At 35.0% G+C, this 72,089-nt stretch overlaps 2 protein-coding genes and 1 pseudogene across 4 annotated transcripts; 2 read left to right on the top strand and 1 right to left on the bottom strand.

The window, feature by feature from the left end:
* The first annotated feature begins 25,202 nt into the window (after positions 1–25,202).
* Positions 25,203–29,464, top strand: LOC120158642 (two-component response regulator-like APRR5). Of its 3 annotated transcripts, none has more exons than XM_039169456.1 (8): positions 25,203–25,530; positions 26,636–26,797; positions 26,922–27,034; positions 27,158–27,313; positions 27,546–27,714; positions 27,801–28,104; positions 28,235–29,006; positions 29,197–29,464. In XM_039169456.1, exons 1-8 carry the CDS (start codon positions 25,299–25,301, stop codon positions 29,326–29,328), a joined length of 2,040 nt encoding a protein of 679 aa, XP_039025387.1. In that variant the 5' UTR covers positions 25,203–25,298; the 3' UTR covers positions 29,329–29,464. The 3 variants fall into 3 exon arrangements, with proteins under 3 accessions (XP_039025387.1, XP_039025385.1, XP_039025386.1); XM_039169454.1 differs by having other exon boundaries at positions 25,209–25,530; positions 26,922–27,052; positions 29,197–29,454; XM_039169455.1 differs by having other exon boundaries at positions 25,210–25,530; positions 26,922–27,052; positions 27,549–27,714; positions 29,197–29,453.
* Positions 29,465–33,782: 4,318 nt separating this feature from the next.
* Positions 33,783–39,752, bottom strand: LOC120158731 (annotated as a pseudogene).
* On the top strand, positions 36,877–39,850 carry LOC120158732 (elongation factor 1-alpha-like). The gene is made up of 3 exons (XM_039169512.1): positions 36,877–37,557; positions 39,252–39,255; positions 39,837–39,850. Exon 1 carries the CDS (start codon positions 36,975–36,977, stop codon positions 37,473–37,475), a length of 501 nt encoding a protein of 166 aa, XP_039025443.1. The 5' UTR covers positions 36,877–36,974; the 3' UTR covers positions 37,476–37,557; positions 39,252–39,255; positions 39,837–39,850.
* The last annotated feature ends 32,239 nt before the right edge of the window (positions 39,851–72,089 follow it).

The raw sequence follows: 72,089 nt of genomic DNA, 5'->3' as shown, positions 1-72,089 counted from the left end.
TAGTTTTCGCATTTTATTTTATTATGTTTTAGTCATTGCCTATGTATTTATATATTTATGGTAAATAACATATTTAGTCCCTATAATTTTAATAATTTATACTTTAACCTGTACAATTATTTATGGTTAAATTACACTAATAGTACTTAGATTTCATATTAATTCGAATCAGGACCATAAGTTTTTTCATCTTACAAATTAATCCCTATAATTTTATTATAATTATTACATGTACTCGGTTTATATTATTTTATACAACAAATCATAAAATATCTCCTTAACTGATTAGGAAGGTATTTTAAATGGTTTATTGGTATAAAATAATATCTCTAATGTTTTTTATGGGATAATAAATTAAATTAAATTCAAATTTATATATTTTTACTGCAAAGACATTAATTAATGAACAAAGGTACCAATTTTGGGCGTTGTGGGGATGTTAATCCTTCCCCATACGTAACCGACTCTTGAACTCATTTTCTGGTAAGCAAACCATTTTTGTGTTGTTTTAATAATATTTTTATAAATTTTATTAAAATAACCAAGCATTTTTGGTGACCAACCACACCTCGATAAATGATTGGTGGCGACTCCTCAAATTTATGTTTTATCTTATGTAAGAAGAAAAATACTTATTTTTCGAGACGAGATTTAGAAAATAACGACACTTGTTTTCGCCGGGAAAATACCGTCTCGACAGTTTGGCGACTCCGCTAGGGATATTTTTTTTAGAGAGTCAAGCCAACAATTCTTTCATTAATTGTTATTGCAATAAAAATTATAAGTTTGTTTCAATTTAGTTTATGATCCCTTGATTATTTTAATAACCAGTTTTTGTATAAATAGTAGTACTAACTTGTTTGTTAATATTTTCAAGTTTAATTATGTGTCTTTAGATTTAAAGAATAAATGTGTGTGTTGTACATTGTTTTTTCTTTTTATGATTTTCCTCACACACTGTGCACTGCATTATCATGTCATGAGCTAAAACCCTGCTCTATCCTATTTAGTTTGAATGAGAAACTACTCCCTCGTGTGGTTTTCACTTTCGTATTATGTTCCTCGTGTGGTTTCACCTTCGTATGAACATAAGGAAGTGTGTTCCTTCGAATTTAACTCGATCTGAAAGTTTGTGATTGACTAGGATTGAGGGTTTGGCATCTCAAGGGGGCAGTAACAAGGGACAATCTGATGACCCTTTTTACCTTAGAGCCAAAACAGCATATAGCAAACCTATAACTTGAGTCTAGTCAGAGCCTAACCCAAATGAGTTTCATAAAGTTAGCACACAAGGAAAAGCTTATTAAGTCTTTTAATTTACATAGTAGTACTTTATTTTCCAAACAAATGTATACGAACTAGAAATCATGCGATTAGGTTTATTTTCCAAACAAAGCATGGAACTAGAAAACATGAGGTTAGGATTTATATATATTATACCATGTATATGTAGTTAACATGTGAGGGTAAGTTTTATTCAATGATTATGATATTTATTATCTTGTTGTTTATCTTATGTGTATTAACCTATTTTTTCCTATATCTATTTTTTATTGCATTTGTATCTTCAAGTCATTCATAGGTGTTAATTCGTAAGTGATTGACTAAATAAGAAGGTTGTTCAAATGAAGGTTGTTCTATGGTGATCACTTATGAATGTCCCCTTTTTACATATATACATTTGCATTGCATAATTTATATTATTATTTTTGCATTTTTACATATTTTGCATATTTATATTAATGTCATACATTGCATAGCATGTTAACATGCGGTAATCATGAAAACGTGGGAGTAATATGTGAAGGATCTTATGACAGAAGTTCTGAAAGTAAATTCAAGTCATTCGGGGAAGGTCTCTAAAAGATTGAAAACAATGAATGGAATATTAACACAAGTTGAAAAGATTGAAAGAATCCAAGAACAACTTGTAAAGACTCAACAAGAAATGTTTTATGAAATAAGAAAGTTCCAAGTCGAGTCCAAGGAACAGATGACCAAGTTGATGAGTATGATGGTTACTATAATGTATGAGAGAAAACGTTAGAAGACCCTATTGAGCAAAAAAAGATGAAAACCTCGGATAAAAATCTGAATGTTGGTGTTGTAGCCAATGCAATGAAGACAAATGACCAAGAACTTGTCGGGAAATGTGGAAATCCAGTTCAACTCAAAAAATTGAGAATGATTCCAGAAAATGCGACAGAGATCAAGTTGGAGAAAGTGAAAATTAAGGGTGAAGATTTTAACATGAAAGTTGAACTTGATTCAAAGAAGAGAAGCATAGAAGAGGTTCAAGTGCTATTGAAGAAAACTAAAAAGAGCAAAAAGAAAAGGATACCTCTCATTCCAATTCCAATCTCATATTCAGACTTATTACTCTTTCTTTTTGAAAATGACCTCATAACGCTGATTCCTCCAAGGCCTGATACTTATTTATGTCCAGATTGGCAATGTATCAAAAGATCATGCAGCTATTATTCTGAAGATTTTAGTCACTCTACGGAGAATTGTACGACTATGAAATTAAAGGTTCAATATCTCATCATAGAAGGGTTGATGTACTTTGAAGATAGAAAACCTAATATCCCCAGAATCGCAAAACTTGTCGAGGAAGAGAAATCTTCAAATCATTGTCTCTCTCATGATAGTGGTCAAAAGTTAAACCTTCAAAGCAAAAATATAGATGATCATTCACAAGGTTTTCAAGATGATGGCAAGGAGAAAATTAGGTTAAAATAATTTCTACCCAATTTTCCTTCAGTTTCGTGCAACAAGTTATATCACAGGTTGCTTCAAGCTCAACTTATTGCTCCATGTCTGGCTAAGCCTTTGTTGCTTCCATACCTGAGTTGGTATAATGAGAAAGTATCTTGTGAATATCATGATGGATCCCGAGGACACTCCATCGAGAATTGTTGTAATTTCAAACATCGAGTCCAAGATCTTTTGGTTCATGGATTTATAGAAGTGGATGTTCATAATCAATCCATTTTGGTCAGACATTTGGGATTCAACCACCAAAATGAAGTTAATAAGGTCAAAGCAAGTGAAGTTCATACAATAGAAGATGTTAAAAGGAAAAAGGGCAAAACTAAGGAAATTGAGGTATGTATGGCAAATTCAACTCTCGATACCTCTCTGATGCTAAAGAATGAGAAAGAAATGAGAAATGAAGAAGTGAAAGGAGAGGTAATCTGAGATTGGCCCATAGGTTTAAGAATGAATGGGGAAGATACAACCCTTAAAACACCTCAAACATCTATATCAGATTTCCTGAAGACAAGTGGAGAATTAATTGGAAATGTAATCAGCAAAAGACCAACCGGTCAAGAAGAGAAAGGTGATAATGTGATTTAATATCACATCCAGAGCCCCCGCAATCCCAAAGGAACAATTAATCATTGGAACCGACCAAAGAAAGTCTTTAGATCAAGAAGGTGTTCCAAATTTCTATCTCAGATCTGTACCCTCATTTTATTAAAGGTCAATACATCACACCGAGGCCAACAAAAGTGCCACCAAACCCTTCTGCTCATAGCTATGATCAGGATAGTGTTTGTGATTTCCACTTGGGAGTATCTGGGCATTCTACGAGAAATTGTTTGACGTTGTTAAAGGAAATAGTGATGATCATTGACAAAGGAGTCTTGACACAAGAAATGATCAAGAAATGGGGGGAAAATGAGGACAAAGACCCTAGTCTTATTACACACCCAATATTATAGGAATAATTGGGTATGCTAAATAACAAGTGGAAGTTGTTATCTACCACAGTTGTACCTTTCATTTTCAGCATCTTGTTTGAACATGTTTTTTTGTTTCTTTCTCAACCTTCTTGTAAGGTTATCTAAATAAATATTGTGTTGCTTTTTAAGGTTATGAGGATTGAATCAATTTTGGAATCTTGCAGTTCCTTTAATATCAACCGAATTAAAAACTATTTATGATTAGAGTTACAAATCTTTGACAAAATATCAAGATTAAAAACTGGTAAAACAAGGACCTTGACCTTACCTCAGAAGAAATACACTCAATCACCATATCATCCTCTTATAAATACGAGATATCCTTCTCCTATTACAAGGAATTAGACAAAGGCTTGGTATTTATATATAGGATCGTACAACATAGGGTATCGTTTATATATGACATTGTAAAACCGACTAGACTACTTTTCTATTGATGACGTTCAATAATGAACGTAATCTTCACAAATAGGTATATCTAGTTTAAGTCAGTTGCTTGGGAATTGAACTCTAACGATGATATTTTATGACTTCCACCAAAACACCTAGACTATAACAGGTTCTTCTTAACAAGCTTAAAAAGTTGGAGCTTGATACCCATATTATATGACTATTATATACAATAAATCTTGAGTTGTCCCTCTAGATCAATTGGTTAATCGCCCCGACTTTATAGATAATATTCATCTATCCTGATGAAGGTGACTTTATTATTATATACAATAAAGTTTGAGTTGTCCCTCTAGAGAAATTGGTTAATAGACTCGGCTTTATGGATAATATAGCCTGATGAATGCGATTATATTATATATATATATATACAATAAAGATGAACTCAGCTAGCCAAGATGGAAAAAGGTTACTAAATAAGGAGTTTTGGTAAAAGATGAACTACGGGAGTAAATGAACACCTGTTATAGTCAACTTCACACGAGAACTCAGAAATTTCATTTTTAGACTGATATTTTTGCATTGCCTTAGTTAAAGGAGTCTAAATAGAAGATTTCAAAGAATCAAAATAGAGGTATTCTAGAAAGTCTAGTAATTGGCTATGCTAGTTGCATCATTTTGTCTGTATCCAATTAAAATACCAAGCTAAGAAAGTGAGGCATGTGGCAATGTTCACAAAGAGCGAGAGATGAGTGACATCTTTAATAGATGAAACCATAGAAAATAGGAAATCCAACTTGAAATCAACTCATCAATTTTGATACTTGTCAAAGAGCTATAACTCTAAAACATTAAAGAGTTGTTGATTCTTTTGATATTCTTTGAACTCATGTTTATGATCTGATTCAATTGTGAACCTGAATTAAGGAACAATACTTTACAAAATTCTTTCATTCTTTGATAAAGAAATGAGGAAAAACATTTTCAAACAGAACAGTCTCAAATGAGAAAGGTCCTTAAAGCAAGTTAATGCCCATTCTACCTCTATTGGAGAAAAAGAATAAGTGATGCCAGAATGATGAAGCACTTTACATTCTTGAAAGCAATTGATCCTAAAGATTAAGAGGGCTGAAAGATTGAAATTGAAACAATTCCTTTGTAACTACCCATCAAGAAGAAGATGATCGCCTTATTAAAAAAATGAGTGTATATCCCATTGCATACAAAAATGCAAGAGTGCGACCAGTCAAGAAGGAGATGATCACCTCATTCGGAAGAGACATATATATCTCAGTCATTTTTGTCAGAAGAATTGATCACTTCTTAAGTTTGTGACAAACATAAAGAGAATCCCTCAAGTTACTTAACAACAATATTATTCAGTAACACTAGAATGAGAGCATTCAAGATAAACAAATTTGGGCACGAATAAAGCCACGAGTACCTACAATGGGGCATTATCAAAGTTGGACCTCGTGGGGATTATGAGATTCAAATCCAATGGACATATTGAAGGCTCACATCAGTATGAAAAATGTTAGGGCATTTTGAAGGCCCGCTTCAGACAAAAATGATCCATGTGGGGCATTTTGAACGCTCACATCAATATGAAAAATATTGGGGCATTTTGAAGGTTCATATCAGCAAGAAGTAATGTTGACTGCATTTTGAACATTCGAATCAACAAATGTTGGGGAATTTTGGGAGGGCCATATTATCCAGGAATATAAGATCATTGATTTGAGCAAATATTTCCAAAGAGATAGAAAGGTATGAAGAATGAAAATGGTGAAACATTGACAGTGGAGCTGAACATATATGATCATTTTGTCCATCATACGGTTGTATTATCCTGGTTATTGCACCTACATTTGATGCTGACAAGTCAAAGCATCCCACTTATATTCCCATTGAGCTTTGTTTTTTGTTTTCCTTGTAACCCCATAAAAAAGCTTTGAATACTATGCAAAAAGTTTATCTGGTTAAGAAATCTAGACAGAAACCACAGGAAAGGATGAATGTGTTGTCAAATGTTCTACGAGCCAGTAACCAGAAGCTAACCCAATGTTGCGATCATATGGTATTTCCATTTGTTGACCCAAGAAAAAAGTTGCTTTCTACAACTTCAAGGTTCAAAATAAAAAATTGTGAAGATTTCTTTCCACATAGGGGTAAATGAATTTTAACAAGCTAGTGGAACCAACTAAGATTGAATGATAGGTTGTTGCTAAACGTCTTGGTATGATGTGGTACAAATAAGCCTTGTTTGAGATCTAATTAAATGTGGAGACATGAAAGGAATTAGGAATGATCCTATCTTAGATATGTTTCAAGAGTCAAATCAGAATAGACGATGCTCTCCTAAGATGGTAGATTCTCCTTTCAAAGATAAGAGCTTTAATGGATTTCTACACATGTTCAGGTAAAGAAAGCCAATCTTATCAGGGTTAAGAATTTATAGGGAAAGAAGGAATTGACACAGCTCGATGCTGATGAGAGTGCACATTAATACAAACAAGGAAAAGAATGAAGATTGCTTTTGTAGCCATCTATTTACAGATAAAGGAAACATGCATTTATACATAATACATGTCATTGCATCATACATCATTTCATACATACATGATAATTTTTTTCTCTCTCTCTTGATAATGTATGCAAATTTGTTTTGAGAACTTTTTGTTTCTCTTAAGATGTTTTCCTTAGAGATTTTTAGTATGGCTCTTTAGGAACATTTTTTAGGAAACCTAATATTGTTTCCTAGAATCAATCTTTAACTTTCTCGTGAAGAGAAGTTAATCTTTTTTATCCCTGACTCTTCAGTAGAGTCAATCTTTAACTTTCTCGTGAAGAGAAGTCAATCTTTGTTATTTCTGACTCCCCGGTAGAGTCAATCTTTGACTTTATCATAAAGAGAAGTCAACTTTTGTTATCCTTGACTTCTCAGTAGAGTCAATCTTTGATTTTCTCGTGAAGAGAAGTCAATCTTTTATTATTTCCCTACTCTTCAGTAGAGTCAATCTTTGACTTTATCGTGAAGACAAGTCTATTTTGTTATTCACTGACTCCTCAGTAGAGTCAATTCTTGACTTTCTCGTGAAGAGAAATCAACTTTTATTATTTCCCGACTCCTCAATAGAGTCAATCTTTGACTTTATCGTGAAGATAAGTCAACTTTGTTATTCTTTGACTCCTCATTAGAGTCAATTCTTGACTTCCTCTTGAAGAGAAGTCAACTTTTATTATTTCCCCGACTCCTCAATAGAGTCAATATTCTTGACTTCCTCGTGAAGAGAAATCAACTTTTATTATTCCTGACACCTCAGTAGAATCAATCATTGACTTCCTCATGAAGAGAAGTCAACTTCTATTATTCCTGACTCCTCAGTATAGTCAATCATTGACCTCATCGTGAAGAAAAGTCAACCCTATTATTTTCTGACTTCTTAATAGAGTCAATATTTGACTTCCTCGTGAAGAGAAGTCAACATTTGTTATTTTTTACTCCCCAGTAGAGTCAATTCTTGATTTCCTCGTGAAAAGAAGTCAATATTGCAGATTTGGTCTTCCTGGCAATGCATCGAATCAAATCAACTTCAAGTCTGATCTCCACGAAAGAGTAGTGGAACATGTTCTTCTTAACTTCAAATTTGGTCTCCAAGGAAGAGTAGTGGAAACAAATCAACCTCGAGTCTGATCTTCACGGAAGAGTAGTGGAACATATTCTTCTTATTTCAATCTCAGCCTTCACAAAAGAGTAATAAAGCAATGCAATCCAGCCTTCATAAAAGAGTAGTGAAGCAATGCAATCTTAGCCTTTACAGATGAGTAGTAAAAGCAATGCAATCCGGCCTTCATAGAAGAGTAGTGAAACAATGCAATCCAGCCTTCACAAAAAGTATTGAAACAAAGCAATCAAAGGCTTCACGGAAGAGTAGTGAAGCAAATCAAAATCAAGCCTTCACAGAAGAGTAGTGAAGCAAGATAAGATCAAGTTCGATCTCCACGGAAGAGTAATAGAACGTATTTCCCATCAAAACATTAAATAAATTGGACGAAAATTCCTTGTCATTTTGTCTTTGTTCTATTCTTGTTAACACAAAAATAAGTAAAGAGGGGAAACTATCAACAATCATTTTCATCCGAGTTTATGCATTTATATTATTATTATTATTACTATATTATTATAATACTATTATTATTATTATTATTACAGAACTCGAAGGCCCAAATAAAAAACATAAAGGCCCAATTACATTAAACCCGGAGTCCATTTTCCCAAAACAGGCCCAATAAATAAAACCCAAATAAGCAAACCCGGAGCCCATTTTACTAACCAAACCCGGATGCCCATTTACAACGAATTGAGTCAACCTATCAGTAGACCCGATCCAGACCCGAGAAGCCCAACCCAGTAGAACCCAACAACTAGGGTTTTTTCAGCTCATCTTCTTCAGCACCGCCAGCTCCCTACACCGTTGGTTCTGGAAAGATCCAACGGCACATATTGATTCAACAAAAACCCTAGGGTTTCATTACAACCCTAGGGGCTATTCCGGCTATCTCCTCCAAGTGTTCCACTCTGATGCTGCCACGCCACTACCGCCTCACCAGAAGACTCCAGAAGATAAAAGATAACCGCACACTTCATCAACCCTAGGGTGAGTTACCACCGTAGATCTAGTGACTCACCGAGTTTCATTATTGTGATCAGTCCAAGTGATGCACTCTGAGGCCTATAAAAAGCCTAGACTTACCTGTAAAGAATGACAACAATGAGAGACAGAGATAGAGAAACGAAACGGGAAACAATGAGAAAACGAAAGACAAAGAAAAAGAAAGTAAATAACAAAGGCAACTAACGGCAACAACCAAGAAATCACCAAGCATTAGCAAAGAAAAACGAGAGAAAAATAGATAAGACTTACCCACGACCGTCAGAGGCTTTAAACATTGTCGGAGAGTTGAAACTTCGAAAGATATCTCCTTAGATCTATGGATTTTGAGGAGTTTTTAGGACTAAAGGTACTCAGATTTGGGTTCAGGAGGAAAAAAGGAATTATTTAGTGTATTTTCCCAAATTTCGACCACCGACGGCGGCTATCAGCGACGGGATATGGCTACCGGCCAGTGACCAGCTTTCCCTCTGACGAGGGAATTTTAGAGAGAAGGGAGAGCTTCTCTCTCCTTAGAGAGAAGCAGAGAGAGAAATAGAAGCAAAAAGAAAGAAATGGGAGAACTTGGCCTAAAAGGCCGGTTAAGGGTTTATTTATACCCTTCCCAAAACTATGTTGTTTTGGGGAAGGGTGTTTGTGTAATACGACGATGAGAAAATCTCGTTTGTGGTCCCTATATGTTGTAAACTTTGCAATTTAGTCACTGAATTAGGTTTCTACGTATTTCAATTTAGTTTTCGCATTTTATTTTATTATGTTTTAGTCATTGTCTATGTATTTATATATTTATGGTAAATAGCATATTTAGTCTTTGTAATTTTAATAATTTATACTTTAACCTGTATAATTATTTATGGTTAAATTATACTAATAGTACCTAGATTTCATATTAATTAGAATCAGGACCATAAGTTTTATTATCTTACAATTTAATCCCTATAATTTTATTATAATTATTACATGTACTCGGGTTATATTATTTTATACAATAAATCATTAAATATCCCCTTAACTGATTAGGAATGTATTTTAAATGATTTATTGGTATAAAATAATATCTCTAATGTTTTTTTATGAGATAATAAATTAAATTAAATTCAAATTTGTAAATTTGTAAATTTTTACTACAAAGACATTAATTAATGAACAAATGTACAAATTTTGGGTGTTGTGGGGTGTTAATCCTTCACCACACGTAACCGACACCGGAACTCATTTTCTGATAAGTAGACCCTTTTTATGTTGTTTTAATAATATTTTTATAAATTTTATTAAAATAACCAAGCATTTTCGGTGACCAATCACACCTTGATAAATGATTGGTGGCAACTCCTCAAATTTGTGTTTTATCATATGTAAAAAGAAAAACACTTACTTTTTCGAAAAGAGATTTAGAAAATAACGACACTTGTTTTCGTCTGGCAAACACCGTCTCGACAATAATACTATAAAATTACAATTAAATTTGTATTGAAACTTAAACAATTCGACTCGACTTGATTTTTAAAAACTCAACTCAACTCAAAAAGAATTTTAAGTCAAGTTTAAATTATAAAATATGAATCGTTAACTTGGATAACTTAAATTTTAAGTAACTTCTCATTAATCACTTTTAATATTTTAACGGTTAATGGTTTGTTTGAATAGTATTATAATTAAATAATCATTTTGTATGTTTTAGAAGGAAAATGCTCTGTTTTGAAAACTGGACCGGACCGGCCGGTTCAACCGATTCAACCGGGAACTGTTGCTTAGTCCGGTTCAACCGGGAACCGATGCTTAGTCCGGTTCAATCTAAACAGGTTGAACCGCTATTAGTGAACCGGCCAGAACCGCTGAACCGTTCGAACCAGACCGGCTGAAAACCAGAAAAAACCGAGATTTTTGTTTTTTTTAAAAAAAAACTCGAACTTGAAAACTTTAAAAGTAAACTCAACTCAACTCAAACTCACAAGCTAAAAATTATCAAGTTCAACTCAAACTCGAAATATAATATTGAAACTTGAACTCAAAAAGGCTTGAACTCAAAAAAAAATTAGAAGCTCGATTGAAGCCTAAAATTCGAGCTTGATTAAAGTGAAAGAATATTTCACTCAATGTTCACCAAAAGGCTCCATGATTTTGAATGTCAAATTACCTCTATTATTTATAGAAGTTAGTTGTGATGTGCTTCTATGTTTCTTAGCAATGTGAGATTGTTTTGTTCTCATATTTTTACTTTTTAGACTTTTGGGATGCTCTTCTATGTTTCTTAGCCATGTGGGATTGTTTTTTAAAAAAAATTAAACCAAACAATATCATTTTGTTATGATTTTTTTAACCTCAAATTTATTTTTTAATTATAATTATATAATTATATTTATTATTTAATATGTTTTACCTTAAATATTATGTTGTAGTTAATTTAAATCATTTTGTTTCACTTGATTTTATGGTTTTTAACTTATATATGTTATGACTTGCTTTGAATATGACTTGTGATATAAAAAATTATTTTTTATTAAATATTTTTGGTATTTTTATTTAATTTTTTAAATAATTATGACATCGTCCGGTTCTTCCGACTTCGACCGATTGAACCAGTAAATCGGTAGCATGATCGATTCGCTAACCGAGGTTCTGAAAACCATGGGAAAATGAGTACACTAACAGCATTAGTATTGGAAAGCCAAACGCACTACAAAAGAAGGCCACGTGGAGAATGGATAAAATGCAGAGCCACTCGCATTTATTGAATAGGAAAGAGAGAGGGATAAAAAATGAGAAAATAACCTCAGTGATAAAAAATGCCTTATAATATACGATTTTAACCAACTTTTTTTGGATTTGCCAAAATGACCAACTAAATCGCAATGCGATCGATAATTCGCAACGCGATCTCCGGTATCACAAATCAGTTTCCAGATTCGTAACGCGAACTTCGACTATCGCATTGCGAACTTGGACTATCGCAATGCGAATATGTAAATCGCAATGCGATAGTCGACTATCGCAATGCGAATATGTAAATCGCAATGCGATAGTCGAAGTTCGCATTGCGATAGTCGACTATCGCATTGCGATTTACATATTCGCATTGCGATAGTCGAAGTTCGCGTTGCAATTTTTCAAATTCGTTGCGATAGTCGAAGTTCGCATTGCAATTTATTCCAAATTTTCTCTAAAAATATAGTATTCGCGCGGACGTGTCGAAGACACGTATTACCACGACCACGACCACGACCCGACCTGACCCGACCCGAGACGAGACGAACGCCGGTTGCGGCAGCGCGCGAGAGTCCCCCTTGTTCTCTATCACTCAACAAGGAAGTGGGAAAGCCAAGCTTTAAATACCATTCTCAATAGTGTTTCCAATACTATGTGGGATTGAGCATTACCAACACTTGTTCCCAATACTATGTGGGATTGAGCCTTAAATAGTGATATTATTTTTTAATGTTTTGCTTAAAATTGCAATAATCGCGATTGATTGTAGATTGACTTTTAATTATGACATATTTAATCGTATAATACAAATGCAATTGGTTGCTGATTCAGTTGTTTTAAGGTGCATGATTGTTAATTGTTTCCTGAATAATCACATTGTATTGGAAACAAGTGTTGGTAATGCTCAATCCCACATAGTATTAGAAACACTATTGGGAATGGTATTTAAGGCTTGGCTTTCCCACTTCCTTGTTGAGTGATAGAGAACAAGGGGGACTCTCGCGCGCCGCCGTCCGTCTCGTCTCGTCTCGTCTCGGGTCGTGGTCGTGGTCGTGGTAATACGTGTCTTCGACACGTCCACGCGAATACTATCTTTTTAGAGAAAATTTGGAATAAATCGCAATGCGAACTTGGACTATCGCAACGAATTTGGAAAATCGCAACGCGAACTTGGACTATCGCAATGCGAACTTCGACTATCGCAATGCGAACTTCGACTATCACATTGCGATTTACATATTCGCATTGCGATAGTCGAAGTTCGCATTGCGATTTACATATTCGCATTGCGATAGTCCAAGTTCGCAATGCGATAGTAGAAGTTCGCGTTACGAATCTGGAAACTAATTTGCGATACCGGAGATCGCGTTGTGAATTATCGATCGCACTGCGATTTAGTTGGTCATTTTGGCAAATCCAAAAAAAATTGATTAAAATCGTATATTATAAGACATTTTTGGTTGTCGGAACCGTCTTTCGGTTGGGCCCGAAATTGGGCTTCGACTTAAGAAAATGGATTGGGAGTCGCCACCGATAATTTTAAAGTGATATTAGGTAGACCGGACACCATCTTACCTGATCTGCGTTGTACCAGAAACGTGTCGGGTTCGGGAGTCGGTTACGGTCAAGGAAGGATTAGCACCCTTGAACTGCCCTTTCGGTACCAATTAATTTATCGGTTGCCTTTAATTGCGAAAATTAGAATTTAAGTTAAAATTTAAATTATTCGATTCGAATCACTCACCTTTCATTGACTGGAATTGTCCTAAAAATATCAAATTACTGTTAAATAATAGAATAAAGTAAAATAAGATGAGAAAAAATATTAAATAAAAAATATTGAAGAGATTAATGATTAAATTAAAGTTAATTGAAGGATGTCAAGAGAAAAAATCAAAGTTAGGGTACCAATTTAAAGTAAACAAAGATGTTTTTTAATTAATTGAACACTGCACATTCAAACAATTAAATAGCATTGGTCTACTGCCATTATTGAAATGTTTACAAGCTGAACTCAGTTTATTCAAAAAAGATGCCAAATGGAAGGCAATATAAAACCCACAGTGGAGATTCAGGTTCAAAAGTTGGCATATGAAGATCCAACGTGCAGTTGAAAACTCACTCCATCATGTATCACATCATAAATATCCTTAAGAGTTGAACTAAAGCTAGAGTTATCATAAATATCCTTAAGAGTTGAACTAAAGCTAGAGTTATTGGCTCTGACAAACACCATTCCCAGTGTTAAATCCGAAGCATGACAAAACCACCAAAAACTGAAATACATATAAATAGCAAGTTGAAATTCTTGGGAAGAAATAGCAGAAAATGGTAGTAAATTGAGAGGCAGATACCATCATTCCTAACCAGGAGGCCAGCATATATTCTACAACTGGAACGGGAGTCACGAAACTGAGGATAATCTTTTAACTTAGAAACAACAAATGATCTACCAATTGATCTGCGAAGAAGGAAATTCGTTCCTGCACCGAAAGTTAGACCAATGGAATCCTCTATGGTTTGAAAACTTCAAATAACAGGGGTTTGAACTCCAGGTGCTCGAAGAAAATCCTCGGTGCCGTTTGCGTCCTCGTCAGCCCCAGCAGCCCCACGCGAGCACCAAACTGTACAGCTCTCTTGCATTATTGGTTACAAAAGCAGCAGCCATGCCAGCAGCTCCCAGAAAGTCTCAACAACCCCGGACTTGATGGATCACTCTTGATATGTTGTTGTGCCATCCATGCACGACCTCGGGTTGCCACACATTCAAAGATACCGAGGCATTAGCGGGATTCATGGAAGGTCCGGTGTAACTAGTACTGGGCACGATTATCGCCACTATTGAAATGGAGAGCAACCATGTCTTGAATATTGCACTCTGTGGACCTTCAAGAATGATAAAAATGGTTCTACTTTGTCTTTTTCGAATCAGAGGTTGCATCTACATCAGAATGTGAAGAAGATAACCAAGCTTTTGTGTCGTGGAATACTAGATTGGTTCTCAATGTCACTCCCTCAAATAAAAGCCGATTTTGCGGTGACAGCGAAAGTCTCCTCCCGGTGGCCGCGGACACGCCCTGTTTCAAAGCCTCGCACCAACATAACCTCCTCTACATGCTTCAACTATAGTGAGAATGTAGGTATTTGTTTGTAGAAATATATCTACGTAAGTGTTGGAAATTGAATATAGGATGAAATGAGGACTTGGTGGTCTAAGGAACATGACCCACACCCATTTGATGAAGCCGATAACTGGTTTACAAAGGGTGATGAAACCTAGTGAACTGATGACGAAGGTCACCATGAAATCAGGGGTCTGGCTTTCCATTTGATGCTGGAAAGTGGAAAGTGGAAAGTGGGAACCATGGAAGGAAGAGAAAGAAGGCAAATAGCAAGAACCCCTGCCTCGTGTGTATTTTATCACTCTGCCCCTTTTAAAAAATCATTTCCCCCCCTTCCATAAGGCCAGTGGATCACCTTTTTATATCATGACTTCCACTTACTACCGAAAATTTTGGAAAAAATCATGGAGAGCAACCAACTACTTCTCCTTTTGATTTCGGCGGTGGATTTCCCCCACTAACAGAAAATGGCCCTCTCTCCCAAACTACTGCCTTGCTGGCCTCTTTATGTGGCTAAAAAATCTGATTTTGTTTTCTCTATTGTTGGCACCTTCGAAACAACTGAGCAGGTGAGATTGATGGCAAGCATAGGCTTATGCGGTTACACGTACGAATCTGAGCGGTTCAGGCTGGGCTTTGTAAAACAAAATTAATAGTATTAATAATAATAATATAATAATAATAATAATAATAATATTCATAATAATCTATTATATATAAAAATTCAAAAAAAATTATATTATATTACTATAAATATATATATATATATATATATATAGAAAAAACATATCCGACGAAATAAGTGTCTACAGCTGCCCCTCTTTGTCTTTTTTCGTGGAACGAAAAATAGGGCAAAGATAAAAAGACCATAATTTTCGTTCGGTAGAGTTAAAGAATAACTCCCTGTCGAAGTCGAGTCCATCTTGAAATGATATAGAATTGAAGCCGTAATTCGGAATATGAAACCGGAATGTGGTTTCTCGTTACCAAATTGTAGTCAACATCGGTCTTCTTCTCGGTTTAAAGACCTTGGTTTCAAAATTCATATGGAAAATAGTTCTTTGACTCCACCATGCTGTTGATAGGCCCTCGAGCTGAATGAAATCGAACTCGAAGGGTCTTCGTTGACAAATAACTTTTCTCGACTTAAGCTATGCTGCCGGAAAATAGTTTCTTGACACTAAGGCACGGCTAACCCAAGTCTTCTTCTTGACTTGAAAACCTCGACTGCAACCAGACAATAGTGTGATTGATGTGTCATCGAGCTGAACGAAATCGAACTCGATAATTTTGTTGACAGATAACCCTTCTTGCCTTGAGCTATGCTGCAAATGATGGTGCCTTTGAGCTGAGTGGAATCAAACTTGAAGGTATTTGTTGACAGATAACTCTTCTAGCCTTGAGTTATGCTGCAAATGATGCGCATTGGAGCTGAATGGAATCGAACTTGAAGGCTCTTTGGTTGGCAGATAACCCTTCTCGACTTAAGTTATGCTGTAAATGATGCGCCTTGGAGCTGAATGAAATCGAACTCGAAGGCTCTTTGGTTGGCAGATAACCCTTCTCGACTTAAGTTATGCTGCAAATGATGTGCCCTCGAAGCTGAGTGTAATCGAACTCGGGGGTCTTCGACCGATAGCCTTCTCGAGTTGGATATCCTTCGTCGTGAAGTTGAAATCCAATCTAAAGATGGATGATGCTTGTGTGCACGATTCCCTTCGTCGTGAAGTTGAAACCACAGGTGGCCCCTTCGTCGTGAAGTTGAGCCTAAAATTAGATATCTTTCGTCGTGAAGTTGAAATCCAAGTAAGTAGCATTGTTTCGAGTCCAATATCCTCCGTCGTGAAGTTGAAATCGGCCCTGAGATTGGGAAACTGTTTATTGACAACCAGCGGTCCCTTCATCGTGAAGTTGAACTTGCGTTGTCTAGAGTCCAATATCCTTCGTTGTGAAGTTGAAATTGGCTCTGAAATTGATAAGTTGTTTATTGACAACCAGCGGTCCCTTCGTCGTGAAGTTGAACTTGCGTTGTCTGGAGTCCAATATCCTTCGTTGTGAAGTTGAAATTGGCTCTGAAATTGAGAAGTTGTTTATTGACAACCAGCAGTCCCTTCGTCGTGAAGTTGAACTTACGTTGTCTGGAGTCCAATATCCTTCGTTGTGAAGTTGAAATTGGCTCTGAAATTGAGAAGTTGTTTATTGACAACCAGCGGTCCCTTCGTCGTGAAGTTAAACTTGCGTTGTCTGGAGTCCAATATCCTTCGTTGTGAAGTTGAAATTGGCTCTGAAATTGAGAAGTTGGTTATTGACAACCAGTGGTCCCTTCGTCGTGAAGTTGAACTTACGTTGTCTGGAGTCCAATATCCTTCGTTGTGAAGTTGAAATTGGCTCTGAAATTGAGAAGTTGGTTATTGACAACCAGCCCTTCGTCGTGAAGTTGAACTTACGTTGTCTGGAGTCCAATATCCTTCGTTGTGAAGTGAAATTGGCTCTGAAATTGAGAAGTTGGTTATGACAACCAGCGGTCCCTTCGTCGTGAAGTTGAACTTGCGTTGTCTGGAGTCCAATATCCTTCATTGTGAAGTTGAAATTGGCTCTGAAATTGAGAAGTTGGTTATTGACAACCAGCGGTCCCTTCGTCGTGAAGTTGAACTTGCGTTGTTTGGAGTCCAATATCATTCGTTGTGAAGTTAAAATTGGCTCTAAAGGCTGTAACAAATCATGTATGCTGAAAATGATGGATGCGATGCACCTAGGTATGTCTAAGATGCATGCAATCATGAATGAATTATGATTTATTTCTTGGATTGAAGTCCCGCGTCTTGCCTGCCAATCTGGTTCATGGAATTGATCGTGCCCCATTATCTTCTCGAGCTTTGGCTTTACAGACCTTTCAAATCTGAGACTACTCTGTTTGAAAAATGTCTTTCTCTTTTTTCTTGTTTTAGGAGAAAAAATGTTGTAAATTATTGTTGGCAATTGACTCAAATTGTAAACGTGAGTTCAAAGAATATCAAAGGAATCAAGAGCTTTTTTAATGCTTTTAGAGTCACAGCTCTTTGAAAAATGTTCAAATGGATGAGTTGGCCTTAGGTTGGCCTCCTTTCTAAGGTTTTGGTAACCCAAAATGTCATTTTTTTTAATATTGAAATATGCTTTGGCATTTCATTTGGGTGCGGACATAATGACGCAACTAGAATGACCAATTACTAGACATTTTATTTCGGTCCTCTGAAATCTTCCATTTGTTCAGGCTTTGTAGGCTCCTCCAACAAAGGCAGTGCGAAAAATATCGGTCTAAAAATGAAATTCTTGAGTGCTCGTGTGTAGTTGACTATAACATGTGTTCCTTAACTCCCTTAGTCCAACTTTACCAAAAATTTCTTGCTCAGATAAATTTGATTTAATTTTCCATTGTCTGGCTAGCTGAATCCATAAAGTCAGGGCGTTTAACCAATTACTTTAGAGGGACAACTTAACATTATAATCACTTTTATCAGGTTTAAATGAAGGGTTCATCTCATCACAAAGTCTTCGGCCTGAAAAAAGCAGGGGAGCAAACACCGAATTGCCAAGTGTCCGAGCAATATCATGGTTTGAATACAATCTATTCATAAAGCCAGGGCTTTCGAGTTTCCTCTGTAACCAATTACCTTAGTGGAATAGCTCAGTTTTACGGATTTAATTTCTTAAGATTGTCAAGAAGAACCTGTTATAGTCTAGGTGTTTGTTGAAAGTAAAAAATTTCATCTTTAGAGTTCAATTTTCAAGCAACTGACCTAAACCGGATTCACCTACTCGACTCTTTCATTTGTAAAGATTCTCATCGTCATTGAACGTCTTAAACAAAAAGTATAGTAATTGTCATATGTACATGATGCCCCATGTTGTCTACGCCTTATGAAAAGAAAATGTTGTATTGGTTAATTGCGAGAGCAGGGTACGGTGTTTGAGTGTATATTCTGGGTAAGGTCAAAGTCCTTGTTTTAAATCATGTTACTTTGTCAAAGATCTGTAACTTTGAAACGTTTACAGAGTTTCTTCATTCAAATGATATGCAAAGAATTGCAAATGTGCAAATGTGATCCATTGCTTAACATCTTTTAAAGTAACATAAATTGATTCAAATGTTCTTACAGAAACTTGAGAAAAAGTGAAAAAAAAAACAAGTTCAAACAGAATGTCTCAAATGATGAAATGATATTCCTCACTTGGATGCCCCCAAGTTGTTGAAGTCGATCCAGTTGTGGTTACGCATCTTCTGTATGACTCTTTTGAATGCGTAACAATTCTCAATTGTGTGCCCTGGAACACCGCCGTGATATTCACAATGAGTACTCTCATCATACCACTTGGGGTATGGGGGCTTCATGGGTTCCACCAGATATGGTGACACTACGTGGGTGTCAAGAAGTTGTTGATATAGAGCTCCTTGTAGGTCATAGGAATAGGGTCGAAATGTTCCCTTTCCCTCCTTGGTTCTCTGGAATCTTGTTTAGAAGTACCTGACGGTACAGCTGTAGTTGATTTTGGTTTGGAGATCGTAACACCTTTACTGGCATGGTTGATGTTGTTAATCTCTCCATCCCGTTCTTGCATAGGAGGTTTCCTACTGGTCTCACCATCCTTAATTTTGCCTTGCTTTATGGCCGACTCAATCATTTCTCCGGCCATAACCAAGTCTGAAAAGCTTCTTGATGTGATCGCAACCAGGTGCCCGAAGTATGGAGCCTTCAGGGTCTGTACGAAGAGCTTTCGGGTTTCCTTTTCATCTAACGGTGGATGAACTTGCACAGCCAAATCCCTCCATTTTTGTGCGTACTGCCTGAAACTCTCGTTATGCTTCTTTTCCATGCTTTGTAGCATAACTCGATTTGGCCTTATGTCATTGATATGCTTGTATTATTCCAGAAATGACTTGGCCAAGTCCTTCCAGGTCTTGATATTTGATCGGCTTAGCTGGTTGTACCACCGAATGGCTGAGCCCAACATACTATCCTGAAAGCAGTGGATCAGGAGTTGGTCGTTTCCTCCATATCCTGTCATCTTTCGGCAGAACATGGTGATGTGAGCGGATGGACAACTATTTCCGTCAAACTTCTCGAACTCCGGGGACTTAAATTTCGGAGGAAGAACTAAGTCCGGGACTAGACTAAGTTCTGCTGCATCAATTTCATGGTAGTCATGGTCTCCTTTGACTACCTTCATTTGGTTCTCCAACTGTTTGATTTTTTCCTCCATCTTCTTCGTTTTGTCATCTTCGTCCAAATCCAATACATGGTAATAACCTGGATTGTTCCTAGGGTTAAATACAGAGGACAAGGGCTTCTTTTTTTCAGCAGGTGAGTCCCCTCGAAGTTCTGGCAAGATTTCAGGTGAGATAACCACTTACGGGGTAGGTTGTGTAGTTACCCCTTCCGGTGAACCTGCCCCAGGCGCACTGGTCTGTTGTAGGCCAACTACTAACTTGGCAACGATCTGATCAACCAAGGACTCTTGGTTCTTTGTGATTATTTCCAGAGTATTTCGACTGTTCTGGTTTATTTTGTCTTCTAGCTCTTTCTGTAGTTTCAACATATTCTCCTCGATTTGTGTAATTTTGGCTTCCATCCTCTTCTTCTTCAAACGAGTGTTATGCGGGTGGGGTGTGTCCAACGCTTGAGGTGGTGTATCCAGTATTTGTTCCTTTTGATGAGACATGTTTATGTTAGTTAATGTGAATGCAAAGAAAATAACAAAATGCAAAGCAAATAATAAAATGCAAAATGTCTAAATGCATGATGCATGAAATGATCGAGGCATTAATCCAAAAATGTATATGTTATTAAAAATAATCCTTATTGGGGACAAAAGTGTTTTATCTTTTAAGAGACAAGAATATTTTGACAACTTTTGACATGTTGACTAGTCTTCTGCGTTCGTCTGTCACCGGTTGGATAACCTGTCGAACCGCTCCAACTTATGCAGATGATGAGTTGTTTGCCCCAAAAAGAGTCTCGAAAGACTGCACCTCCGGCTTCCACTCTCTGCCGAGTCTGTTCCCTAGCAGCAACACCATTGGAGCCCTCTATCGAAGTTTTCTTCTTGAATTCGTCAGCAACGACATTCAACTCAGCTAGGGTTTCACCGTCTTGTTCTCGTAGTTTTTGAAAGGAGCTTCCGGGTCTGTAACCTTTTCCTCGTTTTCCTCTGCAACCTTTGGCAGTCAATTCTTCAAAGATAGACTTTCATTACTTGGTGTATAACCAGTTCATCCTGAGTCTTTTATAATGCAGTATGATGATGATATACTCTTTAATTGCGGGCACCACGTCCTCTGGATTGAAGGTGACACATAGTCGCCTTGTAGAATGTCCTCTGTATTTTCATCTCTTGTATTACAATCCTTTTGTCCATTAATGCTGATTATTCATGTTTAACAAACACATTTTTGGTGGATCAACACCTCGTTTTAAATGATGCGAATGATGAAAACAAAAAATAAAAAGAGTTAGTGAGGTAAATCAAAACAATAATAAAAATGAAAATATCCTACCCCACATGATATCTACCCCACATGCTTTAATTCATACCCGGACATGATCTCTATCCCGCATGCTAATTTCAAACAAATCCTAACCGTATATTTGTCTAGTTCGCATGCTTTTGAGCAGAAAATAAAGTAGGAAATAAAACAGCCTAGGGTTTGGAATGAGGTTTTGGGGTGGGCTCTAATTCCCTATACTCTCCCGGTTTAGGTTCTAAAAATGGTACTTGAGTTCTCCTTGCTGGTGCCCCCTTGGGCTTGCCAGACCCTTAGTCCTAAGCCCATTATAAGCTTGTGTGGACTAAGTTAAACTCGATAGGACACATTCCCTTATGTCTGTGCGGTGAATAAATTCACACGAAGACGTAAGGTATATGAATCCCGAAGGCTACTTGCTAGGCATATGCGGTGAATAAATTCACACGAATGCGTCGCTTTCACCCCCCACTTAAAACGGGTTCGAAGCTCGGGTTTAGAGATTAGAGATGACAATTTTGAAAAAATCTGAAATCATTAAAAACGTCAGTACAACTATTTATTTGAAAAATAATCAAAGGTAAATAATTAGAATCAAATAAACAAATTAAAATTTAAACTTGTAATTTTCGCTAAAAAAGACAACCAGAAATTAATTTCGGCCCTGACTCACTTACCGGTCCCCAGCGGAGTCGCCAAGCTGTCGGAACCGTCTTTCGGTTGGGCCCGAAATTGGGCTTCGACTTAAGAAAATGGATTGGGAGTCGCCACCGATCATTTTAAAGCGATATTAGGTAGATCGGACACCATCTTACCTGATCTGCGTTGTACCAGAAACGTGTCGGGTTCGGGGGTCGGTTACGGTCAAGGAAGGATTAGCACCCTTGAACCGCCCTTTCGGTACCAATTAATTTATCGGTTGCCTTTAATTGCGAAAATTAGAATTTAAGTTAAAATTTAAATTATTCGATTCGAATCACTCACCTTTGATTGACTGGAATTGTCCTAAAAATATCAAATTACAGTTAAATAATAGAATAAAGTAAAATAAGATGAGAAAAAATATTAAATAAAAATATTGAAGAGATTAATGATTAAATTAAAGTTAATTGAAGGATGTCAAGAGAAAAAAAATCAAAGTTAGGGTACCAATTTAAAGTAAACAAAGATGTTTTTTAATTAATTGAACATTGCACATTCAAACAATTAAATAGCATTGGTCTACTGCCATTATTGAAATGTTTACAAGCTGAACTCAGTTTATTCAAAAAAGATGCCAAATGGAAGGCAATATAAAACCCACAGTGGAGATTCAGGTTCAAAAGTTGGCATATGAAGATCCAACGTGCAGTTGAAAACTCACTCCATCATGTATCACATCATAAATATCCTTAAGAGTTGAACTAAAGCTAGAGTTATCATAAATATCCTTAAGAGTTGAACTAAAGCTAGAGTTATTGGCTGTGACAAACACCATTCCCAGTGTTAAATCCGAAGCATGACAAACCACCAAAACTGAAATACATATAAATAGCAAGCTGAAATTCTTGGGAGAAATAGAAAATGGTAGTAATTGAGAGGCAATACCATCATTCCTAACCAGGAGGCCAGCATATATTCTACAACTGAACGGGAGTCACGAAACTGAGGATAATCTTTAACTTAGAAACACCAAATGATCTACCGATTGATCTACGAAGAAGGAAAGCCGTTCCTGCACCGAAAGTTAGACCAATGGAATCCTCTATGGTTTGAAAACTTCAAATAATAGGGGTTTGAACTCCAGGTGCTCGAAGAAAATCCTCGGTGCCGTTTGCGTCCTCGTCAGCCCCAGCAGCCCCACGCGAGCACCAAACTGTACAGCTCTCCTGCATTATCGGTTACAAAAGCAGCAGCCATGCCAGCAGCTCCCAGAAAGTCTCAACAACCCCGGACTTGATGGATCACTCTTGATATGTTGTTGTGCCATCCATGCACGACCTCGGGTTGCCACACATTCAAAGATACCAAGGCATTAGCGGGATTCATGAAAGGTCCGGTGTAACCAGTACCGGGCACGATTATCGCCACTATTGAAATGGAGAGCAACCATGTCTTGAATATTGCACTCTGTGAACCTTCAAGAATGATAAAAAGAACATCAAAGGTAATTACAAAAATCTCGGCAATGGCTCCGGTGTATATACTTTCAGAGATGGTTTTACTTTCGTCTTTTTCGAATCAGAGGTTGCATCTACATCAGAATGTGAAGAAGATAACCAAGCTTTTGTGTCGTGGAATACTAGATTGGTTCTCAATGTCACTCCCTCAAACAATAGCCGATTTCGCGGTGACAGCGAAAGTCTCCTCCCGGTGGCCGCGGATACGCCCTGTTTCAAAGCCTCGCACCAACATAACCTCCTCTACATGCTTCAACTATAGTGAGAATGTAGGTATTTGTTTGTAGAAATATATCTACGTAAGTGTTGGAAATTGAATATAGGATGAAATGAGGACTTGGTGGTCTGAGGAACATGACCCACACCCATTGATGAGCCGATAACTGGTTTACAAAGGGTGATGAAACCTAGTGAACTGATGACGAAGGTCACCATGAAATTAGGGGTCTGGCTTTCCATTTGATGCTGGAAAGTGGAAAGTGGAAAGTGGGAACCATGAAGAAGAGAAAGAAGGCAAAGAGCAAGACCCCTGCCTCGTGTGTATTTTATCACTCTGCCTTTTAAAAAATCATTTCCCCCCTTTAAAAAATCATTTCCCCCCTTCCATAAGGCCATTGGATCACCTTTTTATATCATGACTTCCACTTTACTACCGAAAATTTTGGAAAAAAATCATGGAGAGCAACCAACTACTTCTCCTTTGATTTCGGCAGTGGATTCTTCCCCCACCAACAGAAAATGGCCTTCTCTCCCATAACTACCTGCCTTGCTGGCCTCTTTATGTGGCTAAAAAATCTGATTTTGTTTTCTCTGTTGTTGGCACATTCGAAACAACTGAGCAGGTGAGACAGATGGCAAGCATAGGCTTATGCGATTACACGTACGAATCTGAGTGGTTCGGGCTGGGCTTTGTAAAACAAAATTAATAGTATTAATAATAATATAATAATAATAATATTATTAATAATAATCTATTATATATAAAAATTCAAAAAAAAATTATATTATATTACTAAAATATATATATATATATATATATGGAAAAAAACATATCCGAACGAAAATAAGTGTCTACATTGGTCACTGAGGTTATTTTCTCTAAAAAAAATTATATTAAAAAGAAAAGCTTATAAAATTATAAGAATAAAATAAATATAAAATTAAAATATATAGTCTAAAACGAGGGGAGCCATCTGCATTCCTAGAAAGAGCGAGCAGAGACCATAGTAAAAGAGAGATGCAGCGTAAGGAGAAGTTTTATAGTGCGAGATCTTAATATATAATTAAAGAAAAATGTTATTGGATTTATTATTATTATTTTAAAAAATAATAAAAAATAATTTAAAATATTATTATTTTTATTTAAAATATTAATATTTTTAATAATTTCGATAAAATATCTAATAATAATAAAATCAGTAAAAAATTAATAAAATCAGTAGTATTTTATTAGATATGTTAATAAAACTACTAAAATGTCTAATAATAATAAAATCGGTAAAAATAATAATATTTTCGATATCATTTACTCATTTTATTAAAATAATAATAATATAAAATTAATAATATTTTTTTCTAATCGTATATTCGCAGTCATTTCTAGCAGCGTAAGCCTATACACGAACTTATAGAAAAAGCCATCAGTTGGGAAAGCCCCACGTGTCGGGTTGGTGTCCAGTAAAAATAAATATCTTTGAATTTTCAGCTAAAAGATTTTTAGCCATTGGGTCAAAAATATCCAAATCTGATTATGTGGTATAGACAGCCCCACAATCCAATGACGCACAGATAGCATAGGTAAACCTGCTGACATGGCTTCCGTAGGCCATACAAAACACGCCTCTAGATATTTTCTTTTATTTTCTGAGCTTGGATATCCCATTGATTGCCGTCCGATCAAAGGGACTCCTTTTAGATATTTTCTTTTCAAATATAGATTTTAGCATTAGATGATCATACATTTTCCATTTCAAATTTGCTAAACCTAGGTAAATATGGGTGAGGTTGTGGTGAGTAGCGAGGAAGTTAGAATTGGGAGCGAAACAGACAAGGAAAATGGCGAATTTGATGGGGATTTGGAGGAGAAGCGTGGGAGTTCTGCTTCTGGGGTAGTGGTTAATTGGGGAAGGCTTTTACCCATGCCGGCTTTGAGGGTTTTGTTGGTCGAAGCTGATGATTCTACCAGGCAGATTATCTTTGCTCTTCTCAGAAAATGCAGTTATAGAGGTTAGTTTCCCCCTTTTTTTCCTTCTTAATTCCCCCTATTACAACTGATTGAGTCAATTTTATGCTTCGAGTTTCTTCAGCTGTGATGGTTGCTTTGCAATAATTTTGAATTTGTTTGACCCGTCAGGACTGCTGGTTTTAAATTTCAATATACGGAATTCCAGCTAAACTTTTCTTCCCCATGTTTTCAGCTGCTTAAGATTTTAATGGGTACTTTAGGCTTCCTAAGCTTTAGTAACTTAAATTAAATAACATGCCCTTGTCTGTGTATGTGAGTGTTCATGAGAAAAATCTTACAGATTTTAGATTTTATTAATTGACAGTAAAATTTCATTTGGAGATAGAATCCACCTCCTTAAATTGCTTTCCAAGATTGGGTTAATATAATTATGGCCAAATAATGAAAGCATGCAAATCTGAACAGTGCTCTAGGGTGCTTACACGATGCTTGGATTATTCAAAGTCTGCCATGTGGATCTAGATAACTAAAACTATCATCGTTTTGTAAATATTTAGATATGACAAGAGGCAATTCGCTGGCTCATGGAGCTTGGTAGATCGAGTGTATTAAAGTGGTTTTATCCCACATCAATTGAATCCTAAAATGGGTTTTAGATTGGATGCTTTACAGAGTGGTTGCTTTAGTAAATTAACCCCCAAGTAATTAGGGCCAAAGATAGGGGGAGATCTTGCCTAGTTGATTGTTCATTAGGGGTATTATGCCTTACTGGAACATGTTTAGCTTATCTTGTAAATCTGTGAGTGTGGAAATCAATTTGCATTACTTTTATTCTTTTAGGTTTATTTCAAGTCTTTCGGCACACATGCGAAGGTGTCCACCCAAACTTGTTTTTGTATCAAGATTGAATTTATTCCATTCAAGGATATCTAAAACATATACAAGATCAAATTTATTCCAAACTTTATAAATGTTTACAATAAACGTAGTTGCAGATTGTGATTCAAGTTGTTTTTTTTTTCTTTTCTTGGGCCGCAAAATTGCATGTTGATTCTTGCTTTAAATAAGTAGTTGTTTACAATTTTAACATGTGACAGTTGGGACTGAAAATAGTTTTCTTTTTCCTCTTTTTTTTTTTTTGATCAGTTGCTGCTGTTCCTGATGGCTTGAAGGCATGGGAGATACTGAAAGAAAGGCCTCATAGTGTAGATCTTATTTTGACGGAAGTGGATTTGCCATCAATATCAGGATTCGCTCTTCTTACACTAATCATGGAGCATGATGTTTGTAAAAACATCCCTGTTATAAGTATGATATGAAAGATTCTATAATATTTTCGATACATTTCTACAGTTGCTGTGATTTTCTACTATGCGTCTACAAAAAAAGCAATTTAAATAACTGCTCTTTTTCTTTTGGCATGATTCTGCAGTGATGTCCTCACAAGATTCAGTTAGCACAGTATACAAATGCATGTTGAGAGGGGCTGCTGACTACCTTGTTAAGCCGATAAGGAAAAATGAGCTGAGAAATTTATGGCAGCATGTATGGAGAAGACAATCAGTATGCTAACTTCTTGCACTTTATTTTGCTCTCTGTTTTACAGTTCTTTTGAAAATATAGTTTACATTTTTCCAAATCGTGATTCATATCTGTTTTTCAAATCAGTCAATAGTTGGTGGGAGCTCCCCCGGGTATGAGAGTGTTGGACAGAAAAAGGTTGAATCTAGCTCTGATAATGATGTTTCAAGTAATCATTCCATTGGTTGCTTGGCTGGTGTCCAAACAAATAAGGAACTAACTGAGAAAGGGAGTGATGCCCAGGTCAGTACACTTCATCTGTCATATTTGTTTTGTGACCGATCTATGCATTTACTATCGAGAATATTTGCCTGTCCTACACTCGCGTACTTTTTTCTGAATTGGTGACCCTTTTTGTTTGTCGACTGGTTATGTTTATCTGGAATTACTTATTCTCATGATCAAAATGAGTTCTCTTCCTGTTTTAAGTTGGCTACATGAAGTTTGATATAGATTGCATGTTTGCTGTCTCTAGCAGAGCTCTTGTACGAAGCCAGATATGGAAGCTGAGAGTACCCACAAGGAAAATGTACAAGAATTCTCACACTTGATGAAGGGAAAATCTCCATCAATTGAATTTCAGGAGCATGAAGCTCATGCCAGTTTCAATCAGAACCTGCTCATGCATCAGATGGAAAATGAGGGTATGACTAAATTTTGAATTTTTGCATTCTGTTCAATTGGAGAGGATCTAACGTTCTTTCAATGTGTCGGTTGAATTTTTTAGCAGTTGCTGATTCCTGCAAGGATGCCTACACAACAACTGTGCACCAGGGTGTTGAACTTGAAATTCAAAGAAGGGATACTAATATCTTGGCTGAGGCTGGTGACGTGGTTGTTGATTCACCAAGAGAAGCTATCGACTTCATGGGAACATTTAATAAAATTCGGAGTTGTTCAGTAAATAGTTCTAGAAATTTTGATTCTTCTCCATACTTGGATCTTTCCTTGAGAAGAAGTAACCCTAATGTATCTGAGAATGTTACTCAAGAAAGGCCAACCCTCTGGCATCCTAATTCATCTGCCTTCATGAGGTTGGTTTCTGTTGTATTTGTTATTATCATCTTCAGAATTAGAAGAAATGGATTGAATCAGGTGTATTTTTTGTGTTATATTTGATACTTGTATTTTTATTTCTGATCATACCAATTATCTTTAATGCAGGTACACTAGCAGAGTATCACAGCCCCTGTATTCAACATTCATGAGTTTCGGTGATCGGAAGAAAAACTCTGAAACTAATTCTGAGAAGATGTTGACCAACATTATTTCTGAATACAACTCTAATACTCCTAGTCCTACACTAACTTCTCAAAGAAGTATGATTCCTTTGACTACTGGAGCTACTGCTGAAGTGAAGCAAACTGAAGGAGCAGCACCATGCACGCAACAGAGAGTATTCCCTGTCCCAGTACCAGTGAAGGGTATAAGATTGAATAATCCGTGCAATGGTTATAACTCTATAATTCCTCCAATCTATTGTGCACAGTCAAGTTCATCCATGCCAAGTCCAAGCTCAGCCAACCAGCAGGAACCTCCCTTATGTGTGAGTCTGTTTCGTCATTCCAGTTTTGAAGCCAACTCCTCTGGACAGTTGTATGACCGACTTGCTTCCAATACAAACCAGTCAACCAACCAACCCTTGAACAAGCTGGATTCAATCGAGGATAGAGGGCATTTTTCTCCTAACACTGATCAGGGTGCAAGTAGCAGTTTCTGTAATGGCTCAGTAAGTCAACTTAACGTTATTGCATATGGAAGCACCGGTGTAAGCAACGGAAATGTTGATCAGGTTGCTATCCCCCGGGCTTCTACAGAGAGCAAGAACAATGAAAGTTTTCCTAGTCCTAGTGGAAATTCATGCCGTTCTATCCAAAGAGAAGCAGCTCTGATGAAGTTCCGCTTGAAGCGAAAGGATAGATGCTATGAGAAAAAGGTAAAAAGAATCAGTTGCCATCATTATGTGCTTACATGTTTCCTGTTCACTACTTTGCATAAAAGAAAAATTCTGAGATCCATTAACAAGTACTGATGTTAAATTCAAGTGCTAGTTTGCAGTTGCAATGTAAATGTAGAATCATGTGCGGATTAACTTGCAGATGTCTCATGCTCAATCCTTTTGGCAGGTCCGATATGAGAGCAGAAAGAAGCTTGCAGAGCAGCGTCCACGAGTAAAAGGTCAGTTTGTCCGTCAAGCGCAGGCTAATCCTACTCATACAGAAGCTGAGCGTCATTATGGCAATTCATCTGATGGATAGGAGTACTTACAACTCCGTAAGGTGTGGAGACCACGGACTCAAATTTTATAGATGGTTTAGCACATATGCAATACTTTTTGTATGATAGGAGTGGTTAATGTCACAGGTTAGTAAAGGAAACTAATTTTGATGTTTTATGGTAGACAGCTGAACCCTTCTGTATTGGTTTGTTTGTTCATTCAACAGACTTGGTGTAAATACAAATCATGTATAATCTCATAGCTCCTTAAGGAGAGTTTGTTTATGGTAGATGGTCTCTATGACTATCACACCATTAATGGCCTTTGAATTTTATTATTCTTTTCAAAAGTAAGGATCGGCACGCAAGTGTTGGCCTTTAAAGACTAGTGAAATGAATATGTTATTCCTTGCAGACTAACCCTGCGATAAAGACTACTCATGCCATACATTTTTCTACAAAAGTCACTTTAGTTTCTTTCTTTTTCTTCTCCAACTCTTAATTTCATTGTCACCAAAAAAATATATATTAGACCTTTCTAAAGTCAGATGATCACTTTATTTTCAACCATCATAACTTTTATTTGATCATTATTTTTCGGTGAAATTACTACTGGAAATACATCATTTTTTGTCATTCACTAAAATCGTGACTTGTATTTTTTTATGGATTACTTTTTTCACCTAAAACCCTTTTTCTTTTTTAAAATTTTAAAATACTTTAACCCTAACCAAAAACTAAAATACACTCTTAAAAAGTACCCATAATATCTCAGTTTTTTGCACGTTAACTCCTAACGTTTTATTTTAGATAATAAAACACTCCTTGTATGAAAATCATTAATCAACTAATGATGAACGCCTGGAGCTGACTCAACAAAAACAGGGGAAGAGGGATATTGATGTGGCGTGTTTATCCTTACAAGTCCCGAGTTCAAACACGATGTCTGCAGGGTATTTGAGTGATCACTATTAAATGATTGAGAGTCTTTTGAACAGATATTACCTTATAATCCTCTCGAACTAATAAAAAAAAATCATTGGTATTCATTTTCAAATGATTAAAAGTTTTTATGTATCATCATGTAATCATTCCAAACTAATAAGTTTTTATTGTTGAATGGAGAACAATGGTTTGATCGGTTCAGTTATCTATCCGATTTTTACACTATTAATTTTTTGTGATCTTTGCTTGTTTTCCTTAACAAAAAGGTCTTATTTCTGAAAAGGAAAAAAAAAAGTAAAATGCATAAATAATACTAAAACATGTTTTCTTGATTCGAGTTACGAATTTTGAAAGTTATAAAATTATTCTTAAAATTGTCCGAAAGTTATGTTTAAACCATTTCGCTGTCATTTATCTTTAAAGGTATTATCTCATTTGATTAGTAATTAAATTTTATTTTGACCGTTTTTAATATCATTAAATAATAATTTAAAAATTCAAACATTTTCAAAAAAATTCAAACATTTTCAAAAAAATTCAAAATATATAAAATTCATAGTTTTTTGAAATTAGAAATTATAATTATGTGAATTTTTAAAGATTTATAAAATTCTTTAAAAATTCAAAATATCTAAGATCCCCTCCCACAAAAATCTAAACATCGATTATTACAATCCAATATAATAATACAAAGAGTCAATGCAATATAGTAATACAAAGGGCAAACCAAAGCAATATATATAAGTCAATAATATATTAGAGGTCATTATATTTTTGGGAAAAAATAGTCAACCTCGTATTATTTTTCTCTTAATGTAGTTTTTTAATTCAAAAGTAAATTTAATGTAATCCTTTGACTATTATTTTCTGCCATTAATCATTACAATATTGATATGAGAGTTCACAATACTGACGTGATAATCAATGATGTCGATATGATAATCTATAATAGTTAATGACGTGATGAATGACATGACAGGTAGACTAAATTTATTTTTTTATTTTGTTTGAGGATTAAATTAGTCATTTTTAAAAGTTAAGGATTTATTTATTTTTTTAAAATAAATTATACATAATATGATAACTTATAAATTATTAAAAAATTAAAAAATATTTTAAAAGGATATATTATACATAATATATACATATAATATATAGACATATCATTAATATTTATACAAAGTATTCTTATTGAGTTAATCGAGAATCACAAAATTTAAATTAGTCGATATTTACAAATTTTAGATTAGTCGTAACTTATTATGTTTTCTAATTATATTTTACGTTGAAACTTATTATATAATTATCTTTTAAATTAGTTAAGACTTACAAAAATATAATTAGAAAACATAATAAATTTTTACTAGTTCAAAAATTATAAGTCTCGACTAATTTAATTTTTTTAATTCTAGATTAATCCAGTAATAATACTTTGTATAAGTGTTGATGATATATTTATATATATTACATATATATGTTATGTATAATATATTTTTTAAAATATTTTAAATTTTTAATAATTTATAAGTTATCATTTTATAACTTGATATATATGTATAATATATATTTTTTTTAAAATATTTTTTTTAATTTTTTAATAATTTATAAGTTATTATTTTATAAATTATGACATATATTAAAAAAATAATATTTTTACAATAATTTTAATATTTTGAATATGTATATTCAATTTTTTAGTAATTTAATTTTACTTTTTAGTATATTTTATATTTAATTTTTTTAAATATTTGAATAATTTTATATTTATAGTTTAAAATAATTTTAATTTTTTATAAAATTAAATAATCCTTTGAACTTTAAAAAAAATCAAATTGACCTTTGGACAAAATAAAAAAAATCAATTTAACCCATATGTCATGTCATCCACCACGTCATCAATCATTGTAGACAGTCATGTCAGCATCGTGGACTGTCATGTTAGCACCGTGAACTGTCACATCAGTACCGTAAACTGTCACATCAGCACCGTAACAAATCAAAAATTAAAAACATTGGTCAAAGAGTCAAATTGGATTGCTTGCTGAGTTGGATCAAAATAGTTAACGTCACTCATCCTTTTAACTATAAATAATAATTAGCTGACCCTTATTCCCATATGTAATGGGGTAAGGGAGAGGTAGGATAATAGGCTGCCCCCAACACCAGGTTGAGAGCAGTTTCCGTGGAAGACCTCCAAATTATAAATTGCCCACCGTGGGACTCAATCCCACGACCCCAAGGTTAAGATCCTTGTACTCTACCAATTGAGCTGGACAGGTAATTCTTTAACTATAAATAATAATGAAGGATCAAAATAAAACTTTTTAATAAATTTAATGATTATCTTATAACTCCCAAAAGCCTGTTGACTCAAATGAAAAATGAAGGGGAAGAGAAAGATCAAGGTAGTTTTATTTAAGTTTGTTATATTTTTCTAGGTTAACATTTTTAAATCTTTTTCCCCCTTTTCCTTCCCCTCTTTCTAAAGACATTTTCTTTTGTTTCCCTTCCCAAGTATTGTTCTCTTTCATGCTTTAATGACTTATTTTGAACAGATATATTACTCGTTTTCTAGTTTGAAGGCTAGATTTCTACCGTTTCTTCTTTTATGTATTGACAAACACAACTAAATATATAAGCTTTTCTTTGTGTAAATACTTTATGTAACTAAACCTAAGATCAAAGCTTTCTATTAAATACAGCGTTGTTTTGAACATGCACTAATCATCCAATATGAAGCTTCAACTACTCATATTCATGCTACTACAACAAATACCACACAACACTACATGTTCTTTCGCCGTTGATGCGAACCTAAGCTACTCGAGAGCTATGCTACACTGATACAAATACAAGGACGGGAAATGACAATTTTTAAAATTACAAGGTATGGGGACGGTGTTTTTTTTAAATTATAAATAGATGTAAAATATCATTAATACATTCAATTATTCATAGATAATTAGTGTAACACCCTAATTTAGCCCTAGTTAAAAATCCTAACATCTGGGAATTTATTTCTCAAATCCCTAAATTAATTTTGGTGGTCAATTTGAAAATACTGCAAAACTTGTTGCCAGATTTAAAAACTCTAGAAAGTTCAGGGATCAACCCATCAATTAGACCAAAATTTCTTTAAATCCTATTCTAACTCTTCTTTCTACCCCACGCTTTCTTTTATTTCTTTCTTTTCACAAACCCTAGCTGTCATCGCTCCACCATCACGTCGCCATTTTGCTATTTTGAGGTAAGAAAGGTCGCCGGCAACAATCCTACGATCATGACCTTCTCTCTTTCTTTTTTCTTTGACCGTCGTGCGCGTCGTTTAAGATCTAGTAAGGGAGAGCTGAAGCTTCTCTTGCCACTGTTTGCAGTGTCACGATAGTCACAAACCGTCCCCGAAACATCCCAAGTAAACATCGAACGTCCCTAAGTTCGTTCAGCAATACCCGCCACAGTGACACATCCCCAGTACGTACCCCAACCACCCCGTGACAGGGATGTATCGGGTAATTGAAACGGGGTTCCTTTGCCATCCCCCGCTTTATAGCTCGAGAGTTCCATTGAAGTATATATATATAGGATCTCTAACAGGTCTTCATGATATTTCATTCAAGTGGCTTCCATGAAGATATACAACCAAAGAGTTCTTCAATAAACAACATATCAAAGCATACAACTCACTATCAACCAAGCTAAATGCAACAATCAGAAACAGTAAACCATCCTCATCTAGACATGAAAGGATCTTCACATTGAATCAAAGTGCATCAATCAGAAACAACAAACCATCCTCACCTAGACTTGAGGGAACTTCACATTGAATCAAATTTTCTGTTCAATAAAGTATCAAATGCAAAACATATCCCTTTTGCATGTCTTCATTGTGCCATAAGGATTTAAACAACTCATGCTCACATGGAACACAAACCATCTAATAAATATTTTTAACAAGGCATTCTCACAAAAGAAACCCACAAGTGAATTCTGTTGGTCAATTACCTAGCTCACTAAAGCAAATACAAATAACCTCAAATTTCTCACATACATAACCGAAGGTAAAAGCAGCAATCCATACGTTTTGGGCATTAGAACTCGACCCTGGGAGTGTTTCTCTCTCAAACCACATTATTGATTTAGATTTTAGAAGCATGGGCCACCACAATGTTTTTTTATCAACATTACAGAGGAAAGCTTTCTGCTTTGAAGCAGAGCAATTAACTATAAAACTTAAGATTTTCCCTTTTGATCCAGATTAAGGAAACTTTTATTTCATCCTCATAGTATATGTTACATGATTGGCTTAGTTAATTGCTATCGTGTATCAAGGACAGTCCTATGATGCACAGTGAGATGACATGTCTTTCAAACCAGATAAATTGTTTGATTCTAGTCAACTTACAAGTTTCAACAAGATGGAATTCACACTTATCCTCAATTATTTTTCGGCCACAAAATATTATTTTATGTTGAATTCCTTAACAAGAAATTAATCATAATTTGATGACCTTGACGCTTAGTGAATTTCTTTTCTCAAACTAAATCAAATTCATATTATCTAAAAAGGGGAAGTTTTATTCAGCTGTATTGCATAAAGTATATCAAACATCAACTATGCCAAACTTAAAATTTTTGGAGGTATTATTCACTATTTGATGAACTAAAGGAATTTCACCAAAGATTTTTGAAGGAACTTTACTTCATTAATGGAGCAAAGTTATAACATAAATGACATGCTTAAATATAGCAGATTCCACAAATTAACTCAAAGAGGAATACAAGCTTAAGCATTCTATGAAGCAAACTATCAGACTTTAGAGTGTGTTTGGATCAAGAATTCTATCATTTTCAGCCGTCATTTTTTTCCTGATTAAAGATGCCTATGTTTGGTTAGGTAAGATTATCAAGTGAGGGTAATATTTCAATACCAACAGTATATGTTGGGGTGTTTATTCCTGGGAATGTTATTCCCACATATATCTTTGGTATTTTTTCATTCCCGTGTTAAGGGCTAAAATACCTTTCGTTTCCCCGTTTGTCTCTGCATATCTTCTTCTCCGAGCTTGCCTCTGCGAAAAAAATCATTTTCCCATTCTCCTGGTAAGATTTTTTCTCACTCCCTTTGTTTTATTTTCTCAGCAGTGAAATTCATTGTTTTATATGAAATCTAGGTTTGTTCTGCTTTCTATTTTCGTTCGTGTTATATGATTCTATGGCTTCAACAAACGCGTTCTGATTCATCACAACCTTCTTCTTCTTTTTCCTAAACTCTTATAATATTCACCTTCTAGACTCAAAATCAAATCTTTTGCATATAAAAACGAAGAAAAATGCTTGTGTTTTCCCATTCTCAAAGAAAAGAAACAACCCATACATTGTACGAACCGCTCTCTCGATCGTTCTTCCAGTTTGATTTCGATAAAAATGGTGGAAGAAACTAACCAACCCGAATTTCAATCCTCTGCATCAACCACCGTAGTCAAACGAAAATCCTCATGGCCATCCGTTCTCCGTTGGATTCCGACATCTACCGATCAAATCATCGCCGCCGAGAAACGCCTTATCTCCCTCATCAAGTATGTAAACCTTCAATTTCGTTTGCTTATCAATTTACTTTGGATTCCCTAAGCTTACGCTTTAAAAAGCTGGAAAGTTCGATTGCACATTAATTGAATTCTCATAGTATTTCATATAATTCTTTTGTTCTTTTTAATTTGGATTATCAATGGGTAACTGGGTATGTCATTGTTATTTCATAAATTTTGGCAAAAACTTGTATAGGAATTCGATAATTTTGGCGAAAACTTATTATTTTATATATCATTAATACATGATTGGTTGGAAAAAATGCCAATTATGAAGCCATAGTAAATGGAGCAAATATTGGGCTCTACCAACAAAATTTTGCAGAGGGTGGATTCAGTGTTCTTCAGGTTGTATATCCAACAGTTGGCTTGTCTACTTTGCATTTATATTGCACTTTTTCTTCTGTCTGTCAACTTGTGTTGTTAATTGTTGTGCATGTTTGAATCCAGGTTATGCGGGTGCTTACGGTGCAACACCTCCTGTAAGTGATATGAATATAGTGTCTTATTATGGATCGACCACGTTTCTCTCTCTATATGAACCCTGGTTGAAATTAACTTTTATTATTCTGTTAGTATGGATTATTTAGAAGGTTATATATTTCAGTCTTTGTCCAAATTTATAACTTCTGAGCTGCTGAATTTGGTTGCTGCAAGAGCATCTTTATTCAACTACATGGGAATTTTCTTTGCTTTGCTGTGTTAAAAACTTCTGGCCTATTTGTTTGCTCTGATGAAATCTCGGATGCCAAGTGAACTTGACCATTCTATATCATTATATTCTATGAGACTCGTGATGGTGCACAACACTAACAGTTGAAAATTGGATACTTTTGAGTTGCAATCGAATGAAAAACATGGTTATTTGTTTGAGGGTCTAGTTATATTTTTTACTTTGAAATTAGTATCAGTTACATATCAAGAAAAGGGAGAATGTTAAGAGAGTAGATATTTCTCATTACTCTCTCATTCTTTTCCTCCAAAATGCTGCAGGTATCACAATTACCCTACCTGGGTGCTAGACCAATTGTTCCAGAAGCTCCCACGCCACCAAATAACATTTTGTTATTCAGAATCCACTTCATGAAGTCTACAAGATTGGTGGTATTGGAACTGTCCCTGTTGGTCGTGTTGAGACTGGTGTCCTTAAACCTGGAATGGTCGTGACCTTTGGCCCCACTGGTCTGACCACTGAAGTTAAGTCTGTTGAGATGCACCATGAATCCCTCCCGGAGGCTCTATCTGGTGACAACGTTGGATTCAATGTTAAGAATGTTGCTGTTAAGGATCTCAAGCGTGGTTATGTTGCTTCGAACTCAAAGGATGATCCTGCCAACGAGGCAACCAACTTCACCTCACAAGTCATTATCATGAACCACCCTGGTCAGATTGGAAATGGATATGCCCCAGTTCTCGACTGTCACACCTCCCACATTGCCGTGAAATTTGCTGAATTGTTGACCAAGATTGACATGCGATCTGGGAAGGAGCTTGAGAAGGAGCCCAAGTTCTTGAAGAACGTTGATGCAGGGATGGTGAAGATGGTTCCGACCAAGCCTATGGCTGTGAAGACATTCTCGGAGTACCCACGTCTTGGACGTTTCGCTGTGAGGGACATGCACCAGACCGTTGCTGTTGGTGTCATCAAGAGCGTCTAGAAGAAGGACCCAACCGGTGCCAAGGTCACCAAATCTGCCGCCAAGAAGAAGTGAGGTTGCATTTGAGCAATAATTGTGACTGCAATGATAGTTTTCTAAAACTTCTTTTATTTCTAGAATCTGTCATGTTTTTTTTTGAGACCCTGGTCATCGTTGTTGAATCTATCTTTAGTTTGTCTTGCTCAATTTCCATTAAAAAAAAGAATCTTCCTCATGAAGCAACCACAATGATGCTGCAAATGCTCTTCAATCAATACCCTGGTTTAAAGGATGTCATAATGGTGGAAACAAAACCAGGTATTGCCTTTGTGGAGCATGAAAACGAGATGCAATCAACAGTTGCGATGCAAGCACTACAAGGTTTCAAGATGCAGCAAAATCAGATGTTGATTACTTATGCAAAGAAGTAGACGGAAAGCCTGAAATATTCTTCTCTTGCATTCAACTTGAGAAGAAGGCCATGTGTATGGACCATGGATGATGGTCAATTAGATGACAATTGCCATCTATTCTAATAGCTGTTTTGTGACATTCTCTTTAACTAGAGCTTCAGGATTGTTACTATAGATTGTTTATCGGATGTTTATGTTTTAATCTATGAATTATTATTAAATTCTCTATGTTTTAACATTTGTTGCGGATACTAATCCAGTTACATAAGTATGAATCAAATGACTAAATTATTGTATATAGAAGAATGTAAAGCTTGTCGATTGAAAAATTCAAGAAAACTTCCAATAAATGTGTCATATATGAACTGAAGCTAGTTCCACAATGTAAACATTAATATATTGTTACCATAAATTATGTAAAATTTAACATTAATTAAAATTAAAATAATACATTATATATTTAAATATTCAAATAATATATTTTTAACATATAGAATTTTTATATAAATAATTTTTATTTAAATATTTAGAATTTTACTTGTTAAAAATATAGAACAATGACAATTTGGTAAAATATGCATTCCAGTAATCTTTTATTCCTTCAACCAAACATGATAATCTTACATTTCTGCCAAATCAACCAAACACAGTAACGTAACATTACCAGTAATCCTATTCCCTGGTAATCTTTTATTCCAACCGGTAATCTTTTATTCCCACCGGTAATCTTTTATTCCCACCGGTAATCTTTTATTCCCACCGGTAATCTTTTATTCCGTGAACCAAACGCAACCTTAATACTTTCGAGAAGGAAAATTCGGTCCCAAACCTCAAACTTTGAGAAGCTGCATTTTGTTAGAAAAAGCAATGCCAATCCAATCCGGTTGAGCAGCAGACCACTGCAACTGATTGATTTCTGAGCCAGCAGAGTACACACACAAAGGGTCGATACCATTAGGTCCAGCCACCGTAGGCAACTCCCAAATAGGAGCCTGCGTATCATCCCCAGCAGAACAAATATGCTTAGAACTCTGAGGAGCCCAGGTGATGGCATTGACACTGGCTTGATGGCGCTCCAACTCAGCCACCGGCATCGTGGGTGACCTTATATCCAAAATCACAACTTTGTTGCTATCCATTTGAATAGTAGCCATATACTTCAAATCCTCTTGTTCCAAGCCAACCTTAATAAAGGGGTGTCGGGTTGAGGACTTTCATAAATGATCGTGGAATGTTCTTTGTCCCTCAAATCGAAAATCCTGACGGACCCATCAACGGAAACGGACGCAAAAACTCTAGCTTCACCCCAAACAATATCGTAAACCTCTTTATCATGAGCGATCAGTTGGGTCTCGACGACGCCCTTCTCGATGTCCCAAATGGTGCACGTAGTGTCGATGCTGGATGTCCCGATTCTCTTGGGTTCAACATCGTTCCAATCGAAGGAAGTTAAAGGGGCACAAAACTCGCTGGATTTGCTGTTGTTGAGAACGGAGAGACGTTCAATGGAAGATTCTAGAACTTCCCAGAGACGAAGGTAGTCGCCGGAGGAAGCGAGGAGATCGGAAGAAGAAGAGGAGGAGGAGGAGGAGGATTTACGATTGGGTTGGAACATGAGCTTTGTGGGTGGATAAGGGTGGTCGAAGGAAAGGGTTGGGTTGGTTTTGACGGAAAGCGTGTCTGGATCAAAGGAGATTATGTCGGCTCTGTTACTGTAGTCTTCGAGGAAACTGCCGAGAGCGATGGATTGATGGTTGAGATTCGTGGGGGATGGGGTTGAAGATACGGCCATGGCGTAAACCGTGTAGGGTGATTCGTAGGTTACGGAGTTATCGGAACTCAGGTGGGATTCTTGACTCGAATTCTCCATTTTTTTTTCTTCACCTTCGACAAGCTCAAGGAAAAATGGGGAGAAGCTTTAGGGTTTACAGGGGGAGCTGTGAATTTTCCTTTTCGGTTTCTATGCAAGTGCTGCAAGTAGATTTTAAGGTTTGGGTCGGTCAACCCGTAGCCATGGACTACTGGTAAAAAAGAAATAAAAGAAAACATAGACTTTGTACATTTCTTCCCATAAAACATAGACTTTGTACATTTCTTTTAGTCGATGTTAGAATTAAAAAATAATTAAAATTCGGTAACATCAATAGTTAAATAGAATCTTGTTCTCTATAACAAGTTTTTAGTTCGAGTAATTGTACGTAAAATATGTATGTGTTTGTCAACGACTAAGAAAGAATATAAACATATATTACATTCTAATCAACTTAAATTATAAAATAATTAAAATTTGATATATGATAACATATCGATAATTTCATAAAAATGATTTAATTATGAAATTTAGAGTTATTATATATTTGGAATTCCTGGTCTCAAATTTCAAATACAACTCATCATAGGCATCTTGTAACTCTTTAAATGAATAACATTAAAATCACAAGAGTTAGAAGTTACCATTGAATGTTCTTCGATGGCCATGAGGCATAGATTGACTACTTCATCATCATCGGAGTTATCTTCATCACTCCAAGCCACAACAAATGCCTTCTTTTTGCTTGATCACTTTCTTTTTAGGAGAGAACATTCATACTTGACATGTTCCGTCCTTTGGCACTCAAAGCATATCAGGAGACCTTTCTTTTTGCTCGATTCATGCTTCTTGTCTTCTTTGGATGTCATAAATCGTTTGAATTTCTTGAAGAACTTGGCAATTTCTTCTTCTTCATCCTCTTCTTCACTTGAGGTGCTTTCATCTTAAGTAGAGGATTTTAAGGCAACACTTTTTCTTTGTTTTCTTGTTTCTTCTCTTTTTCTTATTCTTTCTCATTTTCCATCATCTCATGAGTGAGAAGAGAGCCAATAAGTTCATCAAGCGATAGAGTTTTTAAGTTATTCGCTTCAATGATCGCCATTTTCTTCGATTGCCAAGATTTGGAAGAGAATATATCATCTTCCTAACAAGCTTCTAATTAGGGGTGATATCTCTATATCCCTTGAGACCGTAGACAATCATGAAAAATATATTCATCATATCTTTGATGTATTTATCCGATTTCATCTTGAAATTTTTATAGCTATGATTGAGAAGACCGATTTTTGTTTCCCTCACTTCATCGGTTCCTTCACGAGTGACTTGGAGCTTGTCCCAAGTCTCCTTGGCATTTGAGCAAGAGGAGACTTCCATATTCATTCGGGCCTAATGCAAAACAAAATGTGCTCAAGATAGAGCTCCAAGCATATAGATCGGTAGCCTAAATGAAGAGCATTATCCTATTATTCCAATAAGCATAATTTGCCCCATTGAAATAAGATGGCTTGCTAACTGGTTGAGATTCTTCGATGTAGTAAGCGTTAGAGGAAAAAGCCATATTCTCGGTTGCTTTAAGAAATTGATGTAGAGCTTCAAGGATCTTCACAAGGTTGTTAGATCTTCGATTTGTGATACGCTCTGATGCCAATTTTGAGTTCGTTGAAGCTCGATCAATCAATCAAAATATACCAAGAGGTGGTGAATTGACTTTTTGAAGTTTAGGGAGTAAGGAGTATATATATAGGAAATTTTTCACAATGATTTATGGTGGTTTAACTCCCTCAATGAAGTCTACATCCACTACCTAAGCTCCTCACTTAGGATTTTCCAACAAATCCACTAATTTGTTCTTTATATTTCATGGATCAAGAGTAACCTTTACAATTCCTTAGTTTTTCACTTGTCTAAACTAGAACCAAAACCCCTTTACAAAGGATAAGAAATGTGTAAACAAGAAGACCTATCTAGGTTGGTGTTTACAATGATTTAACTCACAAAAAACCTAAGGATATACAATTAAGCTCAAAACACAAATAATTACAAGAGAAAGAAAATAATGATTGAAAAACTTTTTTCTTGTGTATGAATGCTTGGATAGGTGTTGATAACCTTCTTCAAGTGTCCTCAACTTGTTTTTATATGTTGGAATGAGTTATTAGCCATTTCTAGCTCAAGGTTACGGAGTTATCGGAACTCAGGTGGGATTCTTGACTCGAATTCTCCATTTTTTTTTCTTCACCTTCGACAAGCTCAAGGAAAAATGGGGAGAAGCTTTAGGGTTTACAGGGGGAGCTGTGAATTTTCCTTTTCGGTTTCTATGCAAGTGCTGCAAGTAGATTTTAAGGTTTGGGTCGGTCAACCCGTAGCCATGGACTACTGGTAAAAAAGAAATAAAAGAAAACATAGACTTTGTACATTTCTTCCCATAAAACATAGACTTTGTACATTTCTTTAGTCGATGTTAGAATTAAAAATAATTAAAATTCGGTAACATCAATAGTTAAATAGAATCTTGTTCTCTATAACAAGTTTTTAGTTCGAGTAATTGTACGTAAAATGTATGTGTTTGTCAACGACTAAGAAAGAATAAACATATATTACATTCTAATCAACTTAAATTATAAAATAATTAAAATTTGATATATGATAACATATCGATAATTTCATAAAAATGATTTAATTATGAAATTTAGAGTATTATATATTTGGAATTCTGGTCTCAAATTTCAAATACAACTCATCATAGGCATCTTGTAACTCTTTAAATGAATAACATTAAAATCACAAGAGTTAGAAGTTACCATTGAGTTCTTCGATGGCCATGAGGCATAGATTGACTACTTCATCATCATCGGAGTTATCTTCATCACTCCAAGCCACAACAAATGCCTTCTTTTTGCTTGATCACTTTCTTTTTAGGAGAGAACATTCATACTTGACATGTTCCGTCCTTTGGCACTCAAAGCATATCAGGAGACCTTTCTTTTTGCTCGATTCATGCTTCTTGTCTTCTTTGGATGTCATAAATCGTTTGAATTTCTTGAAGAACTTGGCAATTTCTTCTTCTTCATCCTCTTCTTCACTTGAGGTGCTTTCATCTTAAGTAGAGGATTTAAGGCAACACTTTTCTTTGTTTTCTTGTTTCTTCTCTTTTTCTTATTCTTTCTCATTTTCCATCATCTCATGAGTGAGAAGAGAGCCAATAAGTTCATCAAGCGATAGAGTTTTTAAGTTATTCGCTTCAATGATCGCCATTTTCTTCGATTGCCAAGATTTGGAAGAGAATATATCATCTTCCTAACAAGCTTCTAATTAGGGGTGATATCTCTATATCCCTTGAGACCGTAGACAATCATGAAAAATATATTCATCATATCTTTGATGTATTTATACGATTTCATCTTGAAATTTTTATAGCTATGATTGAGAAGACCGATTTTTGTTTCCCTCACTTCATCGGTTCCTTCACGAGTGACTTGGAGCTTGTCCCAAGTCTCCTTGGCATTTGAGCAAGAGGAGACTCTTCCATATTCATTCGGGCCTAATGCACAAAACAAAATGTGCATGGCATTAACATTGAGTTGGAACTCTTTCTTCTCTCTTTCACTCCATTCCTCCATAACTCTAGTTGGAGTATAGTGACCCATCAAGATAGAGCTCCAAGCATATAGATCGGTAGCCTAAATGAAGAGCATTATCCTATTATTCCAATAAGCATAATTTGCCCCATTGAAATAAGATGGCTTGCTAACTGGTTGAGATTCTTCGATGTAGTAAGCGTTAGAGGAAAAAGCCATATTCTCGGTTGCTTTAAGAAATTGATGTAGAGCTTCAAGGATCTTCACAAGGTTGTTAGATCTTCGATTTGTGATACGCTATGATGCCAATTTTGAGTTCGTTGAAGCTCGATCAATCAATCAAAATATACCAAGAGGTGGTGAATTGACTTTTTGAAGTTTAGGGAGTAAGGAGTATATATATAGGAAATTTTTCACAATGATTTATGGTGGTTTAACTCCCTCAATGAAGTCTACATCCACTACCTAAGCTCCTCACTTAGGATTTTCCAACAAATCCACTAATTTGTTCTTTATATTTCAAGGATCAAGAGTAACCTTTACAATTCCTTAGTTTTTCACTTGTCTAAACTAGAACCAAAACCCCTTTACAAAGGATAAGAAATGTGTAAACAAGAAGACCTATCTAGGTTGGTGTTTACAATGATTTAACTCACAAAAAAACCTAAGGATATACAATTAAGCTCAAAACACAAATAATTACAAGAGAAAGAAAATAATGATTGAAAAACTTTTTTCTTGTGTATGAATGCTTGGATAGGTGTTGATAACCTTCTTCAAGTGTCCTCAACTGGTTTTTATATGTTGGAATGAGTTATTAGCCATTTCTAGCTGTTGGGGATGATTTGGAGCCTTTGAGAGCTGAAAAATCTGCAATTCTACGTAGGAGTTTCGAAAACTTTAAAGAGGGTTTTGAAACCTTCATTTAAAATTTTGATCGTTTGAACATAAGGTTTTGAAACCTATAGGCCAAATTTACATTTTGCCTTAGGGGTTTCAAAACCATGCCCAAAATTGTCTGTTTCACCTTTTAAAAACTTAAAAACTTTGAATTAATTTTGCAAAGTTTGAACAAATTCAATTTGGTCCAAAAATATGTTTGTCCTTATTTGTTATATCAAAATATTAGTTCTACAAATAATATATTCAATCTAGTACTTCCTCTTTTACAAACTTGCAATTAAATCCCAAAATTCTTAACCCATTCAAATTAGCCACTAAAATTTCCCAAACTTGCAAATTTGTTCCAAAACAATATTCAAACATAAAATTCAACATCCAAGTATTAATTTCCAGCATTGAACACTTTGAATTGCAGTTTTACACATAAATGTCCCTAACCATGGCCGAATCTTGTATATTCATTTCTAGTAAATTTTATTCATCACATAAGTTTGGAAATTAATCCACAACACTAATAACATGAAAATCAAGCTTTAAATCACCAAAATACAACTTGTTTATCATTCACCCAAGTAATGAAATTCATCATCCAATCATGCTTTCATGAACTTTTTATATCAAATGATAGAGAATTTCAAGTAGATTAATTATCTATCTAATAACTTTATCCAAAAATAAATCAAATAAGCTATAAAATCAAAATAAAAAACTTCCCTTACATACTATGGAGGTCATGATTGAAAAAAGGAGAAGAAGCTGTAATTTCTTGATTTTTTTTCTTCAATTATAACTTGATACACATGGTTTTATCCTATTATAAATGAATTTAAAATTCATTTAAATCTAGTTTACCATTTTTCCATTAATAAAAATTAATAACTATAGTTTTGACACTCCCATCATATCATCCCTTACCTCATATTATCCATAACAAAAATATCATATTCTTGTTTTCCCATGTTTTCCCTTACACTTTTGCAAAATTTTAATTTAGTTACTTAAATTCACTATTCCACTTTAGCATCAAAATTCCATCAAATTCCACTGATCCACATCAAACTCCACTTATTAAAAATATCAAAAACAATATTTCTAACCTCAAACTACCTTTCTTCAAATTTTTGTAAACTTTTCATTGAATCCAATTATCTGAATATTTTATCACTTAATAAATTCTTCCACAACTTCCGGATCGAAATCTAAATTCCATAAAGAATCCATTCTTAAGGATGAACTAATTATTTATTAAATAAATTTTTTGAAAATTACCACTTTGGTCCTTAAACTTTTCTAAAATTATAGTTTTGTAACCAAATTTCACAATTTCGATTTAACATGAAAAATCGACTTTAGTTCCACAAATCCATGTTAAGTTTCATCATTCTAAATTATTGAAATAATATTTCCTACCTTTCTCTGTCAACCTTCAGAATTTCTCAAAATTATGGTTCATTTAATTATCCGAATTATTATGAGACTTTACTATTTTATAACCTTTAATACAAATCTCTTATCAAAATTATGATTTCCACGAAAATGTTAATTTTAGAGTAAACTATTCATTTATGGGCCAACATATATAACTTTTAAAAATTATATTTTTGGTCACTAAACTTTTTCAAATTCATACTTTATCCACCACACTTTTAAAAACTTACATTTTGGCCACTATACAAAATTTGGAGTATTACGATTCTCCCCCTCATAAAGAAAATTCTTCCTCAAATTTTCAACACATACCAAATTAGAACACTAAGGAAATTGCATTTTTATATTCTCTTTCCCAAACTTACTCGATCTTATGCTTTACTAAGGAAAACAAAAATTTAACAAACGGGTTCATCTTATTCTTTAGTCTTTTGACTTTATGTGCTAATATCTTTACTAATTTTTTTTCTTCGCATATCAAATCTATTTGAATATACTATGGAATAATAATTCTTAAGTTCAGTTTTCCTTTGACCAACTTGTAATATTTTCCCCCAAAATGATACTTGGAGAAACCTTTTATCACCAACTTGGTATATGATCCCTTTTCCTTTTCACATTTGAATAAGGCTTATGTTAATCGATAACTATCTTAAGATTATCTTAAATAATCTTTACGTTATGTTTTAGCTCTTTAATTAATCAGGGTCAACTATGATTTGATTCTTACGGTCGAACTAATTCAATGATATTCATCATTTTCTTCTTAAAATGGTTTCGTACAACTCATCTTAACACTTGCTTGATAACTGTTATTATTGGCAAATTCTGCTAAAGGTAAATACTTTTTCCATAATCCTTTGAATTCAATCATATTTATGCCCTTAGCATATCTTCTAAAGTCTGAATAGTCTGCTATAATTTCTTTATATATAAGGATGAAAAACAACACTGAAATTCAGTTGAATTCCCATACTTAATACAAATACTTCCAAATTCTCTAATTAAATTTTGGATCTTTATCATTTACTATCGAGATAAATACTTCGAGTAATTGAATAACTTAATTTATATATCATTTATCATACCTATCCACAATCACCTAGAATGAACTTCTCTTGTTGGGTATTCAAGAAAATCTTGTACCAATATCCATCCTAATTTTCTTCTATTTCCTCCGAGGAATAGAAATCAATTTCCATAATCCTGGGAATGAACTTCTCTTGTTTAGGTTCTTTGATACAATTTAAGTTGAAAGTTTTTTCATTCTTGATTCTTGATTTCGAGTGAATTAGGAAAAGATCTCGAGAATTATCCATTTATCTAATATTGGGAGATTTAGATTCAAGAAAAAAACGAGCATGATATTTATTCAAACGAACATTGGTAAAGGTTAATTCATCTTAGGGATAAGATTCTCATTTCAATGGCTAGAAGGAGTGCAAGATAGGTTGTTGTTCACCCATGGTTAATGCAGGGATGTATCACCAAGGCATGCATAATTGACCAGTTCTTCAGGTTAGGGATAATAAGAAGACATTGAAGAATGCTTCGTCGAGCTTTAAAGAAAGAAACCTAGTTTCTATGACAATTGAATCATTTTTCAATTGTCATGGGAATTGAATTGCCTCTATCCAAATAGTGATCATAACATCATAATTCACGATAACCGATCTGCTCTGTCATAACCTTTTTCTTATTTACTTGCTTATTTTTTTTACTCGCTAATTCAAACTTCTACAATCACCAATTTATTCCTCTTTATAGTGCAAGAAGCTAGAACACAAAGTTACACCAATCTATGTGAAGATGATATGTATTATATATTATAACTTGCAATGTGTACACTTGCACAAATTACGAATCACTCAAATAACATAAGTTTTTGGCATCATTGTTAGGGTTGGCGATAGCGAAATTAATTTTTATATCTTGCACCAATTTTTAATCAGATTCAAGGGGCTTACAATTTTTGGTTTTGCATATATGTATGAACAGGGTGAGACCAACATTACCAGAATACCCATTTGAACCCAAATAGAGCGAGTTCTTTTTAAAACAAGACGCAAGAGACTAGCAAGAATAGAAGATCCACCTGTTAATCCAGTTGACAACCTAAATATCATCGACAACTAGATAGCGAAAGAAAATGGAGGAGGAGCTTTAGTCGAGCGATCTGTTCAAGTAAGGAACAGGCCTATTCGAGACTACTTAGAGGAAGATTTTAACTGTCTCAATCCGAGAGTTGTCATACCTGGCATATAGAGTCTGTCTATTTTTTGAATTAAAACTAGCAATGCTCAATATGATAAACACAATTGGTTAATTTGGCGGATCGACAAAAGAAGATGCCAGACACCATCTCAAACCATTTATTGAAATTTGTAATTCATTCAAGTAATAAGGAGTCTATGAGGATGTCGTAAGGATGAAATTATTCCCCTATTCACTAAGGGATAGGGCAAAATCGTGGCTGAATATTATCCCCTCTGGATCTCTTGAATCTTGGACATATTTATGCCATCTTTTCCTTGATAGATTTAGTTTTAGAATTTTGATTGATAAATTACATAACAATATTACTTTTTTCGATAGGCAGATGATGAATCCACGTGTGAGGCTTGGGAGCGATACATAGAGCTTTTACGCAAATGTCTCATGCACAAATTCCCAGTATGGACGCAAGTGACAATGTTTTACAAGTTAGTAAATTCGATGACTAGGATGATGCTAGATGCTTCGGCAAATAGCATACTTCTCGACAAGTCACTGGAGAAAGAAATGAAGATCTTAAAAAGTCTTAAAAAGAATGACTATCAGCTTCCAACTACTAGAAGAGAAGGAGTCAGACATAATGCCATGTAAATAAGCTTGATTCATCACACCATTTCCCTGCGGTTGGCTACTGAAACCAACTTGGTTAAGAATATGCAACGACCTAGTAATCCACATGAGATCAAGGTAGTAGATTCATTTATGATTTATGTAACAGTAGCTATGATTCTTTTGAGTGTCTACAGAACCCATAATCTAGCTTCTATGTTGAAAACTATAACTGGAACAACAATGTGATGTCCAACACATACTTTAGCTTGGAGAAAGCACCCTAATTTCTCATGGAGCAACCCAATCAATGCCCTCAATCAAAATAATTAGAATACACAAGCATTGGGATTCCAGCAGAACATACTAAGGCAATAGATGCTGCAACAACAATTAACACCATCTAGTTCTTTGGAAATTCTCTCAATTCTTTTATGTTAAAAATTGAATCTTACATGGGTGAGAATAATAGCTTCATGAAAAGGATTGACACTTTCATTAACAAGTCTGGGATGAGATTATAGAACCAAAATGTAACTTTGGAAGCCTTAGAAACATATGTCAGACAATTTTCCTAGAAATTGAGCACAAGACAACTAGGCGTTTTACCCAGTGATACTGAGGTTAGGGATGGCAACGGGTCGGGTTCGGGCCGGGTATTGGGTCGGGTATTTAAACGGGGATCCCCATCGGGTAATCGGGGAAAATCGCAGGGAAATTGGTATCCTCGTTTAGCATAAATGATTATTTAAACGGGTATCGGGCCGGGTATATATATTTAAATTAAACATATAAATATTATATATATATATTTTAATTTAATTTAATTTAAATTTATTAATATTATATATATATATAAATAATAATTATTTTTAATATTTATCAGGCTGGGTAATCGGGGCGGGGATTACTAAACCTGTCCCCGTCCCCGTCCCTGTCCCCGTCCCCGTCCCTGTCCCCATTTAGCATAAACAGTTTTCCCCGTCCTCGTTTAATTCGATTTTTGATTTTCCCCGTCAGATTCGGGTTTTTTTGCCATCCCTAACTGAGGTAGCAAGGGGATTGGGCCATGAGCAATGTAAGGTAATCACCACTTAAAGCTTAAAAAACTAACTGAAACCCCTTCAAAGCCCACATGAAGAACTCCACCAACAGAACAAACCACTATCCAGAAACAATGCCCAGTCGATATTGATGAATCAGTTATTGCCTCGACAAGTCCACATGCCTCGATAATTCTAGATACCGCAGAGTTTTCATCGACCAAATTCCAAATAGATGGGAACGATAAGGAGATAAAATTCCCACCATCTTTCCTTCAAAGCTTGAAAAGGTATAAATAACAATATTAGTTCATGAAATTCTTGGACATCTTGAAGCAAGTCCATATCAACTTTCTGTTAGTGGAGGCGATCGAGAAAATGTAGAACTACACTAAGTTTTTTAAGGACATTAACTCTAAAATATAGACGCTAGGGGAGTTTGAAACAGTTGTTGTGATAGAGAGATGCATGGCCTGTTGGGACCGTCGGTGCACCCCAAGACTTAGCGAAAACAAAACTCGATGGTCTCACCAGCTATCCAAGTATGTAAAATAGAAATCAGGAGGAAATGATACGAATACTTACAATGGGTACCTTGAAAACAAAAAAGACAACAGAGATAAGTGGTGATCACGAACGAATCGAATCGAATCGTAAGCCTCCACGAAAATACGTCTTGACCTCTACTTAGTTCACCCAATTGAGAGCAAAATTTTCTTTTTCGGGTCGAATATGGGTTGGGGGTGTTACAAGATATATGGATGATTCAGAAGAATGCCAATGCATTAGAGACATAGAATCAAGGGAGGAAGAGGAAACACAAAATCTTGGCCAAGACAAATTTTTACAAATCAATGAATACAACACTTTGTGCCACGACTTGATGCCTATGACACATGAACGCGAAACATTGTCAGAAGAGGATTTCGATAAATATTGCCTTGGCAACAGTTGTTTGAATGAAGCAATAAACGAAGTCCCGACCAATGACACCAAAGCAGACTATGAAGGCAAATCAGAGGAACAATCTAGTTTCCTTCATGCCATCGCATTTGAAATACACCTACTTAGGTAGTAATTAGACTTTACCAGTAATAATATCTGCGAGTCTAACATCTGAATAGGAGAACAGTTTATTAAACGTTTTGTAACAGCACAAAAAAGCTCTCGGGTGGACCATGGCATACTTAAAGGGAATCAACCCTACCATATGCATGCACAAGATCAACTTAGAAGACATTCATAGCAATTCAGTGAAACCACAAAGAATATTCAACCCGATCATGAAGAAAGTAGTCATGAAGGAAATCATAAAATGGCTGGATGCTGGAGTAATTTATCTAATATTCGATAGATCATCGGTCAGTCCGGTACAGTGCGTGCCAAAGAAAGGTGGTGTGATCATGGTCAAAAACGAAGATGATGAGCTTTTAACTACTAGAACAGTCACGGGCTGGCGAATTTGTATGGACTATAGGTAGCTCAATAAAGCCACAAAGAAAGACCACTTTCCCTTTATTGACCAAATGCCTGATAGGTTAGCAGGGAAAGTTATTGCTTCCTTGATGGATATTCGGGATACAATCAGATAGACATAGTACCGGAGGATCAAGGGAAGACTACTTTCACATGTCCATATGGTACCTATGCATTTAGACGAATATCTTTTGGGCTATGTAACGGTCCAACAACCTTTCAGAGATGTATGATGACCATTTTTTCAGATATGGTGGAAGATTGCATGGAAGTATTTATGGATGTCTTCTCCATCTCAGGCAACGATTTCAATAAATTCCATTATAACTTATCTAAAGTTCTGAAACGATGTGAAGAAGCCAACCTAGTAATGAACTGGGAGAAAAGCCTTTTTATGGTAACCGGTGTTGGGACACAAGATTTCTTGTCAAGGTATTGAATTTGATAGAGCCAAGGTGGAAGTAATTGAAAATCTACCTCCACCCACCAATGTGAAAGGCATACGCAGTTTCCTTGGACATGTATACTTATACAGGCAGTTCATAAAAGATTTTTCTCAAATATCAAAACCTTTGTGTCTTTTACTTAAACAAAATCAACCATTTGTATTTAATGATGATTGCTTAAATGCTTTTACAGATTTGAAGAAAAGACTTTCATCAGCACCAATTGTTATTCAACCAGACTGGAATGAACCTTTCGAGCTCATGTGCGATGCTAGTGACTATGCAGTTGGGCCAGTGCTATGACAACGAAAAAGTAAAATCTTTCATGTTATATACTATGCTAGTCGCACTCTTAATGATGCACAAATAAACTATACCACAACTGAAAAAAACTTCTTGTAATAGTATTTGTAGTCGATAAGTTTAGGCCATATCTCATAGGAACTAAAGTAATTGAGCATATGAATCACTCGACCATTAAATATTTATTCAATAAGAAAGATGCAAAGCCTAGGCTAATTGGATAAATATTATTACTACAAGAGTTCGATTTTGAGGTAAAAGATAGTAAGGGTATTGAAAACCAACTAACAGGTCACTTATCTAGACTAGAAAACAAAATTAGTTGTCATGACATGAAAGACATCCAGAAGAATTTCCCTGATGAGAAAATTTTATCTGTCACGGTTGTCTCGTGGTATGCTAACATAGTCAACTTTCTTTTTACTGGTATTATACCTCCATATTTATCTAGCCAAGGCAGAAAAAAGTTCAGACATGATGTGTAATACTATTACTGGGATGAACCGTTCCTATTCAAGCAAAACAGGGAGAAAATAATAAGAAGATGTGTCCCAGAAGAAGAAAACAAAGAAATTCTACATCATTGCCACTCATCACTGTATGGAGGACATTTCGGCGGATTGAGAATAGCGAAAAAGGTTCTTAAATTCAGTTTCTATTGGCCCACCTTGTTCAAATATGCACACGAATTCTACAAGTCATGTGATAAGTGACAGCGATCAGGGAACATATCAAAGAGACATGAGATGCCATGGCAAAACATTCTGAGGTTAAACTTTTCGATGTATAGGGGATAGATTTCATGGGACCCCTTTCCCATATTTTTTGGTGATCTATACATTCTCTTGGCTGTAGACTATGTGTCCAAATAGGTGGAAGCCATTGCAACACCTAAGAATGATTCTAAGACTATGTTGAAATTCTTGCACAAGAACATATTCACACGTTTTGGAACACCGCTAGCTATTATTAGTGATGAAGGCATACACTTTGATAACAAATTAATTGCCAAGACACTGAAAAGATATGGGGTACGACATCGAATAGCCATAGCATATCATCCCTATACGAATGGACAAACCAAAGTCTCTAATCGAGAAATTAAACAGATCCTTGAGAAAGTGGTCAACCCAAGCCCAAAGGACTTGTCACCAAAGCTATATGAAACATTATGGGCCTATCGCACAACATTCAAGACATCGCAAGGAATGTCTCCATTCAAACTAGTCTACGGTAAGGAATGCCATCTGCCTGTGGAACTTGAACATAAAGTATATTGGGCCATCAAGAAATTGAACATGGATGCTCAGCTTGCAGGAGAAAGAAAACTCTTAGAACTGAACGAAATGGATGAATTCAGAGCTCACGCTTACGAAAATGCACACCTTTATAAAGAAAAACAAAACGATGGCATGATAGAAAATTTTTGCCAAGGCAATTTTATTCTGGACAATAAGTGCTGCTCTATAATTCATTATTCAAATTATTTCTAGGCAAACTGAAATCCAGATGGTAAGGACCTTTCATAGTACACTAAGTCCATAGTAACGGAGCAATAGAAATCAAGAATCGAGATGATTGATCCATTTTCAAGGTGAATGGCCAGAGACTAAAGGAAAACAAATGAGTATCAGTCATGCGCGATAAACCGACATCAACAACATATGATGCCCAAGAGTTTGCTTTACTTACCTGAACAATTTTCGTTGCCTAGGCAATAAAAATCTGAATTCTGTACATAAATAAATTAAGTTATTTTATGGACTAGTTATCTGTTTCACTTTACTTTTGTTCTTTTTGTTTATCTTTGGTATGAAAGGTACACATGGCAGAATGGGGTGAGAACTTATGCATGAGAGGAAGAGAAACCCTAATTCAAGAAGGTTTTGGCAATAATTGTAAAGAGGGAAAGTTATATTTTCCTTACTTTATGTCAAATCAAATATTATGTTATTAATGCCATATCTTTTTCCCTCTCGTTTTAACAAATTTTCCCCGAATAAACCACCCATTATATTTTCAGAAAAACCAACTTAGACTCCATATTCCCCATCGCTCTCATAGTTTTTTTCTTTATAAAAAAATTTCTTTCAATATTTCCCCCTCATCGCAGCCGTGAAACACCTTGTACCATAAAGTATCATGGCAAGATCAAAGAAAAATCCAACCCAGTATCAGGATTTGAGAGGTGTCTGACTGTTGAAGCCGAAGCATGGTATAAAAACCTCCAAAAACGGCAAGTATACTTGGAGGATGGTTTTGTTTTCCTAGCAGAAAATGAGGAGCCATTCGAACCAGAAGTGATGAACGTGGTTAATAAGTATAAATAAGAGAAACTTGCTCGACATCATAAGGTTATAGCGCCAGCGATGGTTCATGAATTATTTGCCCATCTTGAAGACCCATCTCAACATACTATCTATGTGAGGGGGAAACTCATTCAGTTTTCCCCATCAGCACTCAATCGATATTTTAAGTTGGTAAAGGTAGAAGACCAACATAAGAAGTTTATGGCTGAGGTAGACCAAGAAACCTACAGTGGATTCCTTGAAGACCTTTGCTTCGGATGGGCCAAATTTGAGGGAAACACGACAATAAGAAAGCGGGTATATCACCGAGCCCTTAAATCGATGATAAAGTTACGGAATCACTTCCTAAAGGGCAAGCTAATGCCGACCTCCCACAACATGACCGTTCTAGTAAAAAGATTGATGATGCTGCATTCGATTATATATGAGCGAGCCATCAATTTGGGAGAAATCATCTTATAGAAAAATCCACGACTGTGCAAAGAGAAACCAAGGTAATCTTCTATTTACCAACCTGATAAATGCTTTGTGCATGAAGAAAAAAGTCCCCGAGGAATCATTCGAGGACTTTATTAAGTCAAATGAGGGAAAAAATAAGAAGAAAATATCTAAACTCATGAGCTTCGACGATAATGCCCTACATGAGGGTCTGGAAAGAGGAGCCAAATATGTTATCGTGACCAAAATGGAAGAAGTGGTTACATATACACGAGATACCCATGGGAAGATCGAACTCCTAGAAAATTACATGGAGATTTTCTTTGGCTATGTCAAGGCGAGGGACGCAAAAATCAATGCCTTTTTCAAGGAGCTGCTCCCAATCACCAATGAAGACTTGCCGCCCTTCCCTGATGTTATATTGAAACACACTGCTGGCGACAGTACATTCAATGCCTCGACACAAAATGCTCCAAAAAATTCCTCGCAGACGTTCCTCCACTGGCCTCTTATATCTCGCTCATACCTTAAGAAGGCAACGATGGCACAGAAAAATTCTTAAGCTCATCATTCTCTTCCTCCAAAAGCACTCAGGAGATTCTACCCGAATTCTTTACTGACGATGATTTCATTCCAGTTCCTGATCAACCTGCAACCGAGCAAGCACCTGAACTGTCCCCAGTTCATCACGTAATGCGAATTCCTGAATCAGATTAAAGCCAGACTCCAATAATTTCTAAGCAACCCACCCACGCTGAAGAGCAGTAAATACCAACACGCGCCTCGAGTACTAAGAGATGAATTAAGCGAATTACAGGCCATGCCCTTCAACATTCTCCCTCCCAGATTGCAGCAGTGGATACTAGATCCGAGAGTCCCCCTCCTCCAAAACAACGTAGAACACGTGCGTCCAGTCAAGCTACCCCACCACAGTAAGTTCGTATTTTTATCTCTATTTTTCTTATCTGCATTGGCATTTGCATTTAGTTACATGTAGTTTTATTTTTAATGCATTGAGGATAATGCATCCCTCAAGTTTGGGGGAGGTATTGCATCTCACATTTTGTTAAAGAGCAATTGATGATAATTGGTTAAAAATTTTGGTTGTCATGATATAAGTTTGTTAAGTCTATTATTTGAAATGTATTAGGGATACATGTGATGAAAACATAATCTAATTACCTAGGCCATAATTATTTACAAGACTGTCGAAAGGAGAGAACCAATCTTAGGCTTGATTTTTTGAAAAAATTTAAAAACGATTATAGGTTGTCTCTGCTTAAGGTGATTAGTAAATTTTTAGGAAAGAACTTTCTGCTTGCCGAGACATCGAAGAATTGTAAGGCTAAAGTTGAACTCCTTAGTGCATAAAACTTGAAGAAAAAAAAGGATACTCCTCTATGTAATTGCATAACCAGAAAACCCCATAAAAATTTAGGGTTGCCTAGGCATATGAGTGAATGAAAGTAGTCACAGGATGACTCTACCTGACTAGCTTGGGGTAGAAGGTATGCTCTCTTTCATCTATTAGTGTAGAAGGGTAGGTGTGATGAGCTAACTCTCCGAAAAAAAAAAATGATGATGCCTTGACAAAACAGAAGCACTTACTTGAATTTTTCTAATTACATTAATGCATAAACTGATTATAATCACACACACACACTAGAAAGAAATCCTAATTAGGGAAGGTAATTGAATGATATGACAGTTAAACATGTTGAGGCCAAACTTGTGTTGAGGGTTGAAATTTCAAAACCACATGATTTTCTTAATACTACTTTGCCATGACATTTGTAATTTTTTTCTAACTATTGTCCATTGCTTGAGGACAAGAAATAGCTTAAGTTTGAGGGTGTGATAAATCCATAAAAAGACTCTATTTCTAGTCTTTTTACTTAAGTTATTGCTCGTCTAAACAAAATGTTCACAACATATTACTTGCATTTAGGTTATAATTATATATGGTGGATAAGTTTTGCTTAGGCAAAATTTATTTGGTTTGACTGATACTGCAAAGGAGAAAGAGCTTGTGTGGATTGTGTATGTGTAGGAAATTAACCAAGGAGGAACATTTCAGTCGCGATAATGTATTTCTCAAGGGCCAATGGAACATAGAAGATAAAGACAGTGAGGAGCAAATTTACCTCAAGGCAAGGTTTATTTTGCAAGTCTGAAGCGAATCTGACGAATTGACTATGTCACATGCCAGCTGTACGACTACCCTCACGTGCAAGCAAGGCCTCAAGATTTTGACAACAACCATCCACCTTTCCTTTTTTAGCCTGGTCAAGAAAACAACGGATATTTAGGGAATCTTCACTTGTGTGAAACCCTATGAGATTTCCCTTTATAAATACCCAGTCATAGTCGCCAAAAAGAGGAGGCAATGAGGTAAGGAAGTAAGAAGAGCTTAAATTGAAGCATGGAGTGAGAAACTACAATGCTTTCCCACCGTTTTCCAACCCAACAGTCCTTGGTGTCCTCTATAGCCAGGCTATAACAGAGCGGTGGTCAGGCCCAGAGAGGCTGTGATCATGTCACAACAGAGCACCCGATTTTGGGAGTCATTCTTCCTTTATTCTTAATTTCTTTACTTTTCTTGGGGTTGTATTAAAATGATGATACTTTGGTTGACTTTTTGACAACACCGTGAACTCCTTTACTTGGTGTTAGTCTTTGTTTTGCCGAGACAATAATTTTATGTTTTATGAATGATGCATTATGATTGTGCTCATGTCTGTTTTGTTCATTGTTTAAATATTTTTCCTTGACACTGTAAGAGCTTCGAGAGATTTCCTAGGGTCTAGACGAAACACGTCTTAACACTATAAGAGCTTCAAGAGATTGCCTAGGGTCTAGGTGAAACACGTCTTGACACTGTAAGAGCTTTGAGAGATTGCCTGAGGTCTAGATGAAACATCGATTCTTAGATTCGAGAGAATTAAGATAGATCTACATGAAGAATAGAATGGATCTGGGATGACGATGTTCTAACCTGCTTACCTTAGAGATAAAGAGAGAGGGTTTCAATCGACTAAAAGGGATAGAGGCTGGAGTAGGATAGACAACAATTATAGTTCACGTTGAGAGGTATTGCTATAACAACAGTCTGACAAACCAAGGGTTATAGTTAACGTTGAGTAGTATTGCCATAACAACCGTCTAAGAATACTCAGTAATCCTGTCGGGCAGCTTAAGCATATCATAACAAATCATTCTATACTTAGAATAATTTCTTGTCATAACAAAATATTAGCATGAGTGCTCTGTGAAAAGTCTGAATATGTGAGGTTGTTTTGAATATATTTGAATCAATGCTTGTTTTTGTCTTTCTTATTTTAATTCGATAGTTTTGCATATTTATTTTACCTCGACCAACTCTTCTATAAAACATACTTTATAATACTTTCTTTCTTTATTTCATTACTAATAGTTTTTTAGTTTGACAAGACTTCAAGAATTAACTTGTGACAACTAATTCTGGTTGTGGTAAAACTTAAAAGAGCCGACCAATCCCTGAGGAAATGATAACTCACTTATCATTTATTACTTGATTTGATTGTGTATACTTGCACATATTTTCTTGCCTTAGCATATATATTTCCAAATGATCAGGCTTTCAGGGTGTTCATGAAGAGCATGCTAGTTTCTTCTTCTTCAAGCGGTGGATGAACTTGTACAACCACATCCCTCTACCTTTGGGCATATTGCCTGAAGCTTTCGTTAGACCTCTTCTCCATGCTCTGTACATGATTCTACTAGTCCTAACATCTTTCAAGTGCTTATATTGCTCTAGAAAATCTTTAGCCAAGTCCTTCTAGGATTTAATTTGAGCCATGCTCAACTGATTGTACCAACGGATGGATGGCTGAACATGCCAGGCTCTCTTGAAATTAGTGGATTAATAGTTGATCATCTCCCACATAGCCGATCATTTTTTATAGAACATGGTAATGTGTGTAGAAGGACATCTTGTGCCATTGAACTTTTCAAAATCCAAAATTTTGAACTTGGGTGGCAGCACTAAATCAGGAACCATACTTAGCTCCTTGGAATCAATCCCATACAAGCTAACATCTTCTTTCATAGCTCAGAACTCGTGATTCATTTTCTCTTATTCCTCCTTAAGTTGTTTATTATGCTCTTTCTTGTCATTCTTATCGAGATCTAGGACGTCTTCAACCAAGTACAGGTTTACAAAAGTGCCAGGTAAGTTTATATGTATTCTTTCTGGCTGAGTAGTCTTTGCTTGTTGTTCTCATACATGTGGTGGCGTAAAGCCTGGAGATATAAGGGGATACACATGTTTTTTAGTAGCACTAACAATCGGGGTCTCTTCCCGGCTTGTGTTCTTTCTTTGCAACATACTTGCAAGCCTTTCCATCATATCATTCTGTTCATTCAACATTTTCTCTCACATCTCCTATTGAGCTTTCTTGAAACTCTATCGGATCTCGAGTTGAGTCTTTTCGATTTGGGTAATTCTCTTGTACACTGCCTTTTTCGAGTATGGTATGGGTGTTTAGAATTGTCAAGTATTCTTCCATACAATCTTCTTATTAATATTGGTATTTTATTAATGAATATGAAAAATATGACTATTAATGAAATAAAATGCAATGATGAAAGTAAATGCAATGTAAATGCAATGCAAGGTATTGATTCTGGAACGATTCCTCAGAACAACTTTTTATATTATAAACGAAGTTTGATTACAAGGCCTAAACATATCGCAGATAAAATTAAGCTATTTCTCCTAATTGCTAGATGTGCCCTAGTAAATCTAAAATCCTATGAGCTTCTTCAGTCTCGGGCTCCAATCCTTCGCTTACAACATCAATCCATTTTGACGGTCATTGATGTGTGTGTACCCAATCAGATATGACCCAGTCTGTAAAAGGCCTTTATTTGTTAGCTGGGACTTCTCGGACTATCTCAAAACGTCTTCATTATTTTCTACCTCTTTTTGAATTCTTCGTTCCATATTACTAGCCTCCTATATGGACATCAGTCAAGGATTAACAACATGGAATGAATAATACAATGCAAAATTATATCAAAATAAAACAAAAGAACAAGAGAAAATTGGTCAGTAATCATAAATGAATTAATCGGATATAATATAATTTGTCGATAAAACCTACCCTACATGTTGGCTACCCAATCATGTTTTAGTAGATCATACCCAAATAGGGTTTTTACCCACATGTTTTGTTTATTGAAATCTTAACCTTATGTTATCTAGTTCGCATGCTTATTCGAAAAATTAAACCTAACCGCATGATCTCTAGTCCGCATGCATTTATTCAGAAATTAAAATTACACTACAAAATTAAAAGACTCAAACAAGCTTTTCCTTGTGTACTCTCCTCACGAGATTCTTATGATCTGGGTAAGGCTCTATCTGGGTTCTAAGTTTACTACATGTTGGGTTTGGTTCTAAAGTGAGAGGTCCTCGAATTATCCTTGTCAGTGTCCCCTTAGGATACCAAACCCTTAATCTTGGCCCATCACAGGCTTTTGGATAGAGTTCAATTCGAGGGGACACACCTCCTTATAGCTATACGGAGGTGAAAACCATCACGAGGACCATATGGTGTAAGACCCAGGAGCGATTCACTATCCTGTACGGAGGTGAAAACCACACGAGAGAGTAGCTTCTCACTTCTACTTAAATAGGACGGAGCGAGGTTTTAGCTCATATTATGCAAATGCAACTGTGTAGTGTGTGAGGAAAAGAAAAAATAAATCAAACAATACCAAACAAAAATCTCAAAATCTTGAACAAATATTTACTCTGAAAATATTAGCAAACATATCAGTACAACTATTTAGTGGTTAATTAAATTATAAACATTTATTTAAACAAAACAATGGATCAAAAACCAAATTAGAGCGAACTTGTAATTTTTATTTGCAAAGACAATTAATTAGTCGACTAATGGCCTGACTCTTTAAAAAAAAATGTCCCCAACGGAGTCGCCAAGCTGTCAAAATGGTTTTTCTGAAGGGAAAAGGGGGTCTCATTTCGAAAATAATTCTTTGGTGATCGGTTAATAATAAAACGTGGTTCAAGGAGTCACCGCCAATCCTTGATTACAGTGTGATTGGGCTCCCAAAAATGTATTTTCTATTTTAATAAATTATTAAATTTTAATTAAAACAACAAACTTGCTGTTTACGTTACCAAAATTTGAGTTCGGGAGTCGGTTACATGTGGAGAATGATTAGCACCCCCACAACAACCTAAATCAGTTACTAGTCGATTAATTAATTGTCTTTGCAATAAAATTTACAAGTTCGAGTCTAATTTAATTTAAGATCCCCTAAAAATAACATTCTTTGAATTTTTGTACGAAACATGATAATATTTAATTATTTCCTATCGAGAAGAATTGATCTCTTATACCTTAAAGCAATCGATTCTTACTCCACTCGAAATAAAGAAAGATTAAAATTCCATTCTAAATTTCACCATTAATTTCAAAATAATAACACCCAAAATAATTTTAAGAGTGAAAACAATAATATCTAATTATTTTCAATCGAGAATAAATGACCTTTTATGCATTAAAACGTTAATATATTACCCTAATTGAAATAAAGAGATATTACTATTTCGTCTTAAAATTCAATAGTGATTCAAGTGAAAATAATAATATCTAATGATTTCCAATCGAGAATAAATGACCTCTCATACCTTAAAGCAGTCATTAATCACTCAGAGCGAAATGAAAAGATAATATTATTCTCAATATCGATTCGAATGTTATTATTTCGGAAACCTATTGGGAAAAACATGCAAAAATAAAGAGAATTAAAAGTGCATATCAAGTAAATAAAATTATTTAATTATTTTACCAATATTTAATGAGAATAAGGATGTTTAATTAATTAAATATCTCGAGACGAGACCTTAAATTCGATCTAACAGTCTTTTCCCGATGAATTTAATTAAAAGAACACGATCTTTTTCCTAATCCCTGGATTTTAAAAATGAAATTGGTTTAATTCGTGTCACCAAATGACATAGACTTTCATTTTAAAATTATCTTAAGTAACTTTCTTAAACGTTAAGACAGTCACTTTGCGACAATATTAAAATGATAGAATATTACCTTAAGTCAATTTATTTTGATTCGAGTCAAGTTATGATTATGAGGGTATCATGCGAAATTAATTAGGACTAGAATGAACTAACATGCAAACAACAAGCAAAAATAAAAATAAAAATAGGACTAGAACATAAATAATCAAACCATCATCCAAAATTAAAATAAAATATACAAGTGACTAAAGTGAACATTTTCAAATATTAAGTGATACAATTAGGAATAAAAAATAAATAAAACATGGGCTAAATTATAATAAATTAAAATTACATGGCCAAATAAAAATAAATAAAAATACTCGGGTTTGAAATACAAACAGCCTAAAATATTACTAAATCGAATAAAAAAGGTAATATTACTAAATCAGTCCCTAAATATTTTTTAAAATATTAAACAACCACTACATATGACCAAAATGCAAAAATACGCTAAACATATAGGGACTATATTGAAAATAACCCTAAAAATATATAACATGCATAAAAAAGAGTAAATTAAAAGAACAACCCCTACAGGTGACCAACATACAAAAACATGGCTAAACTAGTGGGACTAAACAGAAATTATACCAAAAATTACAAAGTATAAACGTAAATGGGTAAATTATAAAATAGGTCTCATTTAGTGTCCATTTTATAAAAATGCACGAAATGTTGGGGGACTTAAGAGCAATATTCCCTGAAATTTTTCTATAAATAACAATTTTTGTTTTCTTATTTGCATCGAAATTTCAAAAAAAAAACAAATGAAACTCTCATCTCTATCTTCGTTCCTCTTCGGGCAGCCCACTGTCGGTCGTCGCAACCTAACCTCGGTCGCCGTCTAACAGTCGCACACGGTGGCCGAAAATCCCAAAATGAACCAAAATAACCCCCGAGTCTAGATCTACAACCCTAGCCCTAAATCTAAGCCTATAGCTCCTAAAAACCCCTAAACAACCCCAAAAAGGCTTTGGCTTTTCGGCTTTTGGACCTCCGGCCGCCGTAAAGACCCCATCCGACTCAGGTACTACTATACTCTTCCCTTTTTTTTACATGCAAAGTGGTTGTTTGTTTTTGTTCTTTTATTTCTGTTTCGAAACTGTAAAAAATACATTAAAAAAAGCTTTCAAGTTTTTCTTTTATTGCTTCTGAAATCGAATGGTGGAACCCTCGTTACATTACTATGTTTGGGGTTTTATAATCCCTAAATATTATAGATTTTTTGCTCTTTTTTATATATAAAATGATTACGAACTATCATGTTGCGTGTGGTATTGATGTTTTCTTTGTGTGTATTTGGCTTTGCTTGCTGATAGCTTTTCTGACATGGCAGACCTTCGAACTGGTAGAGGCGTCGGTAGTTGGGAGTGGGTGAAATGGGCGGTAGCTGAGATTTAAATCTGGACCGTTGGATGGGTTCAGATCCGACGGCTGAGAACTTCATATGAAGATGGCGGTGGTGGGCGGCTAAGATATATTAGGGTTTTAAAAACCCTAACTGGATAAGGGTTATGTATTGTGCTTAAGTTTGGGATTTGATTGGGCTCCGGGGTTTGATGTAATTGGGGCCCAATTTTGGGTTGTAACTTTGGCCTGAAAAGAAAAATAAAATTTAATTATTAATAGTAATAATAATAATAATAAAATAACCAGACGAAAACTGCTGTCAACAGTTGTATTGATGTTATTCAAGGAACCCAAGGTGAGAAATCATATATTTTCCTTTCGAATATGAGTTTTTCGTACTTGGATCACGTTTCAGACCGTCATATTTGTTGCTGCTACGCCATGGAGTGTGCCGATGGCCATAACAATTAGCACAATGCGAAGAATTTGACCTAGGTTTAAACTGGGAGAAATGTCATTTTATGGTAAACAAAGGAATTGTGTTCGCCCAGAAAATATGATCCAAGGGAATCAAAGTGGATAGAGCCAAGGTTGACGTGATTACAAGATTGCCACCACCAAATTTAGTTAAAGGGTTTCAAAGTTTTCTCAGACATGCAAATTTCTACAGAAGATTTATTTATAATTTTTCTAAGATTTCTAAACCCTTGTGTAATTTGCTTGAACAAGATAAAGCCTTTGACTTTGGTGATTCATGTGTCATGACTTCTGAAACCTTAAAACAACAACTTTCAATAGCACTCATTGTCATTCCACCTGATTGGTCACTACCTTTTGAAATCATGTGTGATGCTAGTGATTTTATGGTAGGAGCCATTTTAGGTCAACGTAAAGGTAAAATTTTCCATGTGATATATTATGCTAGTAAAACTCTTAATGATGCTCAATTAAACTACACCACAATGGAAAAGAAATTACTAGCAGTAGTTTTTGCCTTTGACAAGTTTTGTTCTTATTTAGTCGGTACAAAGGTAATCGTCCACACTAACTATTCAACAATTACATATTTATTTGCAAAAAATATGCCAAACCTCGTTTAATTCATTGGATATTACTTTTAAAAGAGTTTGACATTGAGATTAAGGACAATAATGGATAGAAAAATCAAGTTTTTGCCCACTTGTCAAGGTTGGAAGGAAGCAATGGAGACGATGATTCACTAGAAATCCATGACGCATTCCCATATGAGCAGGTGTTAGTTTCCACCATGGTATGTTGATCTAGTTATTTTCTAGTTTTTGGTATTTTACCGTATGGTCTTACTTACCAAGGGAAGAAGAGGTTTCGACATGATGCTAAGCATTATTTTTGGGACGAGCCTCTTTTGTTTAAACAATGTGTAGATCAGATAATAAGATGATGTGTTGCAGACGAAGAACGGCAAAATATGCTTTGAAAATGCCATTCTTCACCTTATGGAGGACATTTTGGAGGAATGTGCACCATGACCAAAGTCTTACAATCCGGTTTATATTGGCCCACTCTTTATAAAGATGTCAAAGACTCTACAATTAGTATGATTTTTGTTAACACACTGGTAATATTTCAAGACGACATGAGATGCCATTATAGAATATCCTTGAAGTATAATTATTCGATGGGTATCAATTTCGTGGGACCCTTCTCATTCGACAATTTATACATCTTACTCGCCATCGATTATGTATCTAAATGGGTTGAGAAAGCTACAGTTCCTATAAATGATTCCAAGAATGTGCAAGGTTCTTGTAGAAAAATATATTCACACAGTTCGGAATGTCGAGGGTAATCATCAGTAATTAAGGCAAGCATTTTGACAACAAACTGATTTCCAAGATTTTGAAACGCTTTGGAGTGACAAATAAAATATCCACGGCATATCACCCACAGAAAAAGGGTAGGCCAAAATTTCTAGCTGTGAATTAAAGTTTAATCTTGAAAAAGGTTGTCAATCCATCTTGAAAAGATTGGTTTCTAAGAATTGATGATGCACTTTGGGTTTATCGCACAACATTCAAGACACCCCTAGGCATGTCTCCTTATAGACTTGTCTATGGCAAGGCTTGCCACCTTTTGGTCGAAATTTGGGCCATCAAAACTGTGAACATGGATTAGGAGAGTGCAGGTCAAAAGCGTTTACAGGACCTCAACAAGATAGATGAATTCCGTGACTTAGCTTACGACAATGTGAGGATCTATAAAGAGAAAACGAAGCGTTGGCATGGCAAGAAGTTATTGCCCCGACAATTTTTGCCAGAGCAATTAGTAATTCTCTTCAATTCTTAATAAAAACCTTTTTGGGAAAACTAAAATCGAGATGGTATAGGCCGTTAGAGGTAGTAAAACCTTTCTCCCATGGCATCGTAATAATCAAGTCCACCACCGACGGACATGAGTTTAATGTTAATGGACAACAACTAAAGCACTATTTTGTACCAATGTTGAGTGCGACAAGGAAGTAGTTACCCTTAGAGATGCATGAATATGCTCTCCTTTGATATTTTTATTTATAGATTTTTTATCTTTATTTATTCAATTTTTTTATTTTTATTATTGTATTCTTTTTAAGTTTCATTTGCACCTTATTTATTTTAGTCTTTATATGTTTAATTTCATTTTTCTCTTTATTTAATATTTCTTTTTGTTTGAATTTTAGGATACGAGTTCAAGAAGAGGAAGAGTTGGATTAAAAGATGGAGTTTATCCTTGGACGAGACTAATGTTCTGATTTTGCGGGATTAACCTATTTAGTTTCTAGCTGCCTAACCCTTTGAATCCCCTCTAATATCCACTCTATTCCCTCCCATTTACTTCACCATATTTTCATTCCACCTTTGCTCTATTACCTTCCCATCCACTCTTGTTTGGAGCCTTTACTCTTTTATCTTCTTTGAACTCTAAGTTTTTCTTTAATTTCCATTATTTTATTCTCACTTACAACTTCACAAAGGACCTATGTCCATGGAATTTAAAAGCATGACTCACCCGAGTGCCTCTAAAAAACCAACCATCCATTATGTCGATTCGTAACACCAACCATCGAAGACTGATATCTCACCAAATTGATTAGTCAGAAGATTTATGAAGAACAAGGATTTGATTACACCATCTCTCGTAAGAATTTTGGCCTCGATGCTTCCATCTTTCAACTTATCTAGCATCACAAATGACAAATTTTTTTTGCCACCAACCGAAGCCCAAAAATATATCTTGGGTAAGAGAGTTTTATTCCCATTCGTCTAATCCCAAAAACCCTTGTGCTTTTTTTCGTGATAGAGAAATACCCATTGATGCCAACACGATAAACACTTTTTATGGGGTCTACATTGTGAACGATGAGCATAAAGCTTTTGTCGACAACATCTTGGCTGATGAAATTGAAAAAGTGTTCGACGACCTCACGGTTACCAGCATCGAATGGAACCAAGGCATTTTGAAAGGATTGGTAAATCAAATTATGTTAAAACATAAAGCTAAATTGTGGAACCAATTCATTAAAACTTGTTTAATGCCAACTAACCTTAACACAATGATTTCTATTTCTCGTCTATTGTTAATTCATTACATTCTGCATAAGCAAGTTATAAATATTGGACAAATTATTTGTGATGAGATCTTTCTTAAAGTAAAAAAGTTATAGGTGCACTTTTCTTCCCAATATTGATATCTCAATTATGTGAGATGAATATTTTGCCTAGTGAAGCAATATATGAGAAAATTCCTAAAAATGGGGTGGAGCCAGACTCAATACCTGCGGATAATGGATGAGGAACCAATAAAAGAGACAACATATCTGAGGAAATCCCTTGCTCTAACAAGTGCTCTGGCAAATAAAAATGACGCGACATGTTCTACTGCCACGGCCAGTGCACATACTTCGGCTAGCTTGGATCAAGTAGAAGAACTACTCTACCCTCTGTCGCAACGATTGGAACGATGGAAACCTGAAACATACTATTTATGCGGTATATGAGGGATTACAATGAAGCCACCATGCTTGTGATTTTAGAGAATTACCCTAATAGTACCATGCCCATCCTAATTTTCTCTGCCGAATTAATTTCCCTGACACCTAAAGATGTCATAACAACTACTGCACAAAACAAAAATAAATAACCTATGACTGAACCTACTCATACTGCATCTCTCCATGGATTTTTAGATTTAGACAAACTTATCACTGAATCGGTGAAGTTATCACCGACCACACCATCAAAAAAAAAAACTTCCACTACCAAAGAGGTTGTACACATAGTGTACCAACCGATGAGGTTAAGGACATAAGGATTATAAAAGCACCACCAGCAATAAAATCAAACAAATGACTTAAAGGACACTCATCAGTCAAGGTGACGACCTTTCTAACTTACTCATTCTCTTTGCATGCATTGAGGACATTGTTTCTCTTAAGTTTGTGGTTCTTTTATAATTAATTGAATTCCTTTTGACATCAAATATAGTTGCATATAGCTGCATATATTACTTGTTATGACTTTTACTATATTAAATTGTTTAGACTTGTTGTGTAACTTCCCAAAAACCAGACTAGTGACTAAAATGTAAGTTTTTGAAACTTTGTGTCTAAATTTGAAAATTTTAAAAGTTTAGGGATTTAATTATAATTTATTTGGGTAGGACTGATTGGAAAAGAATGAAAGATGGAAGGGTATTATGGTCTTTTTAAATGCAAGATTATTATATTCCTTCTTTAAGTGATATAAATCACATGGAAATGGGGGAGAGGAAAAAGAGAAATCTGGAACATTGTTATTTTCTTCCTCGTTGTTGAGAGCTCCAGCTTAAAGGTGAGTATGATCTCTATTGACTAATTCTTTCATTTTAAAGTTGGTTTTGGTTCTTGGAGTGTTAAGAAAAATTAAGGAAGGTTTAAAGTAGTTTAAAACTCAAAGAATAGTAAGTTATGGATGATTGAATATAAGAAGTTTATAAGTGAAATTTTGAATAAGAGGAAATAAAAGGATTTGGAAGTTGGAATTGACTTTTCATCGGTTAGAATAATGAATATTAAGTGTTAGAAATGAAACTTTATCATGTTGGAATTTCAGTAAGATTCTTGGTTTCCAAAGTTAAGGTGAGATATTGATGATATTGATGAGCTATTATGAAATATGATGGGCTATGGATGCATAGATAAGGTTTTGAGTGAAAAAGAATAATAAAGTGAAATAACTTAGTAAGTTATTGGTATATTTTCGGGATGCAAAAGTGTAATATGGGTTTGGAGTATCGGTATTGGATGAATAGTATCGATACTACTCAGCAATTAGAGGTGATATTTTTGTATAGGTATCGATACTGGATGAACAGTGTCGATATCATCGAGAAAACAAGGACAAAATCTTCATGAGGTATCGATACTGAAGTGGTAGTATAGGTACCATGGGTATCGATACCAATTTAAAGGTATTGACACCATTTTTGAATGAAAATACATTATTCAGAATAGGTATCGGTATCGAAGTAAGGTATCGATACCACTATAGAGAAGTATCATTACTATACCTTGAGTATCGATACTAGTCCAATGGAAATAAATAATTAAGTGTCATTTCAATATTTAGCTTTGATGATTGGTTAGTAACGATTCAAATTATTATATTTATGAGTATTTTATATTCGTGTAGATATCAAGCGAAAGAAAAGTCCAGATGAGTCAACGAGATACTATCGATCAAGAAAGAGATAAGGTATATTGCTTGGACTAGTAAGGCAAAGGTGAGTGCATCTTATTTTGATATAGGATTATATGGAATTGGACTTGCGATAAGTCTATTTCCCATAATTATAGGGCATGAAGTCGTGAATACAAGCATGTAATTGACATGATTTTTATGTATGTATGATTATATGTGTTGATATGTTCTTGTATGTACTATATGATATATGTATATACATGATTATGTGATAATATGAGAATATAATATAAGTTATGTAATTATATGATCATAATATATAAGTCATGTGACAAGATATATGTGATACATGAAAATATGATATAAGATACATATATGTGATGAGCCATGCGAATATATGTCTATGAGAAGACATAAGAACAAGATATAAGCCATGTGATATGTGATATGTGAGTTATATGGAAATGTTCTACGTGGAAGTGAACTATGTGCCTATGTGAATATGTTAAATGACATAAAAGATAATGATGTTATGTGATATGAGAAGGGGTATAGCTGGCATGCCAAGAGTCGAGGGTTCTATGTGGTTCTTTGGGATATATATGTAATCCTTTGGAACATATATACGGTTCTTCGGGACACATATTTGGTCCTTTGGAATATATATGTGATCCTTAAGGAGTGGTCCTTCGGGACATCTATGTGGTCCTTCGAGACATATATGTGGTCCTTCGGGACAATTCTATGTGCCCCTAGTGGGAATTTATACGAGCTGTGGTGACAACATATGTGCACAACCTCAATGTACTCACATATCTTTAGTTCTCACAAGTGTACATGGGCTATTAAAAAGATATAACATAAATAAATTCTATATGATATGTGTTTTGTTGTCTGAAATGTATGATATGAGGTGTATAAGTGTTAAGTACAAGATTAGATGATCAGAGGGATTAATGATAATAATATTGATAATAATAAGAAGGTGAATGATGGTAATGATAGTATATATGGATGTATGCAATGGTTATATGAATTGTTATATGATCTTGTATAATAATATTTTTATGGATTGTTCATGCATGATTACGTAATTAAAGTTCCATCATACGTTTTATATGCCTCACTAAGTCATCAACGTAGCGTGTGAGTATTTCACACGTAGGTTCAGTGAAGCAAGAAATGAAGCTTGGATAGGCAAGTCAGGTCAACTTCTCATTTCCGAATTTTAGATCAGAAGAGTATTTGAATATTATGTATTTTGTTATTGGAATGTAGTTGGCATGTAATTAAAGAATTGAATTGCATACGCTCTGATAAGTTTTGTAAACCTTTTCATTAAAATTGTATAAATTATGCATTTTGATTTAATAAAAGTTAGAATTTTCATTCTTTTGTAAAAGTAAATGTTTTGATTACATTTAATGGTATCAGAGCTAAGGTTTAGCATATTCTAGGCTTAAACCGAAGGTAAAAGAGTTTTAAAATGTATACATGCCAACACAAAGTGAAAAATTTCTGACCTGATAGTGTAAGGAGTATATTATCTTGTTTATAGAATAGAATTGTTATGTTAGATGTCTAACCATGAAAGTTTCCAAAGTGAAGCGAGAGGTAATAGACCTGATGGTGGTAGCAATTCACCTGCCCTGACAGGCAGGATGAAGAGCGGACACCTGAGGGAATGCCTTTACAAGAACAAGTGATGTGGTTATTGTTTTTTGAAGAGTTTAAGAATGAGTATATAGGTGACCAGTTTATAAGACAAATGAAGTAAGAGTTTATGAATTGAAACATAAGAATTTCACTGTGTATGACTACTAGTGCGAATTCAATAGGTTGAGTAATTTGCTAGTGAGTTATTCCGACTGAAAAGGGTGTATATGATTGGTTTGATGAGGACTTGTGCATTAGATCGAAAGAGTTAGTACTGAGTAATAAGGTTATGTGATGGTAAGTATATAGAGTTAAAAGATTTGAAGAAAATATCAAGTTGAGCTAATCAAGTATAGCGTGGATTTATGTATAGTTGTATATTTAGACCATGTAGATGTGATGTAGTTAAGGAGATAAGGATTCGTATATTTGAAGGAAGCAAAGGATGTAGTAGAAAAGTTTGAAAAGATAAAAAGAATATATGTATTGCAATTCGAATAAGGACTTTACAAGAATAAGGGTTTTGTTCAAGTAGAGTTGCTTATCAAAGTTATGAAGATATGATAAAGATTGATAATCATAGATAAGTATAAGTGATATGAAGAGAGTATGGGAGCATGAAGGAAAAGATATGACCTATGTTACAAGGAGATAAGAAAAGTACGTAAGGTTATATGAAAAGATTATTTGATTTCGTCAGATGTATGTCTTAATTATATCAGATGAAGATTTAAGGTTGTGTTTCTTGATAAAGTAAAAGTAGTCGGAGAGGGATAAGAATTTATTTATATGTATCAATGAAGTTTAAGATACAATCAAATGCTTATATTTTTTTGATCAAGTTGTTAAGGATAGTCATGTTATTTTTGAAATGATAGTGGAATAAAGGTTTGGTTATTATTGCAAAGTAATTAGAGATTCATGAAGGAAATCAATGGACTCTTGATCTTGAGTAACAAGAATTAAGGTTACTGTCTACATGATAAGTGATATGATATGGATGTATAAAGGAAAAAGTAGGGGTGTTCATTTTTTCGAATTAACCGAATTAACCGACCGAAACTAATAAGTTCGGTTAATTCGGTCGGCCACCAAATTAGTTCGGTCGATTAAAGGTTAAGAAAATTTTTAGAATTCAGTTAATGGTTAATTCGGTTCGAAATCGGTTAATTAATATAATTAATCGAAATTAAATTTTAAATATTAAATATATTATATATAACATATGGGATCAACCCAAATTATTTAAAACCCAATTAATAATTTAAGATCCAATAACTTTTAAACCTAAATCAATATTAATTAATTTAAAAATTTATATAAACTTTTTATTTTATAATTATATATTATTTAAATTAATTGTAAACTATTTTTTGGAATTAAAAAATATTTAATTTTTATATAAATTAGAAAATAATTAATTGTGCATCTATGATGTAAAGAGGGATGAATTTATAACATGGCTTAAGAACAGGGAAATACATTAAAATATAAAACTTAAAGGAATTAAATTATAAAAGTACCGAGGCTGGAAGATTATGCAAGATCAATGACTATTAGCTTTCAATTTTGCATTTGACCCTATCTGTGATAATCATTTTACCTTAGGAACTAACCAAATACATGTTTGATAATAAAGATCAGCACTTCTTGTTTAGCTGATCATGAACAATTTCAAAATCTGTTTTGCACATGTTCGTGTTTTAGGCAAAAGTTGAAGTGAAACTTGAAATTTCCAGGCATAAAAACTCCTAATCAATTCAAGGAAGCGTATTGCTATGTTGATGATACTCCCAGTCTCGTCATCAAAGCATTGTCGTTCAAAAACACTAATTGACATAAAGTGGGGAACTATTGGAGCTGAAGAATGAATACA

The sequence above is a fragment of the Hibiscus syriacus genome, unplaced genomic scaffold (assembly GCF_006381635.1).
Source record: "Hibiscus syriacus cultivar Baekdansim isolate YM2019G1 unplaced genomic scaffold, ASM638163v2 tig00111330_pilon, whole genome shotgun sequence".
Taxonomy (NCBI): Eukaryota; Viridiplantae; Streptophyta; class Magnoliopsida; order Malvales; family Malvaceae; genus Hibiscus; species Hibiscus syriacus.
The sequence above is the reverse complement of the archived record's forward strand: the minus strand, read 5'-3'. Positions and strand labels throughout refer to the sequence as shown.

What these genes read in the sequence shown, in the direction of transcription:
- LOC120158642 (XM_039169454.1), top strand. Translation starts at nt 25,299, where the DNA reads ATGGGTGAGGTTGTGGTGAGTAGCGAGGAAGTTAGAATTGGGAGCGAA. An exon ending in TAAAAACATCCCTGTTATAA is followed by an intron (nt 26,798 to 26,921) that starts GTATGATATGAA and finishes ATGATTCTGCAG; the next exon opens with TGATGTCCTCACAAGATTCA. An exon ending in ATGTATGGAGAAGACAATCA is followed by an intron (nt 27,053 to 27,157) that starts GTATGCTAACTT and finishes TTTTCAAATCAG; the next exon opens with TCAATAGTTGGTGGGAGCTC.
- LOC120158732 (XM_039169512.1), top strand. Translation starts at nt 36,975, where the DNA reads ATGGTCGTGACCTTTGGCCCCACTGGTCTGACCACTGAAGTTAAGTCT.